Here is a 71922-nt window from a genome sequence, read left to right on the forward strand (position 1 = left end):
TGTAGGTTTTAAAGACTTCCATTCACTATTCATGTCCTGAATCTGGAACTTAAAGGAGAAGTACATAACGACGCGGTTTAATTCGGTAATCACGTATCTCGTTTGCGGTGTCTGAAAGTCTCCGCCAGTATGTTATTTTTTTTTAAAGGAGAACAAATTGGCATCATTCCTTGAAAATTCTGCAGATTTTTCTTCGCACAGAGAAGAAAAATCACGGCAGTTTTAAAGAATTGCCGTTGAGTAGTTTTCCGTTTAAAAAAAAAGTATGACAGGAAGTCTGCGACGTTGCAAACCGAGTTATGTGATTGCCGACTTACACAGTCGATAAGTAAAAGTTTCCTCAAAAATAAATAGAAGATGGACACATTTGATAAAATTTAAATGTTCTTACGGAGTTCTTCCCTAGCGTGACGGTGGTATAACGGTCTGATGATTGGACTACATGTTGCCATTAGGAACTACAATATTTCGCTAATTCAAAAACACTTATGTGCATAGGATTACTAATGATGCATATGTTGCTTCTAAACTAAGCAACGGTGTGTAGTTCCTAAATGCAAAGGGTAGTCCAACTACTGAATTGGTATGCACATTGATTCAGCGCAGAAGTGCCATGGAAAAAATAATTATATAGGGCTATATACCTGCAACTCCGATTGAAGGGTTTCCCTCTGCTTTGAGAGAGACTGGATGTAATTCCGAGATCCAATCGCTTTCAGTTTTTCCTTCTCCACGTCCTCACCTAATTTCTCAGCGGCACCGATCAGATCGTCCACCGTTTTTTGAAAACTTGTCACGGCTTCAACAAAATGTTAGAATATTAATTGAGAGGCTAATTTTGATTTTTTTTTCTTTCAATAACGTATTTATTGACATCTACACAGTCAGGGGCCTCAATGTCGAAAAAGTAAAAATGGAATATCAGTAGGGTATGAGCATGATATTTAGTAGAGATCTCCAGAAAAATTTCCTCAAACATTTTAGCTTGATAAACTATCAAAAATTTCATACCAGTCTGGAGCTATGACGGCTTGAATTCAGCGGCGTGGCGTGTTTTGCACATTTTGATGACTTCAGTCAAAAATCATCACCTTAACTAACTAAGCGTTTCAACATTGCGTGGTGCATCAAAATTTCAGCCCTCAGATTAATCTTTTTGAGGAGCCAAGCTATGTCTATTATTTTTAAAAATACTCGCAATTTTGTATGTGCTATTTTTGAAAACAAATCAACTACACAAAGCAACCATTTGTTGCTTTTTTAAGCGTTCCCTTCTGTCTAATTGTTGGGGGGGGGGGAGAGGTTATTGAATTGGTATCAAATATTTCAATTAGACGTATTTAAATTAAACAGAACTATATCGATTCTGACACGAGCCCTATCATAAATGTATTCTAATGGATCTCAGGGCTCATCTCAGAGTGGTCATCTTCCTTTGTCTGTAAAAATACGTCCAATTTGTCAGAGCACAGCGAGCATTATTTTTTTTTTTTTTAATTCAATTTCCTTTTTTATCAGGACCTTTGATTATGAAATGCTGCTCTTTGGAAAGAAAATTGAACTCAAAATTAAGACAAAGTAAAAAAAAACTTCAGCGAAAGAGTTTCATTATATTCGCGAGAGAGATGGAAATCAATAGCTAATAGTTGCGTTTAATGAGATTTTGAGGAAAGAAAAGCGATGACATTCAGAGAGTAGAAAATACACAAATAGTAGAAAAAGAACACATTTTCACCATCAAGAAATTGTCCCGCTTCATTCTTCAGTTGCAGGGTTTTATCGAAAATCTGAGGATCTAGAATATGAATTTTGTTAAGCTCGTCAAACACAATGCCCTCCATCCTCCTTCAGTTCAACAGCCGTAGCCTCCTAGAAGCAGTTTCAAAAAAAAAAAAAAAAAAAAAAAAAAAAAAAAAATGGAGATAAAATTTAAAACCTGACGAAACGATAACGATTTTTAAGGACATCTTCCGTACCAGAATTTCAAATTAAAAACTTTTAGCTCAAAAAAAGTTGAGTGAATGTCAATTAAATGAGGACTTTCAGTTAGGAAAACTCAAATTTGCGTTATAGATATAGATGTCATTGTCATTGCTACGTAGGTAGCCATCAACCCGTGCTTCGCAAGGAACGCAATCGCATGCGCTAATACTGCCGTGCTGAGGAAGAACGCCATGAGAACATTCGAGAGTTGCCAAATTTCCCTCAATAAAATGTTTATTTTTAAGGAGAGTTATGAATATTTTCCCTTAAAATTTTCAGACACTTCAGATCAAATTACAAACAAAATTATCTGAGAAAGTGAGAAATTGGCAGAAAAATATTCAAAAAAATTTCTGAAAATTAGTGATTTGCCAGAGGAAATTTAACAAAGCTTGAAGGCTCATGAGGCATTTTTCCTTAGCACGGCAGAATCTTGGCGAGCTTTAATCCAATATAGCGATAGAGTTAGACCTACTTGGGGGTTGATAAAATTGCATCATGCATTCAAGTCTATCGCACTTTCACGTCATGAGCCTGGACGAATTGATTTACCTAAGAGCAAGAAATATACGATTCATCGTAAAAGTCAAAATCTAAAAATTGTTAGCACCTAGCTTTGGAGACTTAAACGCAAGGCAAGAAAAGTTGGACAAGTAATTTTTGTCGTAAGGGGCATTCATAAAATATACACCGCTATACAATTTCGATTTATCGACCCCCTTCATCTCCTCCTTGACGCTTTTTCGACTTAAGACCCAGCCCTGTTACATGTAAAAACGAAATGGCGTAACCTCTTTTTGACTTTCTCTAAGAATTTTCTCAGAATACCTATTCTTCAAACTGAAAAGAAACTTAACGAGCATTATCAAACATTTCTGTTTATTAATTTTACATGCCTAAAGCAAAGTATGACAGAAAATCTTCAACCTTGAAACTTTGAGACTGATAACGTTAGAAAAGCAAATGGACCACTAGACAAGTTACGAATTTCAGCATTCTGATACATGCTAATCAACCAAAATTTCACGTAAAACACGATACGCACAACGAAAATTACATAAATTAACTCCTTACGAAGCTATTTAGTGATTCTTGATGCGTGAATTCAAACCACCCGCTCATGAAAACTCAATGCTCTACGTGATTCACATCGAGCGCTAAACGTTATCATGGCAGTCTCTGCTATATAAAAATCTGGCAACCTCAATCTTGACACTCTGGCTCACCTATAGCAAATTGCTCGTAATTTAAACAACACGTGGTGGGAAATGTATATTGCTTGACTGAGAGGCTTGCTGAAACCGTTGTAGTGCTCGATTTGACTCACGTAGAGCTTTGAGTTTCTTGTGAGCGGGCAGTTCAAATTTCTCGTAACCAATGTGAAATAAAAACGTTAATATCCTCTTTAGGAGTTGGTTTCAGTAATTTTCGTTGCACGAATCGTGTTCTACGTGAAATTCTTGTTAAGAAACATGTATCAGATTGTTTAAATTCGTACCTTGTCTAGTGGTCCATTATGGAGTCATTGATTTGGGGAGAGGGGGGAGGGGTGAGAAAAAACTGAAGAACACAAATTTACCGAAAAATATTTGTACTCCTGAGGCTTAAATGTAGCGAGACAGAACACGCAGGATTCGGAGACTTAATTGACTAAGTCTCAACGAAACTATCAGGATGGGTAACGTCTTACGGTCTCTGAGAGCGCTAAAAACTGCTCCTAGTGCTCCTGGTTCAATTCGCCAGGGCAACCCTGTGAACGGTCCTCCTCCGCGGCGACTTCCCCTGCTTTCTGGTTAGTTTCGCATTCACCTGCGGTGCAGAATTCATCAGAAAATCAAAATTTTAAATTTTATGCAAGAATACTCCACGATAAGATAAAAAATATGCATTAAAAGAACAACCGTAAAAAAGTAAAAAGTGATGCAGGAGACAACATGGATTGAGTAAACCGGGATTAGTCTAAGGAAATCAAAATCCAGGATCAAACGCTGTTTGCAGTACAGAAAACTTTCTAATTGATTAAGCCAAGCCGCAGCTACGGTAGTTTGAAAATTTGCACATTGAAAAACGCAATTTTGAGCCAAAAAGGGTCCAGACTTTCAATTTTCTATGTCCTTCTTGGAAATGTTAAAACTATCTAGTGCGACATACAAAAAGAAAAAAATTGTCCACGGCAAATTTTCAGAGGGTACAAATTTCCGCCCTCTGTTGACACAAAAATGAAACCAACGTATTCTTAAGAACACCAGAGGTTCCCGTTCAACATCAAAAGCTGATATTTTCGATCTATCTCGAGGTGTATCGCTCTGCCAAAAATGTTAACTTCGTGGCCTCTTTCCTCTTGCACGTCAAAATTAGGTACTCAGATTTATACATCGGGCATGATCGGAACAAGGGGAACGGGCTCTTCACCCAACAATGTCCCTAGATCCCCCCCCCCCCCTTATGAAATGCCCTTTCCTCCCCCCCCCCCCAAAGTTCCTCATTCCGCTTATGAACTTGAACACTCACCAGGAACCGCTTCTTCATTCGCCTCCGTGCTTTTTTTGAGGATATTCCGCACGAATCTGGGCAAAAGGTCGAGGTCAACCTCTCGCATCACCGGACGAATCGGACTCTCCGAACACCGGTCATCGCTCCTGAGCCGTCCGCCCTCTGACCCGGAGGTCAACCGGCTTGCGAGACGCTCAGTTTCCGGGCTACCACCCCTGGAGGTGAAACTGGCGCAATCGTTACCGGTGCGATCGTAACTGGAGCAGCCGTTACCGGTTCGATCGTTACCGGTGCGATCGTAACTGGCGCAGTCGTAAGCATCTGAAGTTTCGGCCTCCTTACGACTTGGAACGTAGGAGAATCTCTTGAAATTCTGACGGTAAACTCGGGGGTCTCCGGTTGTTAGATACCCGTTTCCAAAGGCTCCCGGGTCAACGCATTTGGTTCTAGCTGTCTGGTGACATTCGAGGTTTCTAGCCCCCGCGTAGCCGCCTCTAAAAGACTGCTGAGCGCAACGAAGGTTCTCCGCACGGTCCGTCTCAATTCTTTGCTCCCTGAGCGGGTACTCGTAACCGCTTTGCCAGTTCTGCAGGGGCATATGTGGGATGTAAAAATTAAATTTTGAAGATCCATGAAGGCCGAGAAATTTTGCTGAAACGCCCTACTCTACTGACATAATTACGGCTTATTTTTCAATATTTGAGGCAATTTCTCTCTTTACTGTGCACTGTCAATTAACTGAGGCGTACTTAAAATATATTATTCGGTATCTGTTCCAATTTTGAAGTGTTCAGATTAAAGTTCTGAGAGTTTGCTTAAGCCGGATATCGATGGCTACAGTGCGAGACCATGTTTCTCAGTTTGCGACGTTGCAGACTTCCGGTCATACTTTATTTTTTCTTTAGGAAACTAGTCAACGTAACTTTTTGAAAACCTCCTTGATTCCCCTAATCTGTTCGTAGATTAAATCTGTATATATTTCAAGCCATAAACTTGACTTGTTCTTCTTCGAAAAAATAAAGTAGGAGCAGAGGTTTTGGAGGAGGAGGAGGTTTGGAAAAGTCGCAAAAGGTTTTAGGATATAATGTTCTTTATTATTTAAAAAAAAGGGCCCTGGTAAAAATTGGCTATAGGAGTTGCGTTTCAAAATACCATAGGAGTTCTTATAGCCGACTGAAGAAGGCGACAGAGAATCATATAGCTGGCTGTAGAAAGTGGAAAAACTCATACGGCCGGGCTACACGAAGCGATAAAAAATTATACAGCCGGGCTATAGTTCCTATCGCCGGACTTTACACTTTATCGCCTGGCTGTTGCTTTTTCGCCATTGGCTATAAAAGGCTATAAGAAATTGTGTAGAAATTCGTGTGCTTTGTAAATCCTTAAGTTTGTACGGAATCACCATAATATTTACAAAACGCACATTATATTTTCCTTTACTACATATTTTTTGTCATCAATTAAAATGAGAATAATCCATACTGAGTGTGAAAACATATCAAAGTCATGAGTTGAAAAACGCTGACTCCACGAGATTAAATATTAAAGCCTAACACAAAGGGGAGCGGCGGCGCACTGGCGCCTACAAACCTAACAGGGATACCTCACGCATTGCGCAATGCGTGAAGTATCCCTTTTAGGTTTGTAGGCGCCAATGCGCGTTTCGCGCTGACTGCCCGCCCGCCGCGCCGCGCCGCAGCGTACCACGGCGCTTGAAGCAACTATTTCACACCAGAGGTATTGCGCAGTATCATACGAAATTCAAGGCGCTCCAACATATTAGGAATGGCAGGCATCCTTCAAAAGTGCGGAGCTTTCCTCGCAAAATAAATCAAGGTACTACGGCCCAAAAAGAGAGCGGTAGTCCCAAAACTCACTAAGTCCTAGCATCCGTAAGTAGTAACGTTTAGCTTACACTTTATCGCCATCGGCTATAAAAGGCTATAAGAAATTGTGTTGCCGGCTATAGAAGCTATTGGAAATCTTACAGCCGGCTGTAGGTCTATGGTATTTTGGAACACAGATTTTATTGCCAATTTTTACCGGGGGAGGGGGGGGGACACGGGATGAAATGAAGCACCTTGAATTTCAGTTGGGCTGATTCTTATAAAATCTATCTAGGTAACAGAGAAAAAATGAAATTTTGTCAATCTAAAGTGAGGAATTATTTCGTTCGAATTTAATTTTTGTCTTTAAAGAGCCAGATTAATCTATGAATAGACTCTAGATGGTTAATAAAGATGATTTTAAATCTGATGTCTGGCAAAGTAACCATACGTGTAGGTAGGGTGGATATTGCTATCTAATCCTTTCAACACAGAAAGACTGCGCCGCTGTCTGATAAATCCCAAAGTTTCAGCGTTTTTTGGATATGAGCCCTGAGTGATGCCGAATGTAAACGGACACGGTGGCGACGAAGTTCTAGACGTGTTAGGAAATCGTTGGTTTCTAACTTCTGACCTAAACTCGCGATAAACTCTGATAGATATTTTAAACAACAATTGCACTTCTACTGTCGGTATATCATTCATTTCTGCCTGAAAAAGGCGAATTCTTCAAGCTGAGGTTTGTTGACATTGGACTTGGAGAACTCCGTGAAAACTGTGAAACTGACGAACAAGCAAGAGAGTGGTTTAGTAATAGCAAAACTCCTCCCGTACAGATACTCTATAGTCTGTTCGAGATGGGAAGAACCGTGTAAAGTCGGAATTAATTGCACTGTGTAGAAGCAAGGGTAGCGTTCGAGCCATTGTCCGCGATGAAGCACCAAACCAACCCTGGACCGTGGCGCACCGCACAGAGGCTGCTGGCTCCTCATGAGTCGCTTGCCGCTCGGCGCCTAGCACAGGAATTAGCGGCTCCAGGTTCGTATCCCGGGGAAAACCGCCGCTCCGAGGCCCATAGCCTCCTATGCGGTGGCTGCAGCGTGCGCGAAACATCGAAAAGTGACAGTTGACGAGGGTCGAGACACCCCCACCTTGCAAAATAGTGCTAATTATTCCGACTTTCCACGGTTCTTCCCATCTCGAACAGACTATAGTGCCTAAAAAATTATGAATTTCGAAAATTCCTCGAGAGAAGGGGTATTGATAATAGGGGCCGTTTCTGGGCCCACCCTGAATTTCCTCAATTCTACGATTTTTGCTCTTTAAACGTCAACTTTTTATTGAATTCATCATGATTTGGCCATCATCGGTCTCTTTTTGGGTCTAATACTGGCCTAAACAAAGGACTAGTGGCCGCGGTTTTGGCGGAAAGTGCGGGTCCTGCGGCTTGCGGTCGAATGTCGAAAAATCTGCATTTTTCGCCAAAATCGGCCCTCAGACCCATGTTTAGGCCAGTGCTATACCTGAAAAGAGAGTACCTACTAGAAAAGTGAGTAGTACTAGACTCGAAGTACCCGAATACCACAAATGACCCAATTATGATGCATTCCACAAAATACATATCAACGATGTAAGCCCGCAACCACGTATCTCGTTTGCGGTTTTTATTTTTTTTGAAGGATAACAAATCGACATCCTTCCCGAAGTTTTCACAGAATTTTATTCGCACGAGGAAAAAAAAGTCACGGCGGTTTTTTAAAAAATTGAGCACTCGTAGTTTTCCATTTAAAAAATAGAGTTTGACAGGAAGTTTGCAACGTTGCACACCGAGCTACGTGGTTGCGGACTCTACACTGTCGATATATGTAGGTAGGCCTCCATTGAGCAAAAAATCGCAGAGTTTAAATAATTGAGGGTGGGCTCATAAACGACCCTAGTCAATATCCCTCCCTCTCACAATGGACCACTAGACAAGGTACGATTTCCAGCATTCTTATACATGTTTCGTAACAAAAATTTCACGCAGAACACGATAAGCACAACGAAAGTTACCGAAATCAACTCCCTACGAAGATATTTAATGATTCTTGATGCGTGAATTCAAACCACCCGCTCATGAAAGCTCAATGCTCTACGTGATTCACATCGCGCACTAAACGTCTATCATCACAGTCTCTGCGATATGAAAAGCTGGCAACCTCAATCTTGACGCTTTGGCTCAGCTACAGCAAATTGCTCATAGTTTGGACTACACATGGTGGGAAATGTACATTGCTCGATTGAGAAGATTGCTGAAACCGTTGTAGTGCGCAATTTGACTCACGTAGAGCTTTGAGTTTCTTGTGAGCGGGCAGTTCAAATTCCTCGTAACCAATGTAAAATAAAAACGTTAATATCTTCGTTAGGAGTTGGTTTCAGTCATTTTCGTTGCGCGAATCGTGTTTTGCGTGAAATTTTAGTCAAGAAACATGTATCAGATTGCTTTAATTCGTACCTTGTCTAGTAGTCCATTCATGGAATATAGTAGGTAGGAATGAATTTGATAAAATTTTACGTTTCTATACTGAGGAAGAAACTCGTATCCTCGGCGTTCTTCTTTGTACGCGTGCTCATTGCTCGGAGGTCGAAGAGGTTGAGTTCTCACGAATTCTGGTTTAGCTGGTTGCTGGCTTCTTGCGCCCTGAAACCATCTTGTTCCCGCGTTTTCTACTCCATTCCTCGACCAGTTTGTGAGAAATTGGATGTGCGGATCCTCTACTGGTCCGGGGATTTCCGATGCACTATTTACGTGGAGATCACTCTCCTCATTGAGGTTGGAGGTATCTCGTTGGTCCTGGTGCATTAAAAACACACGGTATAAGAGTAACCAGAAGCAGGGATCGGCCAGAGAGTTCGGTGCATCCTCCCCTCTCCCCTATTTCAAATTTGAACCTCTCTATGGAGGAGGTCAGTTTTTGAGATTTATGGGAAAGTTAGGAAGGGATCCTCCCAACGCCAGATTTTAAGGCCCGGTTACACCTGCCAGTTACAATCGCTTGTTGAAAGTGGAACACCAATACTGCCGTGCTAAGGAACTAGAGACCTGTGGGAAAGATGGGGTGTGCTTATAAAAGCTGCAGAAGAAACAATGCAAAAGTGGGCGTGACTCCTTTTGGAAAAATGGAAAAGTGGGGATTGACCTTGAATCACAAGGAACTCCGCGCCAAAATATGCTAAATTATGAGCCGCGAGTATGTGGCAAGAGTGTCGTGGACAGGGCTCATGAGAAAGAGCGTCAACGTTGATCTCCTCGTCGCCGTCGTCGCCGCTGACGTCACAGGCGCTTTATAATTCCCATTCATTTTTACGGCCGTCAACTTTAACGAGCGCACTCCTTCTTTCCTACCCGTCTCTGGTTCCTTTTAGATCAAATACATCAACATGACCAAACAGGTTGTCTATAGTACGGTCATGTTGCCAGGATGATGGAAGAGAGGCTGCCAAAGGAATGCTTAATTTGGTTCCTCCTGGGAGGAGATGAAGGGAACGCCCGGTGATAGGATGGCGACAGGGGGGTCTAAATGAAATAGTGCCAACTCCTTGACGGGTTGTGGGAGGGCCGGGTGCGGTGGCGGTTAGACGTCGCAGAGCGCCAGAGAGCGCTTAGATAGTGACTTTTATGTATGTATTACTGATATTGGAGTCTCTGAAAGTTTCAAATAAACATATTCACAACTTTTCGGTGATTTAAAAATTTTATTGCGGGAAATTTTGCAGCGCTCGAATCCTCTAACGAAGTTATTCCTTATCGTGGCAGCGTTGTACATGTATGGCAATGCGCAAAAAGGAACCAACTTTCTAGCAGATACTACAGGACCAACGTATTTGCCCTGAGCTCCCTACACATATAGGTATTTTTCTACTAGAGGTCAAAAAGTCGGTTCTTTTTAACGCAATGCAGAATGCTGTTCAGTATTATAATCTGAGTTATGAAACGATTTATGTATTTTACCGATTCAGACACTCTTTGTTGAGATGGATGCTCCTCAGGGGCGGGTAGTGAGAAAGAAATTCTGCGTTTCACTTTTTTCGCATCTTTCAAGTCATCACACGCTGGGCACTTCTTGAAGCAATTTGTAAAAACAAACTAAAGAAAAAGCAAGAATGGAAAAAAGGGGAAAAGTTACCATAAGACTCAAATTTTTTATACATGCTCGCTGCATCGTCAATTTTTTACGTAGGTACTAAATTCTAATTTTATCCTCGAGCGTAAGAAAAGAAGGAGCAACCGAATCTGAACGCATAAGTGAAATTTTAAAATGTTCAAATGAACTAAGCGTTTCTTCGCTATGACTCATCGTTTTCGAGATAATAGGGATTGAATGGGGCGCGGGTGGGCGCGAAGGGGATGGGAGGGGTAGTGGCCCCCAGGGAAAGCGTTTTTGGAAAAAAAAAATATACCATAAAAACGTCTTTTTTGACTCAAAGAATCGACTCCTTCAATATTCGTACTTAATCCTGGGGCACTCTGTATAATAAATATAGGACTATTTTCTGTCTTTTGGTAATTTAAACTAAAACATTCTTTTTTATGAAGGTCCTCCTAATACATTATTCATGTATGACGCTGAAAACATTTTAGGTTTGTCGCATTTGATTCAAGTTGAGAAATAAATTTTAAAAAAACCAATAGGAACTTACTCGACCGAAGGAAAAAATCTTGTAAAATAAAACATCATACAAAAACAATGCAGCGAGACAACCGAAATAAACATAATTGAACAAGATAAAAATCTTCATCACCGGTTGAGTGGAATTGTTCGACAATTTCTTGCAGGCTTGTTTACCGATAAAACCATCATGGTAATTAAATAAACAGGGAGGTAGAGGTCCTCTTGCCATGATACACTGATTCTAGACATTTTTATTTACAGCATGGCCCAAATCTTGATAGCGCGGAGAGAACACAGCGTGAACAAACGCTTGCATCGAAGTGAGTACACAATTTATAAACAAAGAAAAGATCTGAACTAAAAATTTAGAAACTGCGAAGACTAACCTTAAATTTTAACGTTTCCGAACAGTGTTGATCACTTACAAACAGGACGCACCGCGCACACCACACTGCTACAGTGGTATGGCATGTCACATTGCTTTATTATGAGTGCAGCTGTTTTTGTTTATACTCGAGGACACAAGTTGCCATGGCGACGCACCGCATCGCGCGGTAACAAACCCCATGATGCTAGAGTTCACAATATAATCTAATTAATTTACACTTTCGAAATATATCTCGGAGAATATGGCGACGTTTTACATTTTACTCATGAATGATTTCTTTCAGTCTCTGAATGCATCTGGATTATTTCGCTCTTGACGGCATCCCTCAGCGCTGATAGATCTAAAATGAAGGTCAATATTAATTTATGTGTTATCAATATGGCTGGGCGTGCAAAAGAAGTGTATTTAGTACCGAAGAGTTAGTTAGTTCGCCTTCAATTATCTAAGTATGTTGTACGCGTTGCAAGAGTCATCATTTCAAGAGCCCCTGTTCTGCGAACCTGCTCTCGCAATAAGCTATATGAATTCCATCTACCAATTTTGACGAATCTTTGAACAGGGGTATCAAAAGAATCATTAGTGATTTTGAAGATATGAATACAGTGATTTCAAAAGCAGGCCCACGTCTCTCTTGTCAATGTTAATTAAGGATTTTTAATATGTGAAATATTTATTCACTCCTGAGAAAAATTCACATTTAAAAACCTACAGTCAATGAAAGTCAACCTGGTCCCAGCAGGAAGTCTTAAAACTGAAAAGGCGTGTAAGAAATATCGAGTAAAAAATCGATGGAATTTCATTTCTCCGATGTATTTTAAGTGTGAGTTTTAATTCCGGCTCCCGAAAATGTTCAAGATTTTCTTCTGAACACTTTAAAATTGTACGAAATTTCTGGCAAATGTGTGTTATGTATTAGTTACATGGCAGATCAATGCTTATAAAAAAGAAAATTGCTTTGAAAATTGAAAAAATGAAAAAATGCGCTCGGGAAGCCAAAGAGGGAGTAGATTTCGAAGTTTGTGAGTTAATGAAAGGTCGAGTGTTTTAAAACGTGATATCGATGGCTAAAGTATGAAACCACGTATCTCCTTTGCGGTGTCTCAAAATTTCCACTCCTGGATTATTTTTTCGAAGAAGAGCAAGTCAATTTAATAGCATAAAATTTGTACAGAATCTTCTGCCAGCAGAGAAGAACGATCAACGAAGTTTTCAAGTAATTATTTCGACTAGTTTACCCCCCCCCCTCCAAAAAACAAGAAGTATGTCAAGAAGTCTGCAACGTCGCAAAAGAATATACGCGATTTTACTTCTCGAGCCAGCGGCGTGGCGTGAATTGCGATAAATCGATCGTTATGCCATTTAAATCTATGGAAAAGGATCGATAAACAGGGTGTTCGCAGCGAACACCTTAATAATCGATTCTTTATCATAGGTTTAAATGGCATAACAATCGATATATCGCAATTCACGCCACGCCACTGCGACTTGTGGTTGTGCACCATGGACGCAGAAAATACGGTCGTTAGTTGTCACGCGTCCAGCGGTCAATACTGCAGAGCGCGAGGAAAGTTAAAACGCCTTCAATTAAGTGTGCATGCAACACGCACATCCATCAAGTACGAACAGTTGCATGCAGCGCCTTGGTTGACGTCGCATCCTCACAGTGCGGTCATTGCGCTTCGTCTACAGCGGTGCTGTGCCGCACAGTGGATGGAGTCAATGGGCAAGGTCGGACAAAATTTGGAAACTTAAACCCTTATGACTCCGTTGACAGAAAACTTTGAAGTTCTAAAAATGGCACCATTGGTTTCCTCGTGGAATTTTCTGCAGGAGCCACCCCTTGTTTAAAATGTGAGGAAATAAACATCAATATTTACAGCTTTATTAAACAATTTTATGTCCGACCTCTCTAATTGACTCGATCCACCGTGTGCCGAGTATGTAGGGTCGGTACATAGAGGTTTAGCATAAGGAGGTGTTAGCATTTCGGGCATCTTGGATTTTTTTGATGACGTAGGTAGGTACGGTCGATTTTATCGGAAATTGTGTAATTTATGGAAAAAAGTCATTTTACGTAAAGCGTTTGAAATGATATCATGATTTGGTTGAAGCAAAGAAATCGGACTTCACGGTCCGTTTTTCATTTTTTAAAATTCGGATTTTGCTGGAACATCAATGCGATGTTGTACCGACCTACGTCACGGGGTAAACAAGCCTCAAGATGCAAACATCTCCTTTTCTCTCTCTATGGAGATATAGTGTAGGTCAACAAATACATCGTAAAAAAAGGATCGTGCATCAAAGTGAAAAAAGGGGGAAAATCGAGTGTCAGGGTGTTTTGACAACTACCCCTAGATATTCTAAACCGGGTACAATTGACCCAACTACTTATCTGGAGGAGTTATGAGGCCGGCACATGGTATACATATGAGCCTTAGATACAAGTCTACTTACATCCTGAAAAAACAGTTAGACATCAAATGGAAAAAAAAGAAAAACTCTCCAATCGAAGATAGGAAAAAACGCACTTTAGGGACTCGTTTTTTACTTTTTCTCCCAAATGAGCGACATCTTACCAGCAGCGTGGAGTGGAGCATTGCGAGTTCATACCCCGCGCCTTTTCCCATGTGTTTTTTTGTTGTTTTGTTTTTTTACTATCATTTCATCGTCTTGTATAATATTTGTTAAAATCCCGTACTTGCACCCTGAGGGTGGCGTTTAGCCGAAAAGCGCATCGATCATGCCTATATGCCGACGCATTCATTGTTTTCAATAGGTCATAAAAATATATTCCTTGCATCTAGACCTATAAAAAAATAAAATTAGAATAGATTAGGTTTATTAAAATAGATGCTCCTCCTTGCATCAGGAATCCACTCGTTGGAAGAAAAGGGTATTTTTTTTTTTTTTTTTTTTTTTTCTTTTTTTTTGTCGTCAATTTTTAGGGGGAGTTTTTTAGGATTGGGCCGGGGTGGCTACCGCCACCTAGAATTCACTTATTCAGCTGAAAGAGCGTCGCCTGATCGAGTCGAAGAGCAGAACGGTAACAAGATTAAATGATCCTGAGAATCGCCATGCATAAACAGATTTGCCTCTCTGATTTTGCTTACGACACTCCAAATTATTTTTCTGAGCGCTTTGGATGTGTTTATCAGTCAAAAACAACAATTTACAGTGAAAAATTGAATAAGAGTTATTATCCCTTAAGTTTAAGGGGGGGGGGGAGGAACAATGGAGCTGTTGCATGTGTGAGGAATTTGCGATTTGACTGTTGATTCTTATGTAAAAGTTCGCGAGTAACACGATGATGCCACTGGTTTCCCCTGAAATCAACTCCCAAGTTCGAAAAACGCTCTCAAAGTTGAAGCTGTAATGGAGAGGATATCCCACGCAATCCTGAGAGTCCACCTCTATATTAAGACAAACTCTCCATGCAAAGAAAGAGAACTAATACATTGACAGGGCTGCCACTTAATTCGAGGACTCTAAAACTGAAAACACGGCAACCCTGCAAATGCATTTGCTCCCTATCTTTGCATGGAGAGTTCGCCTTGATGTAGACGTGCACTCTCAGGATAGCGAGGGATATCCCCTCCATTTTCGCCTTAACTTGAGAGCTTTTTTTTTTGAGCTTGGGAGTTGATTCCAGAGAAAATCGGTGGCACCATCGTGTTTCACACGAACTTTTACCTAAGAATCAATGATCAAATCGCAAATTCTTCACATAGTAGGGCGGATAAGCATAACAATCGTGCATCTCTGGAAGAAAGCATGAAACTTTCAGGATATCATCTTTACCTATAGAAGGTTCAATTTCGCAAGTGAGCCCAAAATTCTGAGGCCATGGGGGCCGGGGGGGCAGGGGGCCCTGATTTCGCTATGTTTTGCCGAATTTTCGCGTTGAATCATTGTTAGAACGCCGTTAACAATGTGAAATGTAATCAAAACTTGAGTAAACATCATTAGTAGGTTCTCTCAAACAGTATCCTAAAATGTTATGACCGTCCGATCCCGGAGCACCCCTCAAAACGCCTAAAATTCAAAATGGCGCCCATAATAAGGCCTCCGGAATATCGGTATTTTCACTTGTGCATATCCTGTCATGTGAGGTATCATTTTCCATGTAATTTTGGTCGCAGATTTCATATTTGAAGTCAAAACAACCCCCCGGTCAAAATTGGTGCCCCCAATCCAAGATGGCGGCCAAATTTTAAAGGCAGGAGGGTGCATTCTTTTCAAATTTTTACGTGATAGGGCAAGTGATATGTCATTTTCCGTGTAATTTTGGTCGCAAATTTCATATTTGAAGTCAAAACAACCCCCCGGTCAAAATTGGTGCCCCCAATCCAAGATGGCGGCCAAATTACAAAGGCAGGAGGGTGCATTTTTTCAAATTTGTACGAGATAAGGCAAGTGATATGTCATTTCCTATGTAATTTTGGTCGAAGATTTCATTAATGAAGTAAAACAAGTCCTCCGATCAAAATTGGTGCCCCAAATCCAAGATGGTGACCAAATTTGAAAGGCAGGAGTGTGAATTTTTATGAGAAAAAAAATCACGTGAGATGACAAGTGAAGTATCAATTTATACGTATTTTTAGTAAAAAAAAAACGAATCTAAACGAAATGTATAAAAAAAAATCTTTTACACAAAAATGAGACGAGATAATTAAGAGAGTGATCAGTTTGGCCGTACACGTTAGTAATGCTGTTAACAGGAGCATATACATAATGAGTTATTTTATTCATTTTTAAGCCCATATAATATCTCAATAAAGATAACGTTTCACGCAACGCACCTGTCGTACCCTCTCCAGTCAGTGTAGAAGAAAATCTTAATCAACACATGCTGATTCACATTCCCAGTCAGGCTCTTCAGGATCTTCCTCCTACGGTTCTTTAGGTTTTTACAGTTGGAGTCTTCAGAACTTCTGCATGAGTCTAAGAACGAAAAGATTATTTTCTTGGAAGTACAGCATGGTGTCACTCCCTCTCTTACAATTACACCGGATAATTTTAAGCGGGGACTCCGGGAGCTGGTGGCATGTCACTTAAAATAGGATGAAACTCCTTGTTTTGAAACCAACATCATGGCTTGAAATTTTTACAGAATATTCCTCACATAGAGAGTAAAAACAAGCGAAGTTTTCAAGAAATGACGTTCAATATTTTTTGATGAAGGAACTGAAGTAAGTATGACAAGAAAGATCATTTTCCATGTAATTTTGGTCGCAGATTTCATATTTGAAGTCAAAACAGCCCCCCGGTCAAAATTGGTGCCCCCAATCCAAGATAAAACTTCGCTTGTTTTTACTCTCTATGTGAGGAATATTCTGTAAAAAACTCAAGCCATGATGTTGGTTTCAAAACAAGGAGTTTCATCCTATTTTAAGTGACATGCCACCAGCTCCCGGAGTCCCCGCTTAAAATTATCCGGTGTAATTGTAAGAGAGGGGAGTGACACCATGCTGTACTTCCAAGAAAATAATCTTTTCGTTCTTAGACTCATGCAGAAGTTCTGAAGACTCCAACTGTAAAAACCTAAAGAACCGTAGGAGGAAGATCCTGAAGAGCCTGACTGGGAATGTGAATCAGCATGTGTTGATTAAGATTTTCTTCTACACTGACTGGAGAGGGTACGACAGGTGCGTTGCGTGAAACGTTATCTTTATTGAGATATTATATGGGCTTAAAAATGAATAAAATAACTCATTATGTATATGCTCCTGTTAACAGCATTACTAACGTGTACGGCCAAACTGATCACTCTCTTAATTATCTCGTCTCATTTTTTGTGTAAAAGATTTTTTTTTATACATTTCGTTTAGATTCGTTTTTTTTTTACTAAAAATACGTATAAATTGATACTTCACTTGTCATCTCACGTGATTTTTTTTCTCATAAAAATTCACACTCCTGCCTTTCAAATTTGGTCACCATCTTGGATTTGGGGCACCAATTTTGATCGGAGGACTTGTTTTACTTCATTAATGAAATCTTCGACCAAAATTACATAGGAAATGACATATCACTTGCCTTATCTCGTACAAATTTGAAAAAAATGCACCCTCCTGCCTTTGTAATTTGGCCGCCATCTTGGATTGGGGGCACCAATTTTGACCGGGGGGTTGTTTTGACTTCAAATATGAAATTTGCGACCAAAATTACACGGAAAATGACATATCACTTGCCCTATCACGTAAAAATTTGAAAAGAATGCACCCTCCTGCCTTTAAAATTTGGCCGCCATCTTGGATTGGGGGCACCAATTTTGACCGGGGGGTTGTTTTGACTTCAAATATGAAATCTGCGACCAAAATTACATGGAAAATGATACCTCACATGACAGGATATGCACAAGTGAAAATACCGATATTCCGGAGGCCTTATTATGGGCGCCATTTTGAATTTTAGGCGTTTTGAGGGGTGCTCGGGATCGGACGGTCATAACATTTTAGGATACTGTTTGAGAGAACCTACTAATGATGTTTACTCAAGTTTTGATTACATTTCACATTGTTAACGGCGTTCTAACAATGATTCAACGCGAAAATTCGGCAAAACATAGCGAAATCAGGGCCCCTGCCCCCCCGGCCCCCATGGCCTCAGAATTTTGGGCTCACTTGCGAAATTGAACCTTCTATAGGTAAAGATGATATCCTGAAAGTTTCATGCTTTCTTCCAGAAATGCACGATTCTGGGAATTTTTCCCCCTTATCCGCCCTACTAACACACGCAACATCTCCATTGCCAATGAGCCCATGATACTACATTCTTGGCAACAGGGCAACATTCAAATGCAGCGTGAACTACCAGCCAATCAGAGCCCGTCTTGGATTTTGGACTCAGCACGATTGGTCAATGATCAAGCTTTGTGGTCAAGTCGGATTTTAAGGTTATGTTATTATGTTTACCATTAACAGAACAAACTAACGTTCTCCATCCTCGTTTATCGATTTGTTTCATTATTTAGTGTACCACCCAATCTTTCTTTGATTTTTTTAAAGAGCCGCCATTTGAAATCAAATAGCTCTGGACTCTGCATCGTGCACATTGTGCCATTGTGCCAATTCGTGCTTGGCAAGCTCGGCGTTCCACGTGCGTTCTCTAACACATTGTCGGTAGTTTCATGTAGTGCCATGAGCTCTCTTTCATATTAATCAGAATGAATTCCGTTGTTCGCGAATCGAATTGTTTTGTCCCTGGGTGCATTAATTCATCCACCAGTGATTCTGGAAAACTATTCTTTCCTCTTCCACGGGAAACTTCTGCAAGGAGTAATTGGTGTGTTACGGTAGGGCTTTCTCCCAGCTCCACACACAGCACGAGCTACTGTTGCGAGGATCACTTTAATGTAAGTATCTTTTCTTTTCTCAATATATCGTCACCTTCCAGGCAAAGTATCACAAGCGCCATGCGACGTTAAAAATTTCCGCCGCCATTTTATTTTTTTACAGAGAAATTGTTCAACGAAGCTGTCCGAAAATTTCACTGAATTTTCTTTGTGCTGCCGATAAAATTTAGTGAAATTTCCAACAGATTCAACCAACAATTTCTCAGTAAAGAAATAAAATGGCGGCGGAAATTTTTAAACGTCGAATGGCGCTTGTGATACTTTGCCTGGAAGGTGACGATATCGAGTCTGTTCCTCTGTTGTTTTCCTCCGCACATACATACGTAGGAGGCGCTTTCTCAGCGCTCTCTACGCCCTGCAAGGTTAGTCTAACTTCAATTTTAAAGGGCCATGAATTAGTGCCGCAAGGGAAAATCTAATAATGCTCATCAGATGATCATCGAACAGCCTCAATGGCTATTTCCAACTTTGACATGATTTCACCGAGGAAATAGTTCAAGATAAACTGATTGATGGAGGCTGTTCAGTTTTTGCCAAGGTCCGCTGATGCTCCCCAAATGTATGCATCTAAGAAACACTTTTATAGTGCTTTTGGCGCTTCTCAGAGCCTTACTACCTTTAGCCTCTATCCCCCAAGCCCCTTGAGAAGCTGGTATTTCCTAATTTCTTGTTTCAATGTTCTCTTGTTGCTTGTCCCATGTTGCCAATTTTCCACTGCATCCCCTCCTAGAACTGGGGAAAGAAACAAATTGACAAATGTCACATCTAAAAATTGCACAAATCAACAGATGTTAAGATACATGCAAGCCAATAGCGCTCTCTCCACTTGTCGAAATGGCTTAAAGTTAGGACTTGATGCGATTGATGAGTGTTGCATTTCAAAATAGAGTGGCGCGACTCTTGTGATCAACAATTGCAATTAGATATTGCAATCGCATGTTGTCATTTCTCAGAGCTCGTGCGTGTCGTCAGGTGAAGTATTGGGTGAAATGTGACTAAGTATTGTTAAACTATTTACCAGCCACAACTATTATTATCAAAACAAACGAGAAATGCTTTATTTATTTAGATTAAAGGTTATGTACACTCCAAGCACGACAATGCTGCTGGACCAATCAGGAGCTAGCTCCGGCAATTTTTCAGTATAGTACTGGATGGAGCAGCTCAAAATTGACGGACCAGTTTCGGAAGTATTGTTTATATTGATTTACTCAGAGCATCCATTTTGATGAGTGGACACAGAACTAATGGGCCAACTGATGATTGATGCATTCAGACTGATGAGACTTTTGTCTATTCTTCTCTTTCCCCAGTACTAGGAGGATCTCAATCAAGCATTTTCCTTTTGGTAGCCTTTCTTTTGTCATTCTGCTCTCGTGGCCATACCAAACTAGCTGTTTGATCTTGTTGAATATGAAGACATTCTCAACTGCCATGATCTGTGTTGCGCTTTATCATTACAGACCTGATCTTTTCTAGAAATCCCTGCTGACCTCCTCTAGGAATCTGTCTTTGTTGCTCTTAGCATATAGTGCTCCAATTATGAGCATCTAATGAAGTTCTCTGAATATCATCTTCACTATCTGCAATTATTTTCTGCTGATTTTGGAACTTGTTTGGAACTAATGTTTGAATAGCAGATAGCTGGTTGTAAGGTCATGGATTTGAGCTTTGTACCAAGTTTCTCAAACCAGTTTATTTTGAGTCGGTAGTTCATCTTATGCTATATATGAATTTTAATTTTGTAGGGAGATGGCTCAAAGGAAAAGGGTTATTTTTTTTGTAATGATGATGTTAAAACATTAAATAGTCTTGAAATGAAGTAGGTTGCCAAAGGAATGGCTGAACTTAACACCTTACTACAGCTACTCTGACCTTTCATGCTACCATTCAGTAATTAGTTTGGTCATAAATGCAATATTTTGATTCTTTAAATTGAATTAAGAGGACTTTTAGTAAAAAGAAAAAAAATCCAAGACCGCTGAAGCTTAGCATGGACACTTTAAACCCTAGAAACCTCACAGAAATTACTTTATTTTTAAGTTTGGGACGTGGAAAAAGTGAGTGTAGAGTATGTATGCAACACCAGATTGCCTTGCATTTTTTGTGTCCGTCTTAAAACAGAAATCATGCTCTTAAGAACGAGGCACTAGGAAACCGCTTTGCAGGGGCGGACTGGCCATGGGGGCGGGGAGACGATCGCCCTCTAACAATTTGCCGTGGAGGTCCAGAAGGGGCCCCCGCGGCGAATTTTTTTCGAGTCATCGTTTTTTTCCCGTAATGTTGTGATTTTCTTTTCCTTTTCAATCACTTAAAGGCCCAAATTCCTTGAACATTTGTCTCTAAGAGACATGGAAGGTCGCCAAAAGCATTTGTGATGAAGGGACCCCGATGAATCCTGAGAATGGGTTATTTTGAAGTTCAAGTACTGTAGAATCGAACTCCAATAATGCCTACGTGTTTAAAAAGTGTGAAATTTTCAAAATTTACCGGGGGAGGGCCCCCGGACCTTCTTAGAGGGGCCCCGAACGACAGGAGGGTCCCTTATATTTAGGTCTCCTCCTAACTTTTCGACTACCAGTCCGCCCTGGTATTGCCGCTACTGCAGTTTCGACCCTTAACGCGGGAGTTTAAGGGCGCTAAAGCCAGGATTGTATTTCGCAAAAAGAAAATTTTACCAGAATAATTAAAAATTAAGAAGCAGGAATATTTTCACTAAAAAATAAAAGGATCTCAAATCGACAATATAATGGAGACAAATTCGGAAAGTCTCGTCATGTAAATACAGAAGATTCGAAAACGCCTTCAATTGAGGCGTGATACCTCACGCGTTCCGGAGTGTTCAAATAGTTGTATCCCTGCGCCTTAGCAAAACGATGGAAGCTTAATACGGAAGTAGCCTCCCCGCGTTGTTTTTTGGTTTTCCTGTGCCGCTATACTGTAGTTTCGACCGCGTGCTGAGCGTAGTTAAAGGGCGCCTAAGCCAGGGTTGTATTTCGCAAAAAGAAAATTTAACCACAATAATTAAAAATTAGAAGCAGGAATATTTTAACGAAATAATAAAGGGAACTCAAATCAACAAAATAATGCAAATCAATTTGGAAAATCTTGTCATGTAAATACAAAAGATTCGTAAACGCCATCAAATGAGGCGTCGTCGTACCTCACGCGTTCCGGAGTGTTCAAATAGTTCTATCCCTGCGCCTTATATTATTTCGAAAAATAAAATTTTACCAGAATAATTAAAAATTAAAGAGCAGGAGTAATTTAACTAAATAATAAGAGGATCTCAAATCTACAATATAATGCAAATCAATTTGGATAGTCTCGTCATGTAAATACATAGGCTGTCCCAAAACAACTGAGAGTAAGTCTGTATTTCAGAAACAATAAAAGATATTGAAACGGGGTTTGTGGGAGGTCGTAGCTCATATCTTTAGCTATCTAACGAGCCCAAGATTTGCTATTTTGGTTAAAATTTCGCTGAGTTACAGCAATTTTTTGGAGCCGTGTAAAATATAACCCTACAGGATTTTTGAGTATTTTTTTCCTTGTCTGAACTGTTGTTCCCGAGATCGCAACTTTGCGGATCACGTTGGCACTGGTCTAGATGCAAGTTCTAACATGTTTGCATGTGCTTTCATTGCATATCAGAGTTTTCTTCAACTTCCCCGGCTCAGTGAAGCCAACATTGTCTAGCGTTAATGACACGTGTTCTCGTTTGGTGCAATGAGTTCGCCCGCGGAGCTGAAACAAGAGCAACGCTATGCCATCCGTTACTGTGTTTACCAAGGTTTAACTGTCTCTGATACCGTGAAAGAGATATTAGTTGCTTATGGAGAAAATCGACTTGGGGAGAGCACCATTTATCGATGGCATGCAGCTTTTTCCGAGGGTCGCGAGTCGGCGGCAGCTTTGATTCCGCATGGCGGCCGGCCGTCAACTTCTGCGGCGGAGGAAGAAAGCGTCATTGACGCTGGACAATGTTGGCTTCCCTGAGCTGGGAAGTTGAAGAAAACTATGATATGCAATGAAAGCACATGCAAACATGTTAGAACTTGCATCTAGACCAGTGCCAACGTGATCCGCAAAGTTGCGATCTCGGAACAACAGTTCAGACAAGGAAAAAAATACTCAAAAATCCTGTAGGGTTATATTTTACACGGCTCCAAAAAATTGCTGTAACTCAGCGAAATTTTGACCAAAATAGCAAATCTTGGGCTCGTTAGATAGCTAAGGATATGAGCTACAACCCCCACAAACCGCGTTTCAATAACTATTATTGTTTTTGAAATACAGACTTACTCTCAGTTGTTTTGGGACAGCCTATGTAGAGAAGATTCGAAAACGCCTTCAATTGAGGCGTGATACCTCACGCGTTCCGGAGAGTTCAAATAGTTGTATCCCTGCGCCTTAGCAAGGCGATGGAAGCTTAATATTGAGGTAGCGTCCCCGTGTTGTGTTTTGGTTTTCCTGTGCCGCTACTGTAGTCTCGACTCGACCGTTCAGGGCGTAGTTTAAGGGCGCTAAAGCCAGGGTTGTATTTCGCAAAAAAAAAATTTTACCAGAATAACTAAAAATTAAGAAGCAGGAATATTTTAACGAAATAATAAATGGACCTCAAATCTACAATATAATGCAAACGAATTTGGATAGTCTCGTCTTGTAAATACAGAAGATTCGAAAACGCCTTCAAATGAGTCTTCATACCTCACGCGTTCCGGAGAGTTCAAATAGTTGTATCCCTGCGCCTCACCAAGGCGGTAGAAGTTAATTATTGAAGCAGCGTCCCCGCTTGGTTTTTTGGCTTTCCTTTGCCGCTACTGCAGTATCGACCTTTAAGGCCGGAGTTTAAGGGCGCTAAAGCCAGGGTTGTATTTCGCAAATGGATAGTTTTTGCAGAATAATTAAAAATTAAAGAGCAGGAGTAATTTAACTAAATAATAAGAGGTTTTCAAATCTACAATATAATGCAAACAAATTTGGATAGTCTCGTCATGTAAATACACAAGATTCAAAAACGCCTTCAATTGAGGCATGATACCTCACGCATTCCGGAGAGTTCATATAGTTATAGCCCTGCGCCTTAGGAAGGCTATGGAAGTTTAATATTGAAGTAGCGTCCCCGCTTGGTTTTTCGGCTTTCCTGTGCCGCCAGGGGCGGAGTGGCCATGGGGGCGGGGAGGTGATCGCCCCCTAACAATTTGCCGCGGAGGTCTCGAAGGGGCCCCCGCGGCGAAATGTTCTCGAGTCGTGGTTTTTCATCCCGTAATGTTGTAATTTTCCTATCCTTTTCAATCACTAAAAGGCCCCGAATTCCTTGAAAATTTGTCTCTAAGAGACATGGAAGGTTGCCAAAAGCATTTATGATGAAAGGAACCCCGATGAATTCGGAGAATTGGTTATTTTGAAGTTCAAGTACTGTAGAATCCCACTCCAATATTGCCTAGGTGTTTAAGAAGTGTGAAATTTTCAAAATTTACCGGGGGAAGCCCCCCGGACCTTCTTAGAGGGGCCCCCGTACCACAGGAGGGGCCCTTACATTTAGGTCTCCTCCTAACTTTTCGACCACCAGCCCGCCCCTGCCTCTTTGCACAACAGATCACTAAAATTCTGAGTTTTTAAGTATTAAATCAACCTATTTTTAAGAGTCTCCTCTTCAATTTCAGTTGTACTTTCAAGTTGTATACAACTATGGGCACTACAGAGGATTTTGTGGTATGGGTGATGATACCAATTAGCACATTTTCTAAGTAAATGTACAATTTTAAGTATGGCCAGAAATGGAAAATGAAAGAATCTAAGACTAATGTTACATTAACCTGAATGCTTCAGCCATCAGTTGACCCCTTAGTTACCACATTTTGTGTCGAAGGATGCCATTCTCCAATGTGACATTTGTCTCTTCTTTTCTTTTCCCAGTTCTAGTTTATTTTATCCAATTTCTACTTTCATCTGCCTTCGCTTTCTCCAGTGTGAGGCTGGCAATAAAAAGAGTAAACACATTAATTTAGTTAATTTCCTCAGTAGTGAGCTGTGGATTTTTTACATGGATTTTAATGATGATGAATGCTATTTGGTCATAGTACTAAAGGAGTGTGTCTACACTGAAAAAGTGTACATATATTCTCTAAAAATTATTAGTGACAGTAAAATTCTTAAAGATTTGGTTTTATCATTTTACCAGAAATGGATGTTATTTTTTCTCGTCCGGTTTCTTGATTTCTGAGTGGTGATTTCTAGGCCATATCCATTTAAGGAAAACAAACAAACAAACAACAAACAAACAAACAAACAAACAAACAAAGAAAAATAACATCCAGGCAATCAAAATACTTAAAATGTTACCGTTGTTGCCCAAAACTATTGAATATTAATTCGGAATATGTTACCTAGGTTTAAGTTGAACTTTAGGCCCAGGAATGCTTGGAACAGTCAAGAAATACTTGGAACAGTCAAGAAATACTTAAGTCATTATTCACATCGTATCGCTCTCCAATTCCTCTGTTTTATTTTTGTCTTTTGTTGCTAAACTTGAAACGTTTCAGGCTAAATTTTTTTTTTTTTCTTTTTTGCAGCTGGAAGAAGATGTCGAAAATTGGGAGCAATATGCGACCTGGAAACATGAAGAATTGAAGACATTGTGTGTGAGGTTGAAACAAGATGCCATTCCTCACCTCAACTTACAGGTATGTCTGATTTCACAAAGCCTAAAACGTTCTCCTTCCACATCCAAATACACACAGGCTCACGGCCTACAACCCGGTTTGAATCTCTGTTGTGAGAGGAAGCATCCCTAAAGCATGGTGTTTGCTTTGGTAGCACTATAAGAATCTACATTTATTTAAGATTGCACTGAGAAAAAAAGTTCGGTAAATCCGAACTAGTTTGGTTCATATGGAACCAAGATTTTGTTTGGTACACACGACCGAATTATTTGGTCTGCTCAGCCGAACTTTTTGGTCTACTGAACCGAACTGTAAGAATTTATTATGGTTCGGTTGCACAAACCGAACAATTTGGTTGAACAGACCGAATAATTCGGTTGTGTGTACCGAACAAAATCGTGGTTCCATATGATCCAAACTAGTTCGGATTTACCGAACTTTTTTTCTCAGTATAATCATGGAATCCATGGATTCCATGATTATTCGATGATTCGATTTCGGTGATTGATTTCGGGTGGTAATACTTTTATACTAATTTTTGCCATGACCAAATGAACCTAAGTGATGTTTAAGGTCAGATAAGTATGTATGCCTGACATATATGTATGTATTTATGTATGTTTGGCAGAGTAAACAGAGTACAAATTGTTACGTTTGGTTTTTGTGCTTTTAACTATAGTTGAGAAATGATTAACATCCCTGGGGGAAAAAGTTTTGCGTGACTCTACCGCCAATGAAAAGCATTCAGGAAATGCAGGTGTATCGAAGATAGTGCAAAGACTGTAAAAATATATGAAGGGGTCAAATATTTTTATCAATGGATGGATTTCAGGAGTTGCCTCTGATTAGGCGTAATGAGACGCTCTTGCTGTATAAACTTTTTCCCTTATCTGTGTACCCCTGAAGCAGCAGTCCCCAGAATTAAAGAACACCAAATGGTTTTTTTTTTTTTTTTTTTTTTTTTTTTTTTTTTTTTTTTTTTTTAAGACTGTCGCAGTTGACATGAATTTTATTAGTCATGAATTGAAACAGGTTTGTTCCTGGAACAAATTTTCTCCCCCCCCCCCCCCCCCCCCCCACTAGCAAAATCCAATTTTCAATCCTATCTGTCCTAAGTTGTAAAGAACTAAATGAGAAAAAGTTATGATGGAGGTAAAGAAAATGGGAGTAGGTAAAGTTTGCAGGGATGGATGACTTCATGGAGCGTATTGCCATAACATTTTACGCATGAAATATCATAGCATTTCTAGCTTGAAAGATCGTAAAATTTCTTGAAACGATTGAGGGCGCGTTCAGGTAGACAAGGTACGTTTAAAACAGCGATACTTTGCTTTAAAAAATTGAACTCCCTCCCTCGTTACCCAAGGTTTTTAACGGTCAGTTATTTTTTTAAAAACCGAAATGTTGCCGCTTCCTATTTCTCGCTGTTTAGCCTTATTATCCATCATTTAGGAACAAAGAAGCCAAAAATTATCCAAAATGGTTCTATAAGAATCCTGATGTGCGTGCGAATGTTTTTGTTTGGTTTATTTTCTTCGGGTTAATTTTTTTCCTCTTGCCTCCGTTTTGCCCTCTCCGTAACCAAAGCACCTCGTCAGAGTTAGCATAACACTGCTGCAATCTTAAATAGAGCTTTCCAGTGGTGTATAGATCACTGGGTCTACTAAGCACCGGGCGGCACTTACGCGGTTTTGACGGTTCTTTGCAGGACAGTTCTAATGGATCGTCACTTAACTGAACGCCGTGCAGTCCTGTCAGTGGTTTCCGGTTGCGTAAAACCGACGTTGACCAACTTTGAGCGGTCGTTTTTCGGACACTAGACGTTTCCCCGGAATGATCATGTGCTTGGTAGAAAGGTGGAAGGCTGAACTTTCATATCAACTGGTTTTTGTTCACATACCGTCGTTTCCAAGATTGTAGTAAAATAAAAAGCAAATTTATCTGTTAAAACTGTTGCTAAAACCGTTTAAGTGCTGCCTAGTGTCAAGTAAACACAACTAATAACTATACACCGTTAGAAAGCTCTATTCGAGAGAAACATTTCAAAAGAAGTTCATTGAAATCGGTTGAGATGCAGAGTAGTAATGAATTGTTAAAGTTTTCACATTAAAAAATGGCAACGTCGGAACACGGCATTTCTAAGCATAACCGCAACCAGTTTAAGGCGTCTCGGGACCCACGTTATCAGGTCAAGCGTTCAAAATGCGAAAATGCGTTTGGGCATTTTTGGCCGTTTTTTCATACACCTCTTTGAAAACGAAATGATCCCTAATAAAGATTCCCGGTTTTGGAGCAGGTTCCCTGATTTTTCCCAGATTTTCCCTGTAAATTAGCATTCTCCGATGAATCTCGGTTTTCCCCGTTCTTCACTACGTGCCTTTGACTCTGGAGTTACTTTGTTTATGAGCCTTATCCAAAGCTGTGGCGGCAGCTTTTCTCCCGGAAAAATTAGCGATTAAAATTTGGCGTAAATAAAGGGATGCAGTCCTTTTTAACATAGTTCCGATCTCGCAAATGAATTGGTAGTCATCTGACCAAACTGTAACGATTAAAAGTGCAAAACCACGAGGAAATTTTCGTCAAAGATTTCATATAGAGTTCGAAGTTGGAGCTTTGCAGTGATATCAACTGTTCAAGAAGGTACCCGTCCAGCCTAATTGACTCCAAACCTGATTAAAAAACTAAGGGCTTGACTCTATTTGCTCCGTTGTTCCTATTGAAAGAAGCTCTTCATTTTCATTCTCACTTTTTTTTTAAAATCTACAACACAATTTTAATATGCTTTTTTTGTGAAACGAATAAAGTGCTCAGGGTCACTTGATGCGCACGTCTTTCCATTTTTGTATAATGGACTTGACTGAAAGACTCCACATAGCCAAAGTATGGTATTTCGGCTTCGACGAGAATTTCAACCCAGCCACTGCCATTTGAAAGATCTTCTAGAACATTCAGAATGACGTTTTTAATATGTAATTTAAACAACCCATCATTACAACAAACTTGGGTTGTGGCTACTAAGGTTGAAACACGAAATATAAGAAGGCGATGTTAAAACGCACGATGCTCGCCAGGTGCGAAGGTTGTGAGAACGGCTTCTACAAGTGCACGAAAAACATGGGTAACTAAGAAACTGGTAATGATGATAATAGGAAACGAACCGACAAATTAGTGTCCTATTAACGGCATCAGTGAGGATTTCTAATCGAAAAAGAAAAGGAACATACTCAATGATAATTTGGATCGGTAAATGTTTTCACATTTCTTTGTTTGATCATTTTTCGTTTCCAACTTTTTTTCTTTTTTTTAAAAAGTAATTTTTATGGCAGGGGTTGGAAATTGAGCCCCCCCCCCCCCCCCCCCCCCCGGTCACCGAGCGTAAGGTAAGTGCATCGATCGGAAATGCGGCACAACGTAGACGTTGAGTATATCGGGAGAGACTTGCACGACGCGCCGCACCGTCGTGCAGCGTGCGCTTGCGCTTCGCTTTACGCCTCTCCCCCCCCCCCCCCCCCCCCCGACCTCCATGGCCAAGAAGAATTTTTTTTGTCACTCCTGAAATAGTTCGGCAATGTAAAATTATCATTTTTTATTAATTCACTTGTTATACGCCTTGATCACGCATTTACAGTTCACAAGAAAACCACGGGCTTTTAATCTAAATTCCCTCTCCCCCCTCCCCTCCCATGCGCCCTTGTGGTCAAGATTGGGTGATTAGTGGCTGAAATCGTTCCTAATTTACGTCCACTTACGCATGATAACTGCTCCAAAACCGGGAATCTTTATTAGGGATCATTTCGTTTTCAAAGAGGTGTATGAAAAAACGGCCAAAAATGCCCAAACGCATTTTCGCATTTTGAACGCTTGACCTGATAACGTAGGTCCCGAGACGCCTCAAACTGGTTGCGGTTATGCTTAGAAATGTCGTGTTCCGACGTTGCCATTTTTTAATGTGAAAACTTAAACAATTCATAACTACTCTGCATCTCAACCGATTTCAATGAACTTCTTTTGAAATGTTTCTCTCGAATAGAGCTCTCTAACGGTGTATAGTTATTAGTTGTGTTTACTTGACACTGGGCAGCACTTAAGCGGTTTTAGCAACAGTTTTAACAGAAAAATTTGTTTTTTATTTTACTACAATCTTGGAAACGACGGTATCTGAACAAAAACCAGTTGATATGAAAGTTCAGCCTTCCACCTTTCTAACGAGCACATGATCATCCCGGGGAAACGTCTAGTGTCCGAAAAACGACCGCTCAAAGTTGGTCAATGTCGGTTTTACGCAACCGGAAACCACTGACAGGACTGCACGGCACGGCGTTCAGTTAAGTGACGATCCATTAGAACTGTCCTGCAAAGAACCGTCGAAACCGCGTGAGTGCCGCCCGGTGCTTAGTAGACCCAGTGATCTATACACCACTGGGAAGCTCTATTTAAGAATTAAATTTTTTAAAAGAAAGTTCATCGAATTAGGGTAAAATGCAGCGGAATTATGAATTGCTAAAGATTTTCACTTTCAATAATGACAATATCGCCACTCGGAAAGCCTTCGCTAAAAAATGTGTCCAATTTAGACGTTTGGTTATTCCTTGAAATAAATGGATCATAAGAGAGCCCCTCTGTACGATTAATAGAACGCCGTGCAGTTCTGCCAAAAGCGACATTAACCAACTTGGAGTGGCCGTATTTCGGAACCTAGAAGTTTCCCCGGGATGATTATGTGCTCGTTAGAAAGGTGGAAGGCTGAACTTTCATTTAGACTGGCTTTTGTTAAGATGCCGTCGTTTCCAAGATCGCAGTAAAAGGAAAACCAAATTTTTGTGCTTACCTAAAACTGCTAAATCTGCGTGAGGACCGCCCAGTGCCAAGTAGATTCAAATATTTATACACCGTTAGAATGCTCTATTTAGGAGAAACATTTTTAAAAAAAGTTCATTGAAATCAGTTGAGATGCAGAGTAGTTGTGAATTTTGAAATTTTTCACTTTAAAAAATGGTAACCGCGACCAGTTTGAGGCGTCTCGGGAGCTACTTTATCAGGCCAAGCGTTCAAAATGCGAAAATGCGTTTCGGCATTTTTGGCCGTTTCTTCCCCCTTTGGCGGTCTAATCTGTTCGAGCGCTATTGACTACTTGAATGACACATTTGAAACTTCCAATCATCAAAAGTATGGAGAAGCTTTTATTGACTAGATAATATACGCATCAGGAACGATATAATAATTAAAATTTTGAAAGTACACCAAAGAAATGGCTGAAACATGACTCTTATTAATCCTCTCCAAAACTTTACCACATTTGCCTGGACTTTCGTAAGATTTCATGACCGACAATACCTTTTTCGAATTTGTTCCAACTCTCTCAAAGGACGACGGTCCAACCTTATGGAAAAAGAGGGCTCGGTTAAATCGGCTGGTTTTTTTTTTATATGTTGCAAGTCTTAACCTACTAATCAAAATTGCCAATGGGCGTTTCTTTCTATCGCGAAGTTTTACCTCCCATTTTGAGGGTCAAAGTTCACAATTCGGCGTATGCTTTGTAATTATGACACTCAGGTTATTTCGTCGCATTTGAGATTCTCTACTGTTTTGTTGAGTTTATTCTGTCCTCTGAATAAGCTAGGTCCTTCCGAATTAAAAAACTGAGCTTTCTAGAATATGCTTGGACTTTTGAAAGTTGTTGCAGGACAACGAGTGGCATTTGTTTTTTGATCTTTCTCGAATGTATTAAAAGTGGCAGTGACAGGAATGTGGCTCCCGGAGTGAGTAAGGGGGGCCAGGGGGCAAAGCCCCCTGGCTAGTCGTTGAGGGCGCGCCAGGCATGCCCGGAACGGCTGGTATGATTTACCGTTGCCGTGCTTATTCCAAAAGCAGCTTCCCTGTCTTAGAAACGGTAACGTTCAAGACCTCAACTGCTCTGTACTAAACTTAACCGTATTCCTTATCAAGCATTCTAAACGCCTAAACCTCAATCTTCTAAATCATAATTTCAGCTGGATGTGTTTTTGTTAGTTCCTCTTGAAGTCTGTCCGCCTGTCTAAAAAGTTAGCTTTTCACGCGTTTTCAATTAGTTTTAAGAACCTCGTCTCGGGCAACATTTTGCTTACAGCTTTTTTAAATGTGTCTCTGTCCAGGACGTAGGACGGACCGAATTCAAATCCATCAATCCATGGAGGAGTAACGAAGACAGTCCATCAGTAATTCATTCGGAGGAGGAATATACGATAAATCTTCAAGACACCATTCCGAAGATGGGTCGCAACGACATTTGCGATTACGCTCTATCTGCCTCAAGCTCCTCTTCTGGGAAATACGGTTCGTCCTCCAATGTTGCAGCCCGATCCGAGGTTAGTGAAGACGAACCGACTTTTGCCGGCGGAAATCATTCGTCTGAGAAAATTCAAGAGATTCCATCCGGTTCTCTAGTCGACTTACACAATCGAATTAAAACTGAAGCAGATACAGATGATAAAGATTTTGTCAACGCGTTACACACCAGTATCGAGATAAAAGAAGAAGATCCTCTAGAATGGCAAGAATACCCAAGCATCCCTGAGACTCAAGATTCGCAACATCTATTGAATTATTTTACTCGAAATGCAGCGTCTTACGGTCATATCAGCTCGACTGAAATTAGAAGCATGGAAAACGACCCGCTTTTCAACAAAATATTTTTCAGGATTACAGAAGACACCGCATTTCCTGAATCTGGCGGGATGACTCCTTCAGGAGAAGTTAGAAAAACTTTTCTGAATGCTACTATCGACGAAATTACTCATATTACAACCGGAAAAAATGGGAAAGGTGACAATCATAAAGATTTGGAACAGGCGATCTATGTTAAAAGTGATCGAGAAGGTACGACTCACGATACTGGGAAACAATTAAATTACAATCATTCCTCCGCATCTATCTCTAATGAAAACCATTTAAAGGAACACATATACACACATACCGGTGGGAAACCGTTCATTTGCAATCATTGCTCTGCATCATTTACTACAAAATCCCATTTCAAGAGACATATGCGCACACATCCTGGTGAGAAACCATTCAGTTGCAATCATTGCTCTTCATCTTTTACTAGAAAGTGCTCTTTAAAGATTCATATGCGTGTACATACCGGTGAGAAACCATTCAGTTGCAATCATTGCCATGCATGTTTTGCTCAAAAATCCCTTTTAAGGGTACATATGCGCATACATACCGGTGAGAAACCTTTCAGTTGCAGTCATTGCTCTGCATCTTTTACTACAAAGTCTCTTTAAGATTCATATCCGTGTACATACCGGTGAGAAACCATTCAGTTGCGTCATTGCTCTTCATCTTTTCTCGAAAAAGTCCAATTTAAAGAGTCATATGCGCACACATACGGTGAGAAACCATTCAATTGCGTCATTGCTCTACGTCATTTACTGATAAACCCAATTTAAAGAGACATATTCGCACACACACCGGTGAGAAACCATTCGCTTGCAGTCATTGCTCTTCATCTTTTGCTGAAAAATCCAAGTTAAAAGCACATATGCGCACACACACCGGCGAGAAACATTCAATTGCAATCATTGCTCTGCATCTTTTCTGAAAAACCATTAAAGCATATGCGCACACACATCGGCGAGAAACCATTCAATTGCATCATTGCTCTGCATCATTTACAACAAAATCCCAATTAAAGTACATATGCGCACACATACCGGTGAGAAACCATTCAGTTGCAGTCATTGCTCCTCATCTTTTACTCAGAATCCACTTTACAGAGTCATATTCGCACACACACCGGCGAGAAACCATTCAATTGCAGTCATTGCTCTGCATCATTTACAACAAAATCCAATTAACGGTACATATGCGCACACATACCGGCGAGAAACCATTCAGTTGCAGTCATTGCTCTGCATCTTTTACTGAAAAATCCAAGTTAAAAGCACATATGCGCACACACACCGGCGAGAAACCATTCAATTGCAATCATTGCTCTGCAGCATTTACAACAAAATCCCAATTAACGGTACATATGCGCACACATACCGGCGAGAAACCATTCAGTTGCAGTCATTGCTCTGCATCTTTTGCTGAAAAATCCAAGTTAAAAGCACATATGCGCACACACACCGGCGAGAAACCATTCAATTGCAATCATTGCTCTGCAGCATTTACAACAAAATCCCAATTAACGGTACATATGCGCACACATACCGGCGAGAAACCATTCAGTTGCAGTCATTGCTCCTCATCTTTTACTCAGATATCCACTTTACAGAATCATATTCGCACACACACCGGCGAGAAACCATTCAATTGCAATCATTGCTCTGCAGCATTTACAACAAAATCCCAATTAACGGTACATATGCGCACACATACCGGTGAGAAACCATTTAAATGCAATCATTGCTCTGCATCTTTCGCTAAAAAAGCTTATTTAACGGGTCATATGCACGTACATACAGGTGAGAAACCATATAGATGCAGTCATTGCTTATCATCTTTTACTCAGATGTCCACTTTACAGAGTCATATTCGCACACACACCGGCGAGAAACCATTCAATTGCAATCATTGCTCTGCAGCATTTACAACAAAATCCCAATTAACGGTACATACCCGCACACATACCGGTGAGAAACCATTAAGTTGCTGTCATTGTTCTGCATCATTTACTCAAAAAGCCCATTTAAAGAGTCATGTGCTCACCCATACTGGTGAGAAACCCTTCAGTTGCAATCATTGCTCTCCATCTTTTGCTGAAAAATCCAAGTTAAAGGCACATATGCGCACACATACAGGTGAGAAACCATTCAATTGCAGTCATTGCTCTACGTCATTTACTGATAAACGCAATTTAAAGAGACATATTCGCACACACACCGGTGAGAAACCATTCGCTTGCAGTCATTGCTCTTCATCTTTTGCCGAAAAATCCAAGTTAAAGGCACATATGTTCACACACACTGGTGAGAAACCATTCAGTTGCAGTCATTGCTCCTCATCTTTTACTCAGATGTCCACTTTACAGAGTCATATTCGCACACACACCGGCGAGAAACCATTCAATTGCAATCATTGCTCTGCAGCATTTACAACAAAATCCCATTTAACGGTACATACCCGCACACATACCGGTGAGAAACCATTCAGTTGCTGTCATTGTTCTGCATCATTTACTCAAAAAGCCCATTTAAAGAGTCATGTGCTCACCCATACTGGTGAGAAACCCTTCAGTTGCAATCATTGCCATGCATGTTTTGCTCAAAAATCCCCTTTAAGGGTACATATGCGCATACATACCGGTGAGAAACGTTTCAGTTGCAGTCATTGCTCCTCATCTTTTACTAGAAAGTGCTCTTTAAAGATTCATATGCGTGTACATACCGGTGAGAAACCATTCAGTTGCGATCATTGCTCTTCATCTTTTGCTGAAAAATCCAAGTTAAAAGCACATATGCGCACACATACAGGTGAGAAACCATTCAGTTGCAGTCATTGCTCCTCATCTTTTACTCAGATGTCCACTTTACAGAGTCATATTCGCACACATACCGGCGAGAAACCATTCAATTGCTGTCATTGCTCTGCATCTTTTACTCAGATGTCCACTTTACAGAGTCATATTCGCACACACACCGGCGAGAAACCATTCAATTGCAATCATTGCTCTGCAGCATTTACAACAAAATCCCATTTAACGGTACATACCCGCACACATACCGGTGAGAAACCATTCAGTTGCTGTCATTGTTCTGCATCATTTACTCAAAAAGCCATTTAAAGAGATCATGTGCTCACCCATACTGGTGAGAAACCCTTCAGTTGCAATCATTGCCATGCATGTTTTGCTCAAAAATCCCCTTTAAGGGTACATATGCGCATACATACCGGTGAGAAACGTTTCAGTTGCAGTCATTGCTCCTCATCTTTTACTAGAAAGTGCTCTTTAAAGATTCATATGCGTGTACATACCGGTGAGAAACCATTCAGTTGCGATCATTGCTCTTCATCTTTTGCTGAAAAATCCAAGTTAAAAGCACATATGCGCACACATACAGGTGAGAAACCATTCAATTGCAGTCATTGCTCCTCATCTTTTACTCAGATGTCCACTTTACAGAGTCATATTCGCACACATACCGGCGAGAAACCATTCAATTGCTGTCATTGCTCTGCATCTTTTGCTCAACAAAACCATTTAACGGTACATATGCGCACACATACCGGTGAGAAACCATTCAGTTGCAGTCATTGCTCTACGTCATTTACTGATAAACGAAATCTAATGAGACATATTCTCACACATACTGGTGAGAAACCATTTAGTCGCTGTTAATACTCTGCTTTTTTTTATTAAAAAAACCGATTTAACGTGAGATATGCCCGCACATACTTGTGAGAAACCATTCGGTTGCTGTCATTGCTCTACATCTTTTACTGAAAAATCCTATTTAAAGGTTCACATGCGCACACATACCGGTGCGAAACCATTCATTTGCAAACATTGCTCTGCATCATTGTCTGAAAAATCCAATTTAAAGAGACATATGCGTATACATACCGGTGAAAAACCAATTAGTTGCAGTCATTGCTTGCATCATTCACTGCAAAATCCCATTTAAAGAGACATATGCAGACACATACTAGTGACAAACCATTGAGTTGCAATCATTGCTCTGCATCATTTTCTGAAAAATTCAATTTAAAGAGACATATGCGCACGCATACCTGCTAGAAACCGTTCAGTCCTGCCGAAACCAGAAACCTGCATCACTTAGAACAAAATCTGTTTTAAAGAGACATACGCGCACACATTCCGCTATCAAACAATTCAGTTGCAGTCATTCCTCTGCAAGAGTTGTCGGAAAGTCTTATGTAAGGAGACATATGCAGACACATACGGGTGAAAAAAAAATTGAGTTGCAACAATTCCTGTATATCTTTTACCAATGCGTCCCCCTAAAAAAGCATGTTCGCACCTATACCGGTGAGAAACCATTTGATTTCAGTCATTGCTCCTAATCTCTTACTCAAAAATCCCATTTAACGATACATAAGCGCTCAGATACTGGTGACACACCAATCAGTTTTTATCATTGCTCCGTATCTTATACTGAAAGATATCATTTACAGAGAACATGCGCGCACACATACCTTTGAGAAACCATTCAGTTGCAGTCATTGCTCTGCATCCTGTACTGAAGAATTACACGTAAAGTAACAATTTGCAGACAGACATACAAGTGAGAAACCATGCAGTCACAGTCATTCCTTGGCATATTTCCCGCACAAATTCCATTTAAAAGAGCGCATGGGCACACATACCGGTGAGCAATTATTGAGTCGCAGTAAGTGCTCTTGATCTTGCGTCAATAATCCAGTTTAGTAACGTTTATTATACACTCAGATTTTTGTTCAGATTTTGCATTTGTTTGCATCTTCATTAAAACATCCAAATTAAATGGACGTATGCTCAATTGCTCACACGTACCGGTGGGAAACCATTCCGTACCATTAATTGTTTTTTCCCCTCCCACAAAAACTCGCTGTAGATAAACGCCTGCGGATCCTTAAGTAGCAGTCATTGCAAGCCCCCTTCGCTCAAAAATAGACATTAATTTCTTATTTTTGAATGCACACCGACGAGACACCACTCGGGTGCAGTCTATTGAGTGTCTCTGTTTTCTTGAGATCCAATTTAAAAGTCAATTTACGAATACCTATACTGGTAAGAAAGTATCTCGACGCTGTAATTAACTGTGGTGCCCCTTCCGTCCTGAAATCTACTTTTAAGGAAAATATTCCCACGGTCACTGTGGGAACCCTCAAATTGCAGTCATTACAGTGTCTCTCTTGATGGAGTAAGCATGTTTGTATGAGCTCATTATGATAATTTCATTTACATGCTTCCAGTGAGTGACACGTATTTATTTTGACCTAGTTTTCTCTTTTTCATTCTCATGTAAAATCATGCAAAAGAGTCGGTACCTTTCATTCTTTCTTATTTTCAGACTTCGTTAAGGTAAATAATCAAAAACTGCATCGAAAATGTATATAAGCTGGCTGTAGGATAGTTTACTCTCAACACTAATTTTTATTCATGAGCGTATTTCTTTGTTAAACGTCTGTCCACGTACCATAATTTTTCTACGAATTAATGTTCAATTGGTTTGTTGAATTTTTAGGAAAAAATTGTGATTGATTTCTTTTCAATTAAATTAAACTGTGTTTGCTCACCCAATATCTCTTTTTTTCTCCGCACTCGTTGAAACGAAGTTTTGTTCATATCCTATGTATAAAAAAAGAAAGAAAGGAAGGATTCGGTCGAAACTTAAAGTGTTTTTGTTCATCCAATACTTTTCTTTTCTCCGCACTAGTTGAAACTAAGTTTTTTTTACATCCTAATTTGTTAAATAATGTGACTAAAAGAAAGAATTTGGTCCCAAGATAATGATGGAATCGAGCGGCATAGAAATTAAGTGTGATATGTGTAATGGGCCTGTTGCACCAATTTTTTTTATTGCTTTAATCGAAAGAACTAAGGCTCCTGATGTCACAGGAATTTTCCCGGAGTTTTTTGATCACCGGAAACCGTCAAAAAATCAACTTAAAAACGCCTCAAAATTCGGATTTTCAAAATGGTCACTTTAACGTGGTAACGGATCCGCCATACTTGTGACGTCAAATGGTTCGACAGACCTGGTCTTTTCATCACTTACAATGTATTTTCCCATAAGGAATTGACAGCCGCTTTTCAAATGCAAATAGCGTGTCAGTCTATGATTTTTTGAACAAAATGGAATTCAGAAATGGAGTCACCGTACGTTTATATAGCTAGAACCCTCATTAGATAAATAAGAACCGACGAGATAAACCCTATTTTTCAGGAAGACTGTAGTCAATGGGCGATTGTTTACATCTGCTTAGTGATAACAGACATAAACATTAGCTCAATATTTAGCCATTTTCATGAGTTTTTACTTTTTACTTTTTTGTCACTATTGGAGGTAAGTTTCTTTTATAAATCAACTGTTTAGTGCCTTAGGATCATGTTAAAAGCTGTAACGGTACACATTGTTACTTATTAATTCAGAACACACTCCGGCAGTCCAACGCTCAAACCTGTATGTAGCGAGTCAGTTGTTATTTCTTAATATTTCACCCTTTAATGCTTCACTGAAGACACCAAAATGATAGTATCAATCATTGATGATGAAAAAAACTTACCTTTGACAATACTGATGAGATGAGGAGACCGGTATGTTTTAGCTGGAGGCAAGGAAAGTAGACGTAGGATCCTTCTTTGGTTAACAGACTTTATCGATAAATTTTTCTGTATAGTGTTACATTTAAAACACACAGGATTCTAAAATAACATAAGTTTATAAAACGTGGGAACGTTTTGAATGATATTGAGATGTTTGTTGAAGAGTTAAGAATGATTTACACGCATTGAGAGAACATCCATGGTTTGAGCGTTGGACTGCCGGAGTGTCTTCTGAATTAATAAGTAACAATGTGCACCGTCACAGCTTTTAACATGATCCTAAAGCACTAAACAATTGATTTACAAAAGAAATTTACCTCCAAATAGTGACAAAAAAAGTAAAAAGTAAAAACTCATGAAAATGGCTAAATATTGAGCTAATGTCCATATCTGTTATCACTAAGCAGATGTAAACAATCGCCCATTGACTACAGTCTTCCTGAAAAATAGGGTTTATCCCGTCGGTTCTTATTTATCTAATGATGGTTCTAACCATTTAAACGTACGAGGAATCCATTTCTGAATTTCATTTTGTTCAAAAAATTATAGATTGACTCGACATTTGCATTTGAAAAGTGGCTGCCAATTCCTTATGGGAAAATACATTGTAAGTGATGAAAAGACCAGGTCTGTCGAACCATTTGACGTCACAAGTATGGCGGATCCGTTACCGAGTGAAAGTGACATTTTCGAATGGGTCGGTTCCAGAAACAGCTTATTTTGAGTTTGAGAGGTCATTTCAATTTTTTTTAGTAGCGCCATCGTTCTTTTCGTGAAATATTGCCACAAGAATCAGGCATCAATTTGCAAATCCCCGCACCTCGCAACAGGCCCATTAACGTTGTGTTGATGCCATAGCTTCATTCTGCATCTTATGGCGGCATGAAGAACACAAAAGAGCTCCTGACTTTTAAAACATTATTTTCAAGGCGCAGAACTAAAAATACCGATGATTGGGAAAACGCAATCAAAGTCTCGAAAGAATTTATCCAAGATAAGTCCGTTTCAGTATTTCCATACTATGGAGCCAGCCCCCTGGCCGCTACGCGGCCCAACCGCCAGAGGGCGATTGGCATTTTCTTAGACCCGCTTTAGCAAAAGAACGCCCCCCCAAAAAAAAATGAAAAGGTTTTCATACCCGGATCTCATTGGTCCAATCTCCCTCTGGCCGGAAGCGATTGGACCAATAAAAATCGAATAAAAAAATCGGTATTTACCCCCAAACTTCTCGCCAAGACTGAAACGAATCGGTAGAAACGGAACGGAGCGTTTCGTCGCTCTTGGATATAGTCTGCAGCAAAGGAACACTCCTTCGATTCAGTTACATTATCCTCCGAACAGACCAAGATTTAAAATGTTCCGCTTCGTTCAATTTTCCGCTAAGTTTGAAATCCCCGCCATTTAAATATAATGCCAAAATAGGGCGTAAAATTACCTATTTAAATCCCGAAATTGTTTACCACCTTAAAGACGAATCAAAATTTTAAGCAGCCTCCTCTCGAAGTTACGTATTTGAACTGAAAAATCCAAACCAGCTTAAGTCTGGCTTGCTTCGACACGTACTTTTCGGGATTTTGTCCTGAAATCCTCGGTATTCTCTTTTGATGTAAGGAATCAATGACTCAATGACTTTGAGTTTTACGGGCTGTAGCAACATGAATCTGCCCTAGACACAAAATGAAAACTTTTCCCACTGATTAAAGTTGTGCTGTTCGCTTATCGAGTGGTCCATAATCTTTTGCTTTCCTAAAAGCGTGTGTATAAAATCGGGTCAGAGCAATATAGAGAATGCTCGCCCGAACATCATCTCTAACAATCCTCTAAGATAAGTATTTTCCGAAGAAAGTACGCTTTCGCATTCTTCCACGATGTCGGACTCATATCTGAGACCTCGTGAAGAGCACCGATCACGGGTCGTAGATCGCGAATATATATGCCTTTCAAATTAATGTGTGAATATGTAGAGGATGTCCTAGGGTAAATCGCTAGACTTCAGGGATCGATGTTTTGGGTCAAGATAAGACTTTTTCGTTCTCTAGATTTTTTTCTGAAATTTTTTTTTTTTTTTTTTTTTTTTTTTTTGACGCCGCGGCACACCCCATCAAAGTTAAGGATTTCCCCCCTAAATTTGCCCATATCTCTGGTGCCAAACGTCGAATGCCAATGGAAATTGGTACACTGAAAAAACAATCTCGGTGTGTTTACTAAGAAAAGGGTAAAATTACCAAGAATTCAGGGTTCCATTTGATCCCAGTTTTTTCTTGGTAAAATTACCATTTATGGAATTGGTAATTTTCCCGAGAAATCTCGGTAAAATTATTGAACTTTCTCGGTAATTTACTGGACCTTGGTAAAAACGCCAATATTTTTTATCGACTGTGGTAGAATTACCGAGATAAAATGGCAAAGTTACCGGGCATTGATTACCAATAAAAGTGGTATTCTTACCTGAAAAAAAAACAGTAAAAATACCGGTTTTTAGGTACGCTTACCAGTCTGGCATGGTAAAATTACCATTGGTTGGTAATAAAAAGTGAGATGGTGAAGGTACCAACGGACCGTGGTAAAAACGCCGAGAATTTTTTTTCAGTGTATTAGGGGTAAATTATAGCGTAGGTTTCAGTTTTTGTGATCAGAAACACCTATGATTTCCTGGAGCGACGGTAGGCAACATCTGTACATTAAAAACGGCTGTAACTTTTGAGGGGATGAACATTTTTGAATGCCGACTGCATGGGAACTCCGTTAGTCTCGATTTCTTTGAAAGTGCCAGATAAGCTTAAGGGACAACTAATCAAATGTTCTAATATTTTGCCCGAAAATTTTCGACTGACTCTGTCGGTGCGTGAGAGACTCGATTTCTTGTTTCTTCTTTAGATCGTTCTCTTGAACATCTATCCGAGTTTGGACGATGTTATCTGGAATAAGAATATGGTTTTCATTCATGATTAAATTTTTATAAATTCCCCCAGATTCCTATAAAATCGTATGGTAGTAGATACTGAGTACATATTACTTCTTGTAGTCTCCAAAATATCAGTAGGTACATTGTCCATCTCATTATCGCGGCAAATGTAAGATTTTTCCAACACTTTGTTTGGAAAATGGGGGAAAGGAATAAACATTGCAAAATCGCAGATCACATGCGATATTTATAAGAGTTTTTTTGGAATCCGTAAAGATTCCGCACTCGATTCGAGGAAAGCCAGACAGCTCTTCTTGTAATACCTCCAAGAAATACATCCCGATTTCGTTTCTCGAAATTCTCGGTATCGAAACGACTTATTTTCAGTACTCTTCATACTTTTCACGAATTCATCCATTTTGCGTATTTAGCTACTCCGTACGAACTAAAATACATGTATCAAGCACTCACATACAACAACCGGCACGGCGAGGGCTCAACTGACAAGAAAATATCACGGAAACTTGAAAATGTGACCGTGACCCTTTTTCCTTCATTTGCGCAATCCTATGGTAGCCGTTTGCTACGGGTGCAAAGCTAAGATTTTCCTTCAGTTTTGCACGATACCACACATCTACTCCGGAGTCCGAATAGTTGCTCGTTTGATTTTCTCACTAAGCAGCGATGCGAGCATCATAATCGCATCATAATGCTGCATTCATAATCGTCAGCAATTTTAAAGAAATGTTCAAGACTTAGATTATCCTTCAATTGCGCGTGATACCACATACCTACTCCGGAGTTCGAATGGATGCGCTCTTGTTTTTCTCGTTTGAAGATGCGAGCTTACAATTAGTACCTCGCATGTATCATTCTTGCAGCGGTCTTAATAAAAAGTGAAAGATATTATGCGACTTTCATCTCCATACCGCGAGAAATACGCGGTTGTTCCAGTGGGTACAGTAAATCACAAGATATTCTCTGAGAACAAGCTGGTTTTTTAGGAGATTCTCAGGATCATTTCGGGTCGCTGAGTCCATTAGGGGAGAGCCGGGCACAGTGGAACACTTTTTTTTAACGCGCTACAGAAAATTTGTCTCAACTACCTAAAAGATTGTGTTTATTTATAATTGAAGTTTCATCGCTTTTTTATCAAAAAAAAGGTAAAAGAAGCCGCCCGACTTAAGTCGGGCAAAGTGGAATTTGAGACACCGCCCCCTGAAATTGTATTAATAATTAAAAGGAGAAGCCGATTCAGTTAGATTTTGTTTTTGAAATCGAAACTAGAGCAATTACTGATTAGGTAAGATTCATGGATTTATTAATTTGACACTTCTAAATACGAACAAGCTCTCACGAACACGGGCCTAATCTGGCAAGGGCCGGCTAGTTACTTTCGTGATTCATTATTTCTTATGTTTTTCTTTTTGCATAAAAACAGTTTCCAATGGATAAGTGCTCTCTCTAGTTTCGATTTCAAGCACCACAGGATGAATACATTTTTTAAAAAGACCAAATTCCACTTTACCCGCCCATTCCACTTTGCCCGTGGCTCCATAAGTTTTCATGGGCGCGAAAAAAATTTGCGAAGGACCGGTTTTCTATTGCCGTCATTTTTTATTGGTTATGTTGTTGTTTTTTGCATAGAAACAGTTTCTAATAGAGGGGTACCCTCTCTACTTTCAATTTCAACCACCAGAGTCGCCATAGGACTGACAGATTTTTTTAAAAGGCCAAATTCCACTTTGCCCGCCCGTTCCACGTTCCCCGCCTCTCCCCTATGATGATATGACTCAGGATAGTAACGAGACGTCGATAATGAGAGAACAAATCTTCCTACATGCAGGAGCCGCGTTATGCAGAAAGGAACCAAGCCACATCTAGTCGATCTCTTGAAAATTGAGGTGATGGGATTACTGTTCATGCATTTCTGAATCAATGGGAATTGGAATGGTTGAAGTTTGAATTTTTACTAACTAGTATCCTCAGGAGATACTTCTTGACACCAATAAAAGTGGAATAAATGTTTTACCCATTTAAATATCTATGTTTTTGGTCACTGGTTTCCTGTCGCTTTCTTCCAAAGGGGCGAAATCAAATCAGAGAAAGGAACCAAGTACCACATGGTTTCGTCGAGGATCGTATCAAGTCGGGAGACGAATTCACAGAAAGGAACCAAACCCACTCGATTCCCCTCCGTGAATTTAATTTTGAACAAAGCGGGGACCTGGTTCCCGGCCCGACATTCGCTGCGCAGAGCGCGTATGTGCAGTGTTATTGCTTTCAGAACGCACCTAGTTTCAACACAAAAACCGATTCCTTTATACTTTTTACTGACGCAATTTTTTTGAGTCGTGAATAAAAATATTTGTACACGTGAATACCATTTAATAAACGATGAAACAGCAACTTCCAGTCGAAAAATTGGTTACCTAAAACCTCAATTGGCAGTTTCGGGGCGGGAGCATTTCTGCGAAGTTACGCCGCAATAGAGGGACCCGACCCAAATTGCAGTTTCGGCGGGAGCATTTCTGCGAAGTTACCCCAAGGGTGGCTCGTGTACTTGATTCCTTTCTGTGAATTCAAAATCGCCCGATGCGAATCAATCCACTTTTCAAATCGAAATTTCGAATTGAACTCGATTTTTCCCAATCAAGCACCGATGCCGTGGGATGAAGCATGTTCTGGCCCATTCGGATCAACCAGTAACTCAAATCACTTCAGAATGTGACTTGGTTCCATTCTGCCTAACCCGGCCCATACATACAAAAACAGTTGCCGCGGGCTGAGGCCTCTACCTCCGGTGTTTACTGTCAGTGCGGCCTTACGGCGCCGTCGGATTCGGACGAGGAGAGTAAAGAACCAGGATCATCGGTTCCATACCGTGTTTCAAGACGTAGTCACTACACCATACTCCTCCTGTCCTTTTAATAAAAAATTACCAAACATACCGCTCATATTTGGGCTAGATTTCTTGAGGTTTGACAAGTGTTGATATTAGACACTTAGCCGAAGCAGTGATCATTGATTGTGCAACTGATTTTAAAGTGGCCGATGTGGTAAGAATTGTCAATATTTTCAGAACCGGGAGAAAAGGGAAAACTTCGTTCTTTTGCTTTGTCCATTACAATGGATACCTATTCGTCTTGGGTACTTGCAAATCACGTTGAATCTAACAATTTGCTATGATTTGTTTTATACTTCACCGTAACGTGTCTACAGTAGCCTGTGTCTTGAGCACCGCTTCCATCCTGAAAATTTGGAAATTGACTATGGTTTCTCCAAAAGTGCTCTTTTTTAGTTTTTTCAGATTAGCTGAATTTCTTATGATTTACTATTGCCGCTTGAAAATTGATTATTTTTTGCGGGATGGAGATGTAAATCACGTTATTGTTATCACTTTTTATCTAAACTGCTACATGATTGAATGGTGCATTCAAGGTAGGTATCATGCTCGCATCTTCAAATGATAAGAACAAGAGCGCAACTACCTAATCGAACTCCTGAGTACGTATTTGGTGTCATGCAATACTGAAGGCAATCCTTTGCTTTGCACCCGTAGCAAACTACGGACGTCTATGAGTATTATGCTCATATTGTTATCTAATGTCCGTTTTTCTGGGAAAATTACATGGAAATATTGTGATCTCCTATTTTGATGAAAAGCCCCTGGATAAATCGCTCGTATGCCGCGGACTGAAGAGTATAAAATCGACCGCGTTAAACAGAAAGGAACCAAGCCACATCAGCTATTGCCAAATTTAACGGGGGAATTTGATTTTTTCGAGAGAACGTTTGTGCGGATTCCTTTGAAAATTGAAAGAAATTTACTTTGTATTATGGAGAAAATTCATAGAAATTCGCACCAAAATCCGCACAACCGTTTTCATGTAAAAAATTAAATTGCTCCACTAAAGGCAATAGCTGAGGTGGCGTGGTTCGTTTCTGTTCAACGCGGTCCAAATGGTGTAATCTTCTATGATTTCATAGGGTATATGCTACGATATTGATGCAAATAACGCGTAATTTGTAATCATTTTACAAAACCGCTGGAAAAATTGCGTATTTCCTGCGATACTGCGGTGATAATCCTCCTCCCCCCCCCCCGTTTTTTAAAACATAATTCTTACAAAACTCGCGCATTTCCCACAATACAGAGATGAAAACCGCGTAATTTCTTAGGATTCAACGAATCCCTGGGAGAAATTCGCGTAATATCTCAATTTCAAGCAGCAAGTATCAAGCGAGTAGTTATTCGAGCTCCGGAGAAGGTAACGTGGTATCACGCGAAATTGAAGGATGATCTTAGCTTTTCGCCTATCCGTAATTACTGACTTTTATGAAAATTACTGAAAATTTATGAAAGCGGCAATGTCCAATCAAAAAGTGCAGTGTTTTTTTTGTGTACCTCGCGCACTTCTCAGGCTGAGCCTGCACCAGGTGCACTTGCGGATACTTTGCGGAACTGATATTTCGAAGTTTATATAAGACTGATTTAAGTCCCTATTTTTCTTAATTCTGTCTTTGATTACAAGTTGTTTTAGTTGTTAACGTTGGTATCGTTGTTCACGGCCAAAACTGAAAGTTGTTCTTTGTTTTTTGCAACTGAGGACGGAAAATTTCCAGTGAAGCAGATCTAAGTGTAGGTTTTTTGACTTTCATCATGGATTTGTTTCTTATTGTCACTCTCGCACTGAAAAGAAATTCTCGGCATTTTTACGAAGGTCCGTTGGTACCTTTACCATCTCACTTTTTTTTACCAACTATTGGTAATTTTACCAAGACAGACTGTTAAGCTTACCTAAAAACCGGTATTTTTACTGTTTTTTTCAGGTAAGAATACCACTTTTATTGGTGATAAATTCTCGGTAATTATACCACAGTCGATAAAAAATATTGGCGTTATTTACCGGGATCCAGTAAAATTACCGAGAAAGTCAATAATTTTACCGAGATTTCTCGGTAAAATTACCAATTCCATAAATGGTAATTTTACCAAGAAAAAACTGGGATCATATAGAACCCTGAATTCTTGGTAATTTTACCCTTTTCTTAGTAAATACACCGAGATTTTTTTTTCAGTGCGTGACTTCAGGGCGTATATTTTCTTTCAAGTGAGCCTCGGAAAGCATAGTCATATGGAGAACAGAGCTCATGTGGAAATTAAGATCCGTCTCTTCCCTTTTCATCGTCAGAGGAGGAACGTCTCTCAGTAACGTGAGAAAGCGGGCCGAAAATGCGTTACTTCCTCCGCCGCGGTACAGTACTCGAATAGCGCCTTCTGTTAATGCGGATGCAACACGGAAATCCACGGAGCAGTAATGGCTACACTACACTCAGTCGTCATTTACGAGGGGTGTCCCAAAAGTACTGCACGTTTTAGTTTTCGGGCGAACGGTAGCAGATATGAAAATGCGGTTTGTTTAGAGTTAATGTTATAGTACATACCGATAGAACGAGACCATTCCGAGCTCTCTGAGTCAAGAAATGACTTAGTTACAGTGTTTTGAAAATGACATGTCGAACTGACCCCTCCAGGATTTTAAGTTTATTGCAATCTTTGACTATCGAGGGATGGTGTACCAACATTTTGTCCCTCTTGGGAAGACTATCACTAAGGAGCACTACAGCTCTGTAAAGCACATTGCCAAGAAGGGGCCAGAGATGAAGGAGACATGGCCTCTGCACCACGATAACACTCGCCCCTACACGGCCCAGTACACTAAAGAGTATGGATAAACACGGGATTTTCTGTCTTCCGCAACCCCCCCCCCCCCCCTCCCCTACAGCCCGGACCTCGCAGCCTGTGACTTTTGTTTGTTTCCTACGTTGAAGAAGGGCTTAAGAGGCAAGAGGTTTAACTCCGTCAACGAAATAAAAAGAGCTGTTGAAACTTTCTCGAACGACCTCAGGAAAGAAGATCTCGAAAAAACATGTTTGCAGAAGTGGAGAGAACCGTTGCGGCGCCGCCGTGTGGAAAGTGAAGGGAAGTACTTTGAAAAGAAAACTAGAGTCCAGTCGTCCAGTGAAGAAGAGTAAATGCTAGGTATCTTGGTAAGATTCTGTAAAATTAATTTAATGAAACAACTTGAATCTTTAATTCTTTGTTTTTTCTTTTCAGAAAAAAAATGCTAAAAATCCTGGAGGGGTCAGTTCGACTTGTCATTTTAAAAACACTGTAACTTGGTCATTCTTTAATCTAGAGAGCTCGGATTGGTCTTGTTTTATCGGTATTTACTAGAACATTAACTTTACACAAACCGCATTTTAATATCTGCTACCGTTCGCCCGACAAAAAAAAAAAAAAAAAACCTGCAGTACTTTTAGGACACCCTATGGAGAAAGCTGGAGCGCTTTCATTTATCGGTAATGGTATACCGATCGTACGTTTTTACATGGATGCATCAGGCAGGGAAAACCGGGAATTTTTTATCGGCCAGTGGCTTGAGCAAATGTTGATGCTTTGTGTAAATGTATCATTCATCGAGCTGAGTTTAGAACATTTCTCACCATTCTTTGCCCTCCATCGTATGTTTGACGTTTTACACGACATATTTTGCAAAAACACTATTTGTATCGTGTCTACTTTAACTGAACCGCATGTCCTCAAATATCAAGGGATTTTGTCTCAAGTCAGAGAAATCAGGAAAATGTCAACAGATGTCATCCTCTAATATTAAACGGTTGGAGGGCGAGATAATGAATCGAATCTCGGAGACAACTTCATAAAAATTAAGATACGCGCCCATGGAATGTGCAAAATTCACTCCTAACCTCACAACTCACTAAAAAAATGCGTGCCTTTATTAAGTTAGAGTTCTTAGCTTCCAAAGTGTAATTCGTCAGATGAAATTGATGAATCCCACGAGTTAAAAGCTCCGCGGGAAGCTGGGAATGGTTGTTGTCATTTACGGTAGCTCCTTAATTAAAAAAGAACATTAGACGTACATGTATTAAATGAATTCAATTCTTAAAACATGGAAGAGAAGATATCGCATAATTGGAATCGTTGTTCTCACCTAAAAACTTTGAATTAAGATGGCGGACATTTTGAGTTGTGCGTAGAACTGGTAAAGTGAGGTGACCGATCCGTATCAACTTATTCCTTTGCCGTTGTATACTGTTCGAGAAGGAAGCTCAAAAGTGCTCCAATTTCTCAGATATTTAAGTCAAAAGTGAATGTAAGGCTATCTTGTTTTGACCTAGAGGAGGCATCGACCATCCTCGAGCTCTACGCTCCGTCCTTGCTGGCCGCTCCTCCAACCAGCTTCCCGGTTAAGCTTTTAACTGTTCTATTCAAATCCGAACGTATCATTACATCTTATGGATGAATAAAATCTCAATCTTCCTAAGCATAGTTCCAGGTGAGTGTGGTTTCATTCTTTTGTATTGAACTCGATCCATTTACTTTGTACATAGAATATGCTCTATGAGCATTTTCAATTCATTTCAAGTATCTCAATTCTGAACAACTATTGATTACAGCTTTTAAAATATGCTTTTGTCCAGGACTCTGAACCCATCAAATGCAAAGAATATCTACGAAAGACACCTGAGGACCGATTTTCAGTCACTGCATCGGATACGAAGTGTGAGGTGAAACTTCTAGACGCATTCCCAGAGGATAGCGGAACTGAGTTTTTGAAGGACGAAATATCTGCCCCGGGCCCTTTTTTTGGGAGAGATGGCTCGTCCCCTCATGTTGCAGCCCTAACCAAGGTTGTTAAAGACGAAACGACTTTTGCCGGCGGGGTTGATTCATCGAAACAAATTCAAGGAATTCCATCCGGTTCTCCGTTCGATTTAAACAATCACATTAAAACTGAAACGAATACAGAGGATAAAGATTTTGTCAACGCGTTACACACCAGTATCGAGATAAAAGATGAAGATCCTCTAGAATGGCATGAATACCCAAACGTCTCTGAGACTCAAGATTCACAACGTACGTCGAATTTTTGTACTCGAAATACGGCGTATAATGGTCGTATCAGCGCGACTGAAAATGGAAGAATTGAAAACGACCCGCTTTTTAACCAATTACTATCCAGGATTCCAGAAGGCAATACGATTTCTGAATCTGATAGGGTGACGCCTTCTGGAGAAGTTAAAATGACTATTTTGAATGATACTATGGACAAAATTACTCATATTACATCCAGAAAAACTGAAAAATGTGATAATCATCGAGATCCGGAACACGCGATTCATGTTGAATGTGATCAAGAAGGTGCGACTGACGATACTGCGAAACAATCAATTTACAATCATTGCTCCGCATCTTTGTCTAACGAAGACCATTTAAAGGAGCACATATACACACGCACAGGTGAGAAACCGGTCAGTTGCGTTCAATGCTCTGCATCATTTACTGAAACATCCAGTTTAAAGAATTATATGTGCACACAAACTAGTGTGAAACCATTCAGTTGCAGTCATTGCTCCGCATCTTTCGCTATTAAACGCAATTTAAAACGTCATATGCGCACTCATACCGTTGAGATACCATTCAGGTGCAATCATTGCTCTGCATCATTCCCTGAAAAATCACATTTAAAGAGACATTTGCAAATACATACTTGTGAGAAACCATTCAGTTGCAGTCATTGCTCCTCATCTTTTACTAGAAAGTTCTCTTTAAAGATTCATATGCGCGTACATACCGGTGAAAAACCATTCAGTTGCAGTTATTGCTCCGCATCTTTTGCATCTAAATCCCAATTACCGTGTCATATTCGGACACATACCGGTGAGAAACCATTCAGTTGCAGTCATTGCTCCGCATCTTTCGCTATTAAACGCAATTTAAAACGTCATATGCGCACTCATACCGTTGAGATACCATTCAGGTGCAATCATTGCTCTGCATCATTCCCTGAAAAATCACATTTAAAGAGACATTTGCAAATACATACTTGTGAGAAACCATTCAGTTGCAGTCATTGCTCCTCATCTTTTACTAGAAAGTTCTCTTTAAAGATTCATATGCGCGTACATACCGGTGAAAAACCATTCAGTTGCAGTTATTGCTCCGCATCTTTTGCATCTAAATCCCAATTACCGTGTCATATTCGGACACATACCGGTGAGAAACCATTCAGTTGCAGTCATTGCTCCGCATCTTTCGCTATTAAACGCAATTTAAAACGTCATATGCGCACTCATACCGTTGAGATACCATTCAGGTGCAATCATTGCTCTGCATCATTCCCTGAAAAATCACATTTAAAGAGACATTTGCAAATACATACTTGTGAGAAACCATTCAGTTGCAGTCATTGCTCCTCATCTTTCACTAGAAAGTTCTCTTTAAAGATTCATATGCGCGTACATACCGGTGAAAAACCATTCAGTTGCAGTTATTGCTCCGCATCTTTTGCATCTAAATCCCAATTACCGTGTCATATTCGGACACATACCGGTGAGAAACCATTCAGTTGCAGTCTTTGCGCCGCATCTTTTGCCAATAAACGCAATTTAAAACGTCATATGCGCACTCATACCGTTGAGAAACCATTCAGGTGCAATCATTGCTCTGCATCATTTCCTGAAAAATCTCATTTAAGGAGACATTTGCACATACATACTTGTGAGAAACCATTCCGTTGCAGTCATTGCTCCTCATCTTTTACTAGAAAGTCCTCTCTAAAGATTCATATGCGCGCACATACCGGTGAAAAACCATTCAGTTGCAGTTATTGCTCTGCATCTTTTTCTGCCAAATCCCAATTAACGTGTCATATTCGGACACATACCGGTGAGAAACCATTCAGTTGCAGTCATTGCTCCGCATCTTTCGCTATTAAACGCAATTTAAAACGTCATATGCGCACTCATACCCATTTAGAAGATCATGTGCGCACACACACTGGTGAGAAACCATTCAGTGGCAGTCATTGCTCTGCATCATTTTCCCTAAAATCCGCTTTAATTAGACATGTGCGCACACACACTGGTGAGAAATTCAGTTGCAGTCATTGCTCCTCATCTTTTACTCAAAAGTCCTCTTTAAAGTGTCATATGCGCGTACATACCGATGAAAAACCATTCAGTTGCAGTCATTGTTCCTCATCTTTTACTAGAAAGTCCTCTTTAAAGATTCATATGCGCGTACATACCGGTGAAAAACCATTCAGTTGCAGTTATTGCTCTGCATCTTTCGCCCATAAATCAAATTTAAATGGTCACATGCGCACTCATACCGGTAAGAAACCGTCCGCATGCAGTCCTTAATCTGCATCATTTCCTGAAAAATCCTATTTTACGAAACATACGCTGATACATTCCTGTGAGATACCATTCAGTTGCAATCATTGCTGTTCATCATGTCCTGAAAAATCACATTTAAAGAGACATTTGCATATACATACTGGTGAGAAACCATTCAGTTGCAGTTATTGCTCTGCAATGATTGCTGGAAAATCGCAGTTATAACGGTTCATATCCGGACACAAACTGAGGATAAAGGATTCAGTTGTATTCATTGCTCCTCAACTTTTATTGAAAAATCTAATTCAAAGAGACATATGCAGACACATCCTGGTAAAAAAGAATTGAGTTGCAATCATTACTCTGCATTATTTACTGCTAAATCTCTTTTTTCAGGAGATATCTGTGTATTCGTACCGTTGAGAAACCATTCAGTTGCAGTTATTGCTCTGTATCTTTTGCTCAAAATTCTAATTTAACGGTACATATACGCCCACATTCTGGTGAGAAACCATTGAGTTGGAATGAATGCTCTGCATCATTTACTACAAAATCTCATCGAAAGAGACATATGCGCAAATATACTGGTGAGAGACCATTCAGTTGCAATCTTTGCTCTGCATCATTTGCTCAAAACTCCAATTTAACGGTACATATGCGCATACCTACCGGTGAGAAATTAATCAGCTTTTGCAGTTGTTGCTCTGAAATTGTTGCTGGAAAATCCCTTTAACGCGTTATATTCGGACACATACTGGTGAGAGACCACTCAGTTGCAGTCATTGCTCCTCATCTTTTGCTCAAAAATCTAATTTAACGGTACATATGCGCACACATTCCGGCGAGAAACCATTCAGTTTCATTCATTGCTCTGCGTCATTCACTAGAAAAACCCATTTTAGCAGACATATGCGCACATATACTGTCGAGGAACTATCCAGTTGCACTTATTGCTATGGATTTTCTATTGATCTAAGTAACTTAATGCGACATATACGCTCACATACCGATGAGGAAGCATTCAGTTGCAACCACTGTTCCTCATCTTTCACTAGAATACTCTCCCTGTAAAAGCACATGCGTATCCATACCGGTGGGAATCCATTCAGTTGCAGTCAGTGCTTTCCACCAGTTACTAGAAAATCTCATGTAAGGAGGCAAATGCAGACACAAACCGGTGACAAAAGAATATGTTGCAACCATTGCTGTTCATCTTTTACTGATAAGTCCTCTGTAAAGAAGCAATTTTGCCGGACCGGTGAGAAACCATTTAATTGCAGTCATTTCTCCTAATCTTATACTCAAAAATCCCATTTAACGATTCATAAGCGCTCACATCCTGGTGACAAACCATTCAGTTGTTATTATTGCTTCTCGTCTTTTCCTGAAAGATATCATTCACAGAGACACGTGCGCACAATTACCGGTGAGAAACTATTTAGATGCAGTTTTTGCTTTGCATCTTTTGTCCCAAAATCCAATTCAACGACGCATATGCCGCTACCGGTGAGAAATTATAGAGTCGCAGTAATTGCTCTTGATCTTGCCTCAATAATCAAATTTAGCAACACTTATTATACAGGGTGATCCAAAAGTCCCTTCCACCCCCTCTAACTTTTTACCTAATTGAGGTAAAGATTTGAAACTTGGGGGATATTCGTAGGTCGAAGGGAGCTACTTTTTGGCCCCCCTAAAATTTTCAGGGGGCCCCCCTTGGGGGGCAACGGCCCCCAACTTTTAATTTTCAAATGGGAAGACCCCCTTTGTGATAGCTCGTTCGAAAGAGCATAAAAAAAGAAAACTTTTCGCGCAAACCCGAAGTCAATATCTCAAACCGTTTCAAAATGGCGGCCGGTTAAAGTTCAAAATGGCCGAAAATTCACACCGGTTATTTGTCGATGGAATTGCGCGAAAATCGGTGTGTACGGGTATTTTGACACGAGAAAAACAAATTTGACGTTAGATTTTCAAAAAACCGAAATTTCCAAAATGGCGGCCGGTTAAAGTTCAAAATGACCAAAAATTGATTTTTTTTAATTCTAAGTTCAAATTTGTTTATCTTATGCCAAAATACTCTCAAATTCCAAGTTTTAGGCAAATCCATCAGTAAAAAACCGAGGTGACAATTTTCGGCCATTTTAAACTTTAACCGGCGGCCATTTTGGAAATTTCGGTTTTTTTTTGAAAATCTAACGTCAAATTCGTTTTTTCTCGTGTCAAAATACCCCTACATACCGATTTTCACGCAAATCCATCGACAAATAACCGGTGTGAATTTTCGGCCATTTTGAACTTTAACCGGCCGCCATTTTGAAACGGTTTGAGATATTGACTTCGGGTTTGCGCGAAAAGTTTTCTTTTTTTATGCTCTTTCGGACGAGCTATCACAAAGGGGGTCTTCCCATTTGAAAATTAAAAGTTGGGGGCCGTTTCCCCCCCAAGGGGGGTCCCCTGAAAATTTAACGGGGGCCAAAAAGTAGCTCCCTTTGACCTACGAATATCCCCCAAGTTTCAAATCTTTACCTCAATTAGGTAAAAAGTTAGAGGGGGTGGAAGGGACTTTTGGATCACCCTGTATACACAGATTTCGGCTAGGGACCACTTTATTGCAGTCTTTGCACTGCATCTTTTGCTAGAAAATCCGTTTTAACGAAACATATACTCACGTTTACACGTAAGCAACCGTTTATTTGTTGCATTATTCCCGCATCTTTATTAAAACATCCAAATCAAATGGACATATGCTCACACGTACCGATGGTACACCATTCAGTACCATTAATTGCTTTTTTCCCCCCTCCTAACAACTCGCTTTAGATAGACGCATGTGGACCTTTAAGTAGCAATCACTGCAAACCTCCTTTCCTCAAATATAGACACCAATTTCTCATTTTTGAATGCACGCTGACGAGTCACCACTCGAGTGCAGTCAATTGAGTGTCTCTTTTTGCTTGTTTCTCTGTATCAATTTAATAGTTCATTTATGAATACGTTTTGGTGAGGAAGTATCTTGACGTTGTAAGTCGGGTGCCCCTTTTGTCCTGAAATCTATTTTTAAGGCTACATATTCCCACGCCCACTGACGAGAAATCCTCAAAGTGCAGTCATTGCAGTGTCTCTTTTAATGAAGTAGGCACGTTTGCATGTGCTCATTTTGATTATTTCTTTTACATGCTTCCATTGAGTGACACGTATTTTCTTTGACCTCGTTTTCTCTTTTTCATTCCCATGTAAAATCATGCAAAAGAGTCGGTACCTTTCTCTCCTTTTGATTTTGGGACTTTGTTTAGGTATATCGTCTAAAACTGCATCAAAAGTGTATATCCACTGGTTGTAGGATAGTTTACTCTCAACTTTCATTTTTATTCATGATCGTATTTATTTACCCGTCTGTCTATCTACGATAATTTTTCTACGAATTAATGTTCAATTGCTTTGTTAACTTTTGATTGAGGAAAAATTGTAATTGATTTATTTTTGACGAAATTAAACTGTGTTTGTTCCTCCAAAAACCCTTTTTCCGTACTCGTTGAAACTCAGTTTTATTCATATCCTATTTATCTATACTATAAGCTCCGAGACCTCTTAAACTTGCATATCTGGTAACGCTTAGTTCCAGCACTTCCAGCGCTCCACCGGGTTGATTTTATGATTCAGTATGGACTCAGTCATCCACTGGCCGCGCAACATGACTTTTCGTATTTCAGAAACTACTTAAAACAAGGAAAGCGTGATAACCGAAAACCATGTGTACAGTTTTCAAAGAAATTGAAAAGATGACAATAAATCATATAAGTGTATTGTGCGAACATGTTGCGCGGTCATAAAGCTTGATGCACCTTTCCCTCCCACCCTTGGGGCTGCTGAACCGGTAGACGATGACACAACGCCACGAACATCAAATGGTGCTGAAATTTTTCACAGGCACTTCAAGATGCTTTTCTACCGCAAGGGCCCCTCTGTTTGCTTAGTATCCGAAAACCTAGTTGAACTCCAAGCGGAGACCTACATAAGTTGAAAATCTGCCACGAAAAACTTGAAAAAGTTGGCATTTTTCAATCATACAACATGCTGTGTTGCCGCATCGTGCAAATGACCATTCCTGTTTTTGGTGGAAATGCCCACTTTTTTTTGGCCATTTGCACAAAATTTGTGCAAATGACCGTGTCTGTTAGCAGGGTATGAATCGAAGGTATGCTCCTTTGCTTCAGACTATATCCAAAAACGATGATACGCTCCGTTCCGTTTCGTTTCAGTCTTGGCGAAGTTTGAAATAAATGCCGATTTTTTCACTCGATTCATATTGGTCCAATCGTTCCCGGCCAGAGGGAGATTGGACAAATGAGAGTCGGGCATGAAAATCTTTTCATTTTTTTTGGTCGTTCTTTTCTTTGACGCGGACCTAAGAGAGCGCGAAGCGCCCTCTGGGGGTTGGGCCCCGGCCCACCAGGAGCCATGGCTGTTGAGGCCCATGTTAAGTGGTTGCAATGAATCCTGGTACTCAGGGGGAGGTTCAGCTCACCAGGTTTACGTGAGGCCTCCACGGGTTGGTATTTGTGTGGTTCCTAGTGAAGGCGGGTTAGCTCGGGGTAGGGGCTGGAGTCGGAGAAGGCTCTCGCCTCTACCGGTGGTACTAGGCCATTTCGCTCAAGGCCAGGTATAAAGTCCTGACGTCGGAGGACGATAATACCGCAGTCCCTGGTAACAGGGACCTTGTGAATGGCATAGGCAGCCTAAAGTCGCCAGGTGTGAGGATGACGCCGACCGCTAGCTGACGCGGGACAGGGAGCCCTCAGGAAACTGTCGAAAGCACGCAGAGCAGATCGTGTAAGCCAACATCCCCATCAGCGTATGCTGAAGTTGGACGCAAACCGAGTGTATCGGTACCATCTTGGGGCAAGTCCAATACCAACTGGCACGTCGGAGACGTGAGGGCGGTCCCGGCCCTAAGGGTCTCAAGGTCTACTTAATCGTCCCCTCGCATGGAAGGTAGACCCTCCCGTGTCGAGTAAGGTGGGCAAAGCCCGCAAGGTACCGGCACGCTGAACCAAATAATGTGTGCGCGCGTGAGGGAGGGTGTGTGTGTGGGGGGGGGGGGGGGGGGTCGCGTATCGACCAGGGAGCATAGCACCCTAGTATCAAAAAAAGAAAGAAAAGAAGGATTCGGTCGAATCTTAAAGTGTGTTTGTTCATCCAATACCTCTCTTTTCACCGCACCAGTTGAAACTAAGTTTTTTCTTATATTCTGATTGTTAAAATAGGCGACAAAAAGAAAGAATTTGGTCCCAATTAATGACAGGGTCTAGAAAATAAGACATAGAAATTAAGTGTGATTTGTGTAATAAATGTTGTGTGTATACCACAGCTTCATTTTGCACCCTATGGCGGCAGGCGGCATGAAGAAGACACATGAGCGTCTGACTTTTAAAACACTATTTTTAAGATGCAGAATGAGAAATGCCGATGATTGGGATAACGCAATCAAAGATTCGAAAGAAATTATCCAAGATAAGTCTGTTTCAGCATTTCCATGCTAGGGAACTAGCCCCCTGGCCGCTACGCGGCCCAACCCCTAGGGGGCGCTTCGCGCTCTCTTAGGCCCGCTTTGACAAAAGAACGGCCAAAAAAATGGAAAGATTTTCATACCCAACTCTCATTAGTCCAATCTCCCTCTAGCCGGGAGCGATTGAACCAATAAGAATCGAATAAAAAAATTGTTATTTACCTCGAACTTCTCGCCAAGACTCAAACGAATCGGAAGGAACGGAACGGAGCGTTTCGTCGCTCTTGGATAGTCTGTAGCAAAGGAACACACCTTCGATTCACTTACATTATCCTCCGAACAGACCAAGATTTCAAATGCTCCGCTTCGTTCAATTTTCCGCTAAATTTGAAATCCCCGCCATTCTTCATCGGCGGCAATTTCAAATTTTGGCCCCTTTTCCAAGTTCTTTGGTCTACTCTCATTTACAAAAACCTGCGTCCTATTTCCAAAATCTGATACAACGGGCTTACCTAGGGACTATCACTAGTCAATAACCGCAAAAATCATGAAAATTGGCCCAGTAGATTGCTCAAATGAACTGTGACAAAACATAATAATTTACATAGTTTAAATGGGAGAATTCGCAACTTTACTCCGGAATTTATAATAAAAACCTGGGTCATATTTTCAAAATCTAAATAGAGCAGACTCTTCTAGAGAAAATTTGGCGTACTTAAAAATGTCTAATTCTAAGTTCACTTACTTCTTTTCATCGGCCTCCATAGCTCATCCTCAAGGTTGCCAGCTGTACGAAAAAAATTTGTAGGTATTCTTCATCTTCGAAGATTTATATGACGGAATGAGCAATTTCCCAGCACTGTCTTAACAATGCTCTAGTTTTGAGCCGTTTACTTAATTTTTGTGCTAAAATAGGGCGTAAAATTACCTATTTAAATCCCGAAATTGTTTACCACCAAAAAGACGAATCAGAATTTTAAGCAGCCTCCTCTCGAAGTTACGTATTTGAACTGAAAAATCCAAACCAGCTTAAGTCTGGCTTGCTTCGACACGTACTTTTCGGGATTTTGTCCTGAAATCCTCGGTATTCTCTTTTGAAGTAAGGAATCAATGACTCAGTTTTGAGTTTTACGGGCTGTAGCAACATGAATCTGCTCTAGACACAAAATGAAAACTTTTCCCACTGATTAAAGTTGTGCTGTTCGCTTATCGAGTGGTCCATAATCTTTTGCTTTCCTAAAAGCGTGTGTATAAAATCGGGTCAGAGCAATATAGAGAATGCTCGCCCGAACATCATCTCTAACAATCCTCTAAGATAAGTATTTTCCGAAGAAAGTACGCTTTCGCATTCTTCCACGATGTCGGACTCATATCTGAGACCTCGTGAAGAGCACCGATCACGGGTCGTAGATCGCGAATATATATGCCTTTCAAATTAATGTGTGAATATGTAGAGGATGTCCTAGGGTAAATCGCTAGACTTCAGGGATCGATGTTTTGGGTCAAGATAAGACTTTTTCGTTCTCTAGATTTTTTTCTGAATTTTTTTTTTTTTTTTTTTTTTTTTTTGACGCCGCGCCACACCCCATCAAAGTTGAGGATTTTCCCCCTAAATTTGCCCATATCTCTGGTGCCAAACGTCGAATGCCAATGGAAATTGGTACACTGAAAAAACAATCTCGGTGTGTTTACTAAGAAAAGGGTAAAATTACCAAGAATTCAGGGTTCCATTTGATCCCAGTTTTTTCTTGGTAAAATTACCATTTATGGAATTGGTAATTTTCCCGAGAAATCTCGGTAAAATTATTGAACTTTCTCGGTAATTTTACTGGACCTTGGTAAAAACGCCAATATTTTTTATCGACTGTGGTAGAATTACCGAGATGAAATGGCAAAGTTACCGGGCATTGATTACCAATAAAAGTGGTATTCTTACCTGAAAAAAACAGTAAAAATACCGGTTTTTAGGCAAGCTTACCAGTCTGTCATGGTAAAATTACCATTGGTTGGTAATAAAAAGTGAGATGGTTAAGGTACCAACGGACCGTGGTAAAAACGCCGAGAATTTTTTTTTCAGTGTATTAGGGGTAAATTATAGCGTAGTTTTCAGTTTCTGTGATCAGAAACGCCTACGATTTCTCGGAGCGACGGTGACAACATCTGTACATTAAAAACGGCTGTAACTTTTGAGGGGATGAACATTTTTGAATGCCGACTGCATGGGAACTCCGTTAGTCTCGATTTCTTTGAAAGTGCCAGATAAGCTTAAGGGACAACTAATCAAATGTTCTAATATTTTGCTCGAAAATTTTCGACTGACTCTGTCGGTGCGTGAGAGACACGATTTCTTGTTTCTTATTTAGATCGTTTTCTTGAACATCTATCCGAGTTTGGACGATGTTATCTGGAATAAGAATATGGTTTTCACTGATGATTTAATTTTTATTAATTCCCCCAAATTTCTATAAAATCGTTACAGTGGCGTAACGGACTTCCGCTGGGCCCCCCCGCAAAATTTTTTCTAGGCCCCTCCCCATGTCGATAAAATTCCAAAATTATTCCCCCCTCTCACCCCTTCCCATTTTTTGGCCCGAGGCATTTCAAATCACGGACTTGGACTCGGAATGCCTTACCCCTCACCGTCCCAGATCCCGTACCCGATTATATGGGACCCCTAAAGGATCAAGGATCTAGAAGGTGGCAGGAGCCCAGCCCAGGCCCAAGAATCTATAGAGGCCCCCAAGAGCCTTGGGGGCCTTTAGATTATTTGATCTCCCAAAGCCCGAAATACGAAAAGTGACAAAAAGAGAAAAACATTTTAGTAATCACTGAGTGGACATTGGAAGGCAGGGGCCCTCCAGCAAACAAAAAGTTTGGAACAGTCGGAAAGAAGTATGAAAAACCCTGAGCTAACAATAAAAATCAGAGGAAGAAGCCCCACCTCGGTAAGTAAAGGTCCAAAGTTTGAAACCAAAGCAAAGCATCAAAGAGAAAGAGAGAAAAACAAGCAGGAAGCTCCAACGCATTCGCGTCGGAAAGCAGCTCTGGCGACGGTAGTTGTTACGCGTTTACGGTTTCCTTGGTAACCTTTGTTTGCTATCAGCTGATGTCGAGTAGTATGACTAGGAAGCTCCAACCACGGCATTCTTCGAAAAAAGCGCGAAAACTTATAGATTTGAATTTTCAAATTTTAAACGTAAAGTACATTTTTTCCAGTGCGAGATTAAAGCACAGACCCGTTTTGAATTATTGACAGTATCACCATGATTCCAAAAATACACTACACAACATAGCATTCGCTCACAGGAAAAAGATATCAATTAAAATAAAATCAGTCCCCCCTAAACAGCAGAAAATGGCGCCGATTCCCATCAACCAACGCGCGGTCTCTCCAATGTAACATGGTCCAATGATACTCCCCAGCTGGGACCGTCCGGAATAGCAGCTCTAGTGCAAGCACCAGAGCCGCTAAAAATTCCGGCGGCCGAGGGCCCCCTTGGCGCCTGGGCCCCCCTGCATAGCAGGGTCTGCGGGGGCGCCCGTTACGCCACTGAAATCGTATGGTAGTAGATACTATGGTACGTATGGTAGGTACATATTACTTCTTGTAGTCTCCAACATATCAGTAGGTACATTGTCCATATCATTATCGCGGGAAATGTACGATTTTTCCAACACTTTGTTTGGAAAATGGGGGAAAGGAATAAACATTGCAAAATCGCAGATCACATGCGATATTTATAAGAGTTTTTTTGAAATCCTTAAAGATTCCGCACTCGATTCGAGGAAAGCCAGGCAGTCCTTCTTGCAATACCTCCAAGAAATACATACCGATTTCGTTTCTTGAAATTCTCGGTATCGAAACGACTTATTTTCAGTACTCTTCATACTTTTCACGAATTCATCCATTTTGCGTATTTACCCACTCCATACGAACTAAAATACATGTATCAAGCACTCACATACAACAGACGAGGTGACCGGCACGGCGAGGGCTCAACTGACAAGAAAAATATCACGGAGACTTGAAAATGTGACCGTGACCTTTTTCCTTCATTTGCGCAATCCTATGGTAGCCGTTTGCTACGGGTGCAAAGCTAAGACAAGCAGTGAACTCCAACACAATGTGTTGATAAGGCGCGTCATTAACTCGCACATATCAACCCCTTTAGTTTTCATTTACAGAGATTTCAAAAAAGGCAAGCAGCACAGCAAGAGAATTCACGATCCAACAGTGCAAGGTCAACGGCGCACCTTGACGAGACCGTGTATTGTGAATCTAGAAAGCTATTCGAACAAATTTAAGTTTTTTGATCTGCCTCAAGCAAAATCTTATCAGATTCTTGAAGAAAAGTGCTACGGAAAAATTTAAGCGAAGAAAGGAAAAATTCTGTCGACCTGCTAGAAGATAAAGTCGATTTAAAGGTATTTTGGGGCTAAAATACCCAAATCACCGGTATTATAAATCCCGTTATATTATTGAAAAGAGATTTACTCGATATAAATGCAATTGTATTAAATATGTCTTGATTTTTTTATTTTAAACGTCTTTTCATGCAAAGAAGCTTAACCATGTCCATGCTTTATTCATTCATGAATTGAAAGTAAGCAATCCACATCCCGAAAATCTACCGATTTGCCGTGAAAAATTGCAGAAACTTGATATACCAGGTCGATGTACCCACTCTTATTTAGTGAGTGCACGTATGTGAAAGTCAAAATGCTATAGTCATTTTGGGTGCATTCATTTTTCATGAAACAATTGTAAGTAATTTCAATCCCGAAAAACCATACATTTTCCGTATAAAATCGAAAAAATCAAAATATGTCGACTCCCTGACGTGAAAATTAAAGTCTACGTGTGAAAATACTTATGTATATCGATATGCTGAACAGAATGCCCGCCTCTCCTCGTAATTTACAAACCGTTCCTATACTCATCTCAAAATTTTTCTCAGAGCTTTGGGTTATTATCAGCTTCCATTTAAACCCCGGTTTGATGGCCGAATCGGCTGCCCAAAAAGCAAGCCATTTTTGAAGGGCTCTATGAGAAATTCGTGATATTATCAGCTCTCAGGAAATCACCCCATGGGTAAAATTGCTGGTATAAATGTTCGAGAGCTTAAAATAATCGTATTCAAGAAACTAAGGCATTAAACTATGGAGTCAATTTCGTTTTAATAATGTAACGGGATTTACTTGTCTTCAGGTCAAAACTCATACAAGGAAGCCCCTTGCAAGAGGCTAATTTTTTGTAATTTCACTCAATTTTTTCTCCTTTTTATAATTGAATTGCTTGTCACATTCTGAGGTCAATCATATTAAATTGTAATTTATACATTTCTTTTTTCCCCCTTCATTTTATTTTTTGTTTGGAGAAGTTTTGTTGATTTCTTCGGATTTCGAATACTGTAACTTCTCTTCTATTTGGCCGATTTTTATGAATGAGACCTCTTTTAATTCGTGTTTCAACGGAGAGTAAGGAAAAAATTGCTAAAAACTCGCGAAACAATTTTTTTTTAAAATTGGGCGAATCCTAGCGTGACGGTGAAATGGTTAATGAAGCGTAAGTAATTGGGCGAGGGGCTGAGGATCCCGGCCTAGCTTGGCGACCGTCATTAGCTATTGTTCGTCGAGACGCCGACGCAGTGATCAGGAGCGTGGGGAAGAGAAGGGTAAGTGGATTCCTGTATGAGCCACGTTTAGCTAATGGTCTAATGAGTCTCGAGGCTCATCACAGATTGCACTTACACAGATTGCACTGTATTTCTTAGTTTTAATAAGAAATAAAATATAATTCTGTAAAATTAGTAAATAAATACCAAGACAATTATTCAGGATCGTTGGGTTAAAGGGATATTTGGAATGAGAACAATTCGCTTGCAGTGCACATTCATTTAATGAGGGTGGACCAGAGGTTATGAAAAATCTAAAAAGAGCTCAGCTGATATTATACTTATTAATTTTTGCTCTCACGGCATTGCCATATTTCAACTGACTGAAAACTTTTTATTAACATCATAAGATAAAAATATTATTATCAGCTGACACTGACATTGTTGTCAGATGAACAGCACTATCAGAGCACGGGTACAAACTTTTGAAAAGTATAACAGAGGTGTGGAGATCTGTCAAAGCAACGTTTTGAACAAAACGGAGGAGTTAAATTCTCATTCCGAGAGTGCCGACCTGCTCAGCCATCCTCGAATCAGTTCGCTTGATTCTGCTTATATATGCATATTTTAAATCAGCGCGTCGAACTCTTAGGCTTTTTTTAAGAAAACCAAGTAACGTAGACTCTTGGTATTCACTGCACATAAACTAGAGAGCCCCAGAATGAGAAACAACTTTAAATCATAATTATTGACGGATAAATAAACTTTTTACACGCTTTGGAAAATCTCAGAAGTTCGCGGTAGTCACTTTTCGGTAAGGAACTAAGGGACTCGGTTATTGTATCGAGCAGGGTTCGAAACGATCGCAAAGGCGGTATACTACGTATACGCGCCAATTTTCCTTCAGTTTTGCAAGATACCACACATCTACTCCGGAGTCCGAATAGTTGCTCGTTTGATTTTCTCACTAAGCAGCGATGCGAGCATCATAATCGCATCATAATGCTGCATTCATAATCGTCAGCAATTTTAAAGAAATGTTCAAGACTTAGATTATCCTTCAATTGCGCGTGATACCACATACCTACTCCGGAGTTCGAATGGATGCGCTCTTGTTTTTCTCGTTTGAAGATGCGAGCTTAATTAGTACCTCGCATGTATCATTCTTGCAGCGGTCTTAATAAAAAGTGAAAGATATTATGCGACTTTCATCTCCATACCGCGAGAAATACGCGGTTGTTCCAGTGAGTACAGTAAATCACAAGATATTCTCTGAGAACAAGCTGGTTTTTTAGGAGATTCTCAGGATCATTTTGGGTCGCTGAGTCCATTAGGGGAGAGCCGGGCGAAGTGGAACACTTTTTTTTAACGCGCTACAGAAAATTTGTCTCAACTACCTAAAAGATTGTGTTTATTTATAATTGAAGTTTCATCGCTTTTTTATCAAAAAAAAGGTAAAAGAAGCCGCCCGAACTAAGTCGGGCAAAGTGGAATTTGAGACACCGCCCCCTGAAATTGTATTAATAATTTAAAGGAGAAGCCGATTCAGTTAGATTTTGTTTTTGAAATCGAAACTAGAGCAATTACTGATTAGGTAAGATTCATGGATTTATTAATTTGACACTTCTAAATACGAACAAGCTCTCACGAACACGGGCCTAATCTGGGAAGGGCCGGCTAGTTTCTTTTGTGATTCATTATTTCTTATGTTTTTCTTTTTCCATAAAAACAGTTTCCAATGGATAAGTGCTCTCTCTAGTTTCGATTTGAAGCACCACAGGATGAATACATTTTTTAAAAAGACCAAATTCCACTTTACCCGCCCATTCCACTTTGCCCGTGGCTCCATAAGTTTTCATGGGCGCGAAAAAAATTTGCGAAGGATCGGTTTTCTATTGCCGTCATTTTTTATTGGTTATGTTGTTGTTTTTTGCATAGAAACAGTTTCTAATAGAGGGGTACCCTCTCTACTTTCAATTTCAACCACCAGAGTTGCCATAGGACTGACAGATTTTTTTAAAAGGCCAAATTCCACTTTGCCCGCCCGTTCCACGTTCCCCGCCTCTCCCCTATGATGATATGACTCAGGATAGTAACGAGACGTCGATAATGAGAGAACGAATCTTCCTACATGACATGCAGGAGCCGCGTTATGCAGAAAGGAACCAAGCCACATCTAGTCGATCTCTTGAAAATTGAGGTGATGGGATTACTGTTCATGTATTTCTGAATCAACGGGAACTGGAATGGTTGAAGTTTGAATTTTTACTAACTAGTATCTTCAGGAGATACTTCTTGACACCAATAAAAGTGGAACGAATGTTTTACCCATTGAAATATCTATGTTTTTGGTCACTGGTTTCCTGTCGCTTTCTTCCAAAGGGGCGAAATCAAATCAGAGAAAGGAACCAAGTACCACATGGTTTCGTCGAGGATCGTATCAAGTCGGGAGATGAATTCACAGAAAGGAACCAAACCCACTCGATTCCCCTCCGTGAATTTAATTTTGAACAAAGCGGGGACCTGGTTCCCGGCCCGACATGCGGCAGAGCGCGTATGTGCAGTGTTATTGCTTTCAGAACGCACCTAGTTTAAACAAAAAAACCGATTCCTTTATACTTTTTACTGACGCAATTTTTTTGAGTCGTGAATAAAAATATTTGTACACGTGAATACCATTTAATAAATGATGAACAGCAACTTCAGTCGAAAATTGGTTACCTAACCTCAAATTGCAGTTTCGGCGGGAGCATTTCTGCGAAGTTACCCCAAGGGTGGCTTGTGTACTTGGTTCCTTTCTGTGAATTCAAAATCGCCCGATGCGAATCAATCCACTTTTCAAATCGAAATTTCGAATTGAACTCGATTTTTCCCAATCAAGTACCTATGTCGTAGGTAAGACTGCCTGTTTTGAATGATAGCATGTCTTGGCCCATTTGGATCAACCAGTAACTCAAATCACTTCAGAATGTGACTTGGTTCCATTCTGCCTAACCCGGCCCATACATACAAGAACAGTTGCCGCGGGCTGAGGCCTCTACCTCCGGTATTTACTGTCAGTGCGGCCTTACGGCGCCGTCGGATTCGGACGAGGAGAGATGGAGAGTAAAGAACCAGGATCATCGGTTTCATATAGGTACCGCGTTTCAAGACGGAGTCACTACACCATACTCCTCCTGTCCTTTTAATAAAAAATTACCAAACATACCGCTCATATTTGGGCTAGATTTCTTGAGGTTTGACAAGTGTTGATATTAGACACTTAGCCGAAGCAGTGATCGTTGATTGTGCAACTGATTTTAAAGTGGCCGATGTGGTAATAATTGTCAATATTTTCAGAACCGGGAGAAAAGGGAAAACTTCGTTCTTTTGCTTCGTCTATTACAGTGGATATTCGTCTTGGGTATACTTGCAAATCACGTTGAATCTAAGGATTTGCCATGATTGTTTTATACTTCACCGTCACGAGTCTACAGTAGCCTGTGTCTTGAGCACCGCTTCCATCCTGAAAATTTGGAAATTGACTAAGGTTTCTCCAAAAGTGCTCTTTTTTAGTTTTTTCAGATTAGCTGAATTTCTTATGATTTACTATTGCCGCTTGAAAATTGATTATTTTTTGCGGGATGGAGATGTAAATTACGTTATTGTTATCTCTTTTTATCTAAACTGCTACATGATTGAATGGTGCATTCAAAGTAGGTATCATGCTCGCATCTTCAAATGATAAGAACAAGAGCGCAACTACCTAATCGAACTCCTGAGTACGTATGTGGTATCATGCAATACTAAAGGCAATTCTTAGCTTTGCACCCGTAGCAAACTACGGACGTCTATGAGTATTATGCTCATACTAGGGGGCTACGCCCCCTGGCCGCTACGCGGCCCAACCCCCTGAAGGCGCTCCGCGCCATCAATGGGCCGCTTCGCGGCCCTATTTTTACCCTCCTATCAGTGTTAGTTTTATTTTTACCCTAAAAAATTACGACATGAGGCATACTTTAATTTTAAATGTTCCTGTTGCTATTTGTTTTATTGACTTGACGAATCTTTACAAATAATTATTATATTTTTAATATTTTGTGCTCGGCACTCGAAGGCTTGACAAACAGGGCCATGCCCTATTCGTTAGTAGAAGAAGACTTAAAATTACTTTAAAATTAAAAGGACGCGTTTTGGAATGACTGCTTGATGAAATATTGCAGTAAAACAATGAACAATGGTAGAGTCAAGTAATAATTTAGATTTCATGAGTCGGGGATCGAACCCACACCGAGTTCACAGTGGACGCATTCGACATCTTAGACGACTCAGCCACCTCTCAACATGAGGTTTCAGGTGTGAATCTTGTGTAGATAAGTGTAGAGCTGATGCGCAGGCTACACAGCTACTGCGCAACCTCCTCGACCACTGCGCATCCTCCCGCACATAGCGGTAGCAGTACCGGAGCATTCTGTAAACTCACTCACTTTTATAACGTGATTTTAAAAAAACCTGGGTCCTTTTTCCAAAATCTGATTAAAGCGGGCTCATCTAGGGCTTATTACCTGTCGATTTACGCAAAAATCATGGAAATCGGCCCGGTAGAACGCTCAAACGAACTATGACAAAAAGTATAAATTTACATTGTTTAAATGGGAGAATTCGCAACTTTACCACGTAATATAAAAAAACCTGGGCCATATTTTGAAAATCTGAAAGGAGTTGGCTTATCTAGAGACAATTGTCCGTCGATAGCCGCAAAAATCAAGAAAATCGGCCCGGTAGAACGCTGGAACTAAGCGTTACCAGTTTCGCAAAATTAGGAGGTCTTGGAGCTTATAGTATAGATTGTTATTTAATGTCCGTTTTTTCTGGGAAAATGACATGGAAATATTGTGATCTCCTATTTTGAAGAAAAGCCGCTGGATAAATCGCTCGTATGCCGCGGACTGAAGAGTATAAAATCGACCGCGTTCATCAGAAAGGAACCAAGCCACATCAGCTATTGCCAAATTTAACGGGGGAATTTGATTTTTTCGAGAGAACGTTTGTGCGGATTCCTTTGAAAATTTAAAGAAATTTACTTTGTATTATGGAGAAAATTCATAGAAATTTGCACCAAAATCCGCACAACCGTCTTCATGTCAAAAATTAAATTGTTCCACTAAAGGCAATGGCTGAGATGGCGTGGTTCCTTTCTGTCCAACGCGGTCCAAATGGTGTAATCTTCTATGATTTCATAGGGTATATGCTACGATATTGATGCAAATAACGCGTAATTTGTAATCATTTTACAGAACCGCTGGAAAAATTGCGTATTTCCTAAGATACTGCGGTGATAATCCTACCCCCCCCCCCCCGGTTTTTTAAAACATAATTCTTACAAAACTCGCGCATTTCCCACAATACAGAGATGAAAACCGCGTAATTTCTTAGGATTCAACGAATCCCTGGGAGAAATTCGCGTAATATCTCAATTTCAAGCAGCAAGTACCAAACGAGTAGTTATTCGAGCTCCGGAGAAGGTAACGTGGTATCACGCGAAATTGAAGGATGATCTTAGCTTTTCGCCTATCCGTAATTGCTGACTTTTATGAAAATTACTGAAAATTTATGAAAGCGGCAATGTCCAATCAAAAAGTGCAGTGTTTTTTTGTGTACCTCGCGCACTTTTCAGGCTGAGCCGCACCAGGTGCACTTGCGGATAGTTTGCTGAACTGATATTTCGAAGTTTATATAAGACTGATTTCAGTCCCTATTTTTCTTAATTCTGTCCTTGATTACAAGTTGTTTTAGTTGTTAACGTTGGTATCGTTGTTCACGGCCAAAACTGAAAGTTTTTCTTTGTTTTTTTATTTCCATTACATCAAAATGAGTCACAAAGCATTAATCGTGTTTTGTAATAAACCATTAAGCCATTTTACCTCGAGATTAAGTGTTCTATGCAATTACCATTTACAACAACATTTTTAAAACAGTCAATTTTATAGTGAAACGCAATTTTTATACGCAACTGAGGACGGAAAATTTCCAGTGAAGCAGATCAAAGTGTAGGTTTTTTGACTTTCGTCATGGGTATGTTTCTTATTGTCACTCTCGTGAATTAAGGGCGTATATTTTCTTTCAAGTGAGCCTCGGAAAGCATAGTCATATGGAGAACAGAGCTCATGTGGAAATTAAGATCCGTCTCTTCCCTTTACATCGTCAGAGGAGGAACGTCTCTCAGTAACGTGAGAAAGCGGGCCGAAAATGCGTTACTTCCTCCGCCGCGGTACAGTAGTCGATTAGCGCCTTCTGTTGTTGCGGATGCAACACGGAAATCCACGGAGCAGTAATGGCTACACTCAGTCGTCATTTACGAGGGGTGTCCCAAAAGTACTGCACGTTTTAGTTTTCGGGCGAACGGTAGCAGATATGAAAATGCGGTTTGTGTAGAGTTAATGTTATAGTACATACCGATAGAACGAGACCATTCCGAGCTCTCTAAGACAAGAAATGACTTAGTTACAGTGTTTTGAAAATGACATGTCGAACTGACCCCTCCAGGATTTTAAGTTTATTGCAATCTTTGACTATCGAGGGATGGTGTACCAACATTTTGTCCCTCTTGGGAAGACTATCACTAAGGAATACTACAGCTCTATAATGCATACTGCCAAGAAGCGGCCAGAGATGAAGGAGGCATGGCTCCTGCACCACAATAACGCCCGCCCCTACACGGCTCAATACACTAAAGAGTATGGATAAACACGGGATTTTCAGTCTTCCGCACTCCCCCCCACCCCCTACAGCCCGGACCTCGCAGCCTGTGACTGTTGTTTGTTTCCTACGTTGAAGAAGGGCTTAAGAGGCAAGAGGTTTAACTCCGCCAACGAAATAAAAAGAGCTGTTGAAACTTTCTCGAACGACCTCAGGAAAGAAGGTTTCGAAAAAACATGTTTGCAGAAGTGGAGAGAACCGTTGCGGCGCCGTGTGGAAAGTGAAGGGAAGTACTTTGAAAAGAAAACTAGAGTCCAGTCGTCCAGTGAAGAAGAGTAAATGCTAGTTATCTTTGCAAGATTCCGTAAAATTAATTTAATGAAACAACTTGAATCTTTAATTCTTGGTTTTTTTTCAGAAAAAAAATGCTAAAAATCCTGGAGGGGTCAGTTCGACTTGTCATTTTAAAAACACTGTAACTTAGTCATTTTGGGCGCTTCTGGGTACCAGATGCGCCCTTTCCAGCCGTTCGACTCCCCCGATGTAACATGTACTATACTACATACCGTTTTGCCTTATGGGTAATGACGTCATTCTGTTACACCCGGGAAAATTTGATTTTCTTCTGCATCTGGTATTCGTAAAAGTTTTCGTGAAATGTTTTGCTTTTAAGCATAACAATCTTGCACGGACGTATTACCTGGTTAAACTATTTTGGGGCTTCGTTATGTTTAAATGCCTCATATTCGAGGTTGTAGTTTTAGATTGATTCGAAAAAATCACGAACAGTCACGTGATCTCTTCATTTTAGTGACGTATTACTGTGCTATTTTGTGATTGGTTCATTTTCTCGGCGCAGCATCGTCAAGCGTCAGCTGTTTGCGGCATTGGGCTGAAGGTTTAAGGTTATGTCATGGACCAAGAGAATAAATAAGGACCCCCAACTCCAGTTAGCGGTGACATTAGCGCTGCCTGGCAGAGTGTTCACGCCGTGATTATGGGTCCAGCCAGCGCCGATGTCGTTGATGTCACCGCCGGCCGGCACCGCGTCGCCGCGGTCGCTATCTTCCCCGCGACCCACGCTTCCCCTCCCCGCTGCTGCACTCCTGTTCTCACTGCCACGCTCCCCCGCGCGCCCTACCTCGCGACGCCGCTGTCCGCTAGATCGCGTTGACGCATCTAGCTTTATCAGACGTTCCGCCGTTCTTTCCCGTCGTCTCATTTACACGGTATCCTTGATGATTCCATGCACCACCTAAAGGTTAATCACTTAGTGCTTATAGATGTTTCTAGATCTTCGTTGTCGTCCTGAAGTTCTGAAGAGTTTAATGGGAAGAGCTTCCCACTTTTATTTCAATCTTCGTCAGTCTTCGGGTATATAAACTGATAATAATATACTTTGTCAAAGAAGCGCCCTCCAACGCTTTGGCGTTGGAACTGCTTGTTTTAACTTAGAGAGCTCGGATTGGTCTTGTTTTATCGGTATTTACTAGAACATTAACTTTACACAAACCGCATTTTTATATCTGCTACCGTGCGCCCGACAAAAAAAAAAAAAAAAAAAAAAAAAAAAAACCTGCAGTACTTTTAGGACACCCTATGGAGAAAGCTGGAGCGCTTTCATTTATCGGTGATGGTACACCGATCGTACCTTTTTACATGGATGCATCAGGCAGGGAAAACCGGGAATTTTTTATCGGCCAGTGGCTTGAGAAAATGTCGTTGCTTTGTGTAAATGTATCATTCATCGAGATGAGTTTAGAACATTTCTCACCATTCTTTGCCCTCCATCGTATGTTTGACGTTTTACCCGACATATTTTGCAAAAACACCATTTGTATAGTGTCTACTTTAACTGAACCGCATGTACTCAAATATCAAGGGATTTTGTCTCAAGTCAGAGAAATCAGGAAAATGTCAACAGATGTCATCCTCTAAAATTAAACGGTTGGAGGGCGAGATAATGAATCGAATCTCGGAGACAACTTCATAAAAATTAAGATACGCGCCCATGGAATGTGCGAAATTCACTCCTAACTTCACAACTCACTAAAAAAATGCGTGCCTTTATTTAGTTAGAGTTCTTAGCTTCCACAGTGTAATTCGTCAGATGAAATTGATGAATCCCACGAGTTAAAAGCTCCGCGGGAAGCTGGGAATGGTTGTTGTCATTTACGGTAGCTCCTTAATTAAAAAAGAATATTAGACGTACTATCGCCGAATTTAGTTTCACGCAGAGTCTCTGGTGACTATTTAGCGACGGCGCGGCGCGGCGGCGCGGCGAGGCGCGTTGCCTGATAACGCTCTCATGAAGACGCACTGGTTCCTTTGTGAGCGCGTAGTCACTAACACAGACGCACATGAAACACACACAGACATTTTCACTCATTCAC

The 71922-nt window shown here is 40.4% G+C and overlaps 5 protein-coding genes across 7 annotated transcripts in view; 3 read left to right on the plus strand and 2 right to left on the minus strand.

Moving 5' to 3' along the window:
- Positions 1-2513, minus strand: part of IFT20 (intraflagellar transport 20) — a 4668-nt gene extending 2155 nt beyond the window's left edge. Inside the window, exons 1-3 of the mRNA XM_072303747.1 lie at positions 2459-2513; positions 1736-1869; positions 645-799 (exon numbers count right to left, since the gene is read on the minus strand). Coding sequence (XP_072159848.1) covers positions 645-799; positions 1736-1841 — 261 coding nt within the window. The 5' untranslated portion in view covers positions 1842-1869; positions 2459-2513. The remainder of the gene's footprint in view (positions 1-644; positions 800-1735; positions 1870-2458) is intronic.
- Positions 2514-3562: 1049 nt separating this feature from the next.
- LOC109044634 (uncharacterized) lies at positions 3563-11334 on the minus strand. 3 transcript variants are annotated; one of them, XM_019062458.2, is made up of 5 exons: positions 11085-11334; positions 10294-10428; positions 8857-9135; positions 4495-5062; positions 3563-3792 (listed from the first exon to the last, which is right to left on the minus strand). In XM_019062458.2, exons 1-5 carry the CDS (start codon positions 11181-11183, stop codon positions 3701-3703), a joined length of 1173 nt encoding a protein of 390 aa, XP_018918003.2. In that variant the 5' UTR covers positions 11184-11334; the 3' UTR covers positions 3563-3700. The 3 variants fall into 3 exon arrangements, with proteins under 3 accessions (XP_018918003.2, XP_018918002.2, XP_072159847.1); XM_019062457.2 differs by having other exon boundaries at positions 10983-11334; XM_072303746.1 differs by lacking the exon at positions 8857-9135 and having other exon boundaries at positions 10983-11334.
- A 6792-nt stretch (positions 11335-18126) lies between these two features.
- On the plus strand, positions 18127-51778 carry LOC109044541 (uncharacterized). Its single transcript, XM_072303087.1, has 3 exons — positions 18127-18696; positions 25275-25385; positions 49034-51778. Exons 1-3 carry the CDS (start codon positions 18508-18510, stop codon positions 51755-51757), a joined length of 3024 nt encoding a protein of 1007 aa, XP_072159188.1. The 5' UTR covers positions 18127-18507; the 3' UTR covers positions 51758-51778.
- On the plus strand, positions 33125-35163 carry LOC109044542 (uncharacterized). The gene has a single exon (XM_019062331.2). The coding sequence runs from the start codon at positions 33211-33213 to the stop codon at positions 35131-35133; it is 1923 nt and encodes a 640-aa protein (XP_018917876.2). The 5' UTR covers positions 33125-33210; the 3' UTR covers positions 35134-35163.
- Positions 35125-37682, plus strand: LOC140225195 (uncharacterized). The gene has a single exon (XM_072303089.1). It carries the CDS (start codon positions 35227-35229, stop codon positions 35686-35688), a length of 462 nt encoding a protein of 153 aa, XP_072159190.1. The 5' UTR covers positions 35125-35226; the 3' UTR covers positions 35689-37682.
- Positions 51779-71922: the final 20144 nt, after the last annotated feature.

The sequence above is a fragment of the Bemisia tabaci genome, chromosome 8 (assembly GCF_918797505.1).
Source record: "Bemisia tabaci chromosome 8, PGI_BMITA_v3".
In the NCBI taxonomy this organism is placed as follows: Eukaryota; Metazoa; Arthropoda; class Insecta; order Hemiptera; family Aleyrodidae; genus Bemisia; species Bemisia tabaci.

Excerpts from the sequence above, each read along its gene's own strand:
- LOC109044634 (XM_019062457.2), bottom strand. The coding sequence starts at position 11,183 with ATGGCAAGAGGACCTCTACCTCCCTGTTTATTTAATTACCATGATGGT. Across the intron at positions 5,063-8,856 it reads TTCTTCCTCAGTATAGAAAC|AACTGGCAAAGCGGTTACGA; the intron begins GTAAAATTTTAT and ends ATGCCCCTGCAG. Across the intron at positions 3,793-4,494 it reads GAATGAAGAAGCGGTTCCTG|GTGAATGCGAAACTAACCAG; the intron begins GTGAGTGTTCAA and ends TCTGCACCGCAG.
- LOC109044541 (XM_072303087.1), top strand. The coding sequence starts at position 18,508 with ATGAATTCCGTTGTTCGCGAATCGAATTGTTTTGTCCCTGGGTGCATT. Across the intron at positions 18,697-25,274 it reads GTTGCGAGGATCACTTTAAT|CTGGAAGAAGATGTCGAAAA; the intron begins GTAAGTATCTTT and ends TCTTTTTTGCAG. Across the intron at positions 25,386-49,033 it reads TTCCTCACCTCAACTTACAG|GACTCTGAACCCATCAAATG; the intron begins GTATGTCTGATT and ends GCTTTTGTCCAG.
- LOC109044542 (XM_019062331.2), top strand. The coding sequence starts at position 33,211 with ATGCGCACACATACCGGCGAGAAACCATTCAGTTGCAGTCATTGCTCT.
- LOC140225195 (XM_072303089.1), top strand. The coding sequence starts at position 35,227 with ATGCGCATACATACCGGTGAGAAACGTTTCAGTTGCAGTCATTGCTCC.